Genomic DNA, 71,024 nt, shown 5'->3' with positions numbered 1-71,024 from the left:
TAACTTTTCAGATTAAAATAAATTCAAAATATAAAGATTGTATTCAGAAAAAGATCATCTTTCTAATTGCAGTAGAAAAGTCCCATAACTACAAAATTATCTTGTCAGATGTTTCCTTCATTTAAGACAATTTTAAGAAGACACTAAGCTGTTGAGTGAAGCCAGACAGCTGAAATTAGAGCTTCCACTGTAAATACGGCTACATCTCTGTCCCAAGCCACCATGTAAGCCCACAACACCTGGGCAGATGGGTGTCAGAATTACTTCTTAGTATCTCATAAAGCACAGCAGGAGAAAACAGAGAGAAAGCAGTAAAAAAGCACAAAACATGGCCAGAGAAGCATGAGTAGCAAAACTCTGAAAGAAATAATTAGGTCACATACTAGAAAAGCATCTGCTTCAACCAAGTAAGTGAGTTAGTTGCCATTTGTGTGGAGTTTTGTAAGTTCTTTGCAATTAAGTCATGAAGGAAATACCTCATCTTTACTGTCCTATCAGTAGGGTTCAGTACTTTTTGAAATCACTGTTAATTTTTCATTATCCAAGAAAACCGCTAAAACCAGAAATGGAAAATTCTAGATTGTTTTTTACTTATAAAATTGAAATTTAGAAAAAGTTATTAAAACTTGAAGACTTTTTTACCTGCGAGAATAATTTTTTTCTCATACAAGTAATCATATGTATAAACACAGCAGGGTATGACCTATAACATCTCAGTTTTTGAGAGTGTAATCATGCGGAAATTTCCAAATCAGAGGGAAGATTTTTAATGTACCATTTCAGTGCAGTCCAGTGCCAGTTTGTTTTCCAGACCCCTCTAATGGGATATACTTCTCTGGCTTGTTGCCATTTCCCTCTGGCAGAGGCAGGGGGTATCTGTTTCGGTGGTGAAGGTGTCCTAAATAACTACTGCGCCCTCCCATGCCCGAATAAAGTCCAACATGCAGATGCTTTTTCTATCACACCCACCAGAGGGGAAAGTGGATCCCTGAGCCCAGCTGAGAGACCACAGCATCCATCTAGCCTGTGGGTTGGTGAAGAAGGGAATGGTTTCAAAACTATGAACCACTCTTTCTAATTCCTGAAAAGGCTATTTCTTGACCATGATAGACAGCAACTGATGTGGTGCTGGTAGTGAGGAACTAGGCTTCTGAAGGATCTGGCAGCTTGGAGCTATGCTTTTTGATGTCACAGGAATGGCAGCAAGATTATTATGATTTGCCTTTGAATACAAAGAAGGCGTTAGCAGTCTGATAGTTGGTGGGACTTCGGATGTGTCAGGGTTGGAACATATTCACCCAAGGAGTGATGAGGATGGTCTTACACAGCACCTGTGAATTGGTTCATTTAGAAATCTTCAGTTCTTTGAAGTTATGTGTACCACAGCTCTGATGATGGTGTTTATGAAAATAGTGTAAATATATGCAACTGTAGTCAATGAGGTCTCCAAATGTATTACAGACATGAGAAAATACGGTATTTACTGATTTGCATTACAATATGATGTGTTCCCTCTTAGAATGGGAGCTTTGAGGACAAGCTCTCCCTAAAATGGTACCCGGTCTGACTCAGAGTACAGCAGTGTTTAAAAAATGTCATTGAATTTTGGTTCTATAAGAGTTGCTTTTTTGATTCTAGTAATAGGCAAGGTTTAGGCTCCTGACTGTCTAGTGAAGCAAACCTATTCGTTTTTAATTTAAAAAAATTTATTTTGATTCTAGCAAATTAAATTTACTAATCTCTGTGTAATGTGACAGTCAACAGCATGCACATTCACCACCTTCCCTCCTTTCACTTTTCTTTTGTCCTTCCCATTTATGTCTCTGTTATTCTTTATTTCATCCCCATTCTTGTATTTCCCATTTTAGCTTTAGTTCCCACCCCATAGTATCACCCAAACTCTGCAAGAGAGATGGTGAAACTCCTTGTGATTTTGCTGTCACCCATTTTCTCTTTCTCCCACCCACCTCCTCTTTTGTGTGTTCCATCTTTACCCAGGCACTGCTCTCCAGGGGAAGTGAACATCTCTGATGTGCAGCCAAGCACCAGGTGAGTGCCAGCCCCCTTTGCTTACAGTGGGAGCACATAGAACTGTTAGTGTTCTGTAGGTATTTGCACTCAACCATCAGTGAGCTCCTGGCTGGCTGCTGGGGCACAGAGGAACCCATGCAGCACTCCTTGTCTCTCCTCGACGTCCCTGTGTCAGGGGAGTGGGGAGCCAGTCTGCCGAGGGAACCAACACACTGGAGGCGAGCGATGCTGATACGTGTTGCCATAGTAGCAGCAGCAGAAGATACAGCTGGCCGCCTTCTCAGGGAGAGCAGGAGCTGGAAAATATTCATTAATTTTTTTTCACAGGGTTTAGAAATCTGCAGGAAGGATCTATTTGAAGGTGTTATGAAACATTTCTACTTACATGTGTTTGCCTTTGTCCAGTCACCACTTCTAAAATGTTTGGGGGAAAGAGTCACCAGCACTACCAAACATACTCAGCACAAATGTTGTGCCCTGTCTTGGGCAGCCAAATTAGTTGTTTCACTGGAGCACAGCCTTCATGGCACAGAGTAAGGCAGAGGGAAAGGTGGCAAGGGCCTGTCCTGTGGATGGCAAAGAGTGGAGAGGAAGCATTTTCACTGCTTGGAGTTTACAGGCAGATAAGTTGCTATATTTTGTTCTCTGTCCCTTCAGGACATATGGTGGTACCCTGCTCTGTAATACATCACAGCAGTGAAACCAAGTAGCCAGGATTTGATTAGATAGCCTGCCACCCTTCAAAACAGCCAAGTCCAACAGGACCCTTGAGTTTGAAATGCCTTCCTAGACAGTGAGCAAGTGTCAGCAGCAGATGGAGGCTTTACTGGAGACATCCAATTTTTGCAGCATGTCCCTTTTACTAGCAACATTGCCTCTCCCTCTGCTAGCATTAGCCTCAACAAAACAGGCAGGGAGAGAGCTAGGAGAAAGTACAGCAAGAAAGCAGCCTGTTGTGCCTGCTTTCAGCAACAAGCCAGTGGTCAAGCCTTTGCAGGTCCAGGTAAATTCTGTCTGTGTGGAACACCATGGCCAACTTGTAAAGTAAATGGGAAATAGTCAGAAACAAAATGCCATCTAAACTGATGTACGGTGCAGAAAATGTAGTAACGGTGAAGCCTAAGCACAGGGATTATTATGCTTTTGTTATTTTCATGTTTGTAATAGTTATTACCATTCCAAACAAAATGTAACTGCAAGTACAAACCCATGGTTCTGGTACAAGATGTTCAAAGACATTGCACTGTTAAATGGTCAATTGTCATTAAAATGCATGTTTCAGTTTTATCTTAAATTCAGAAATTGATCTTCAGATTTTCTAGAAAATCATGGGATTACCAAATGACAGAAAAGAGAGCGGGGTTTGTTTCCCAAATGCAATGCTCCAACCTAGTGCAGTCTATCCAATTTGAGCTGATTTTCTTACTAAATAGAGAACAAATCAGTGAGCTTTTGAATGTTTGGGTTTTTTCTGTTATATATTTTATCACAGTAGAAGTTCCTGGAGTTCTGAAAATGCAACTGATTACAAGAAGAATAGACAAAAGAAAGGAACAGTGAGTTTCAGATACATTAGATGTAACAAAATGTCTATGTGTGTGTTTAATTATAACTGCTATCTAATATGTTCTGATGAAATACAGCTAGCCCATCTTCTTCAAAATAATCCTGTGTAATCTCACTACATTCTTACTTCCCCCACTCCTATTTTACCCATTAGCTAAATATTTTTGTCGTCTTAACGTCAGCTCAAATAATTTTGTCTGTACTAAAAGCGGAAATTGTGGCTGACAGATCAGGTTTTGAATATTAGGGGAGTCAGTGGGGCACAACCTTCCTTGCCTGAGGCCCACGGTAACAGACTTTCATGCTGTTGAGACAGCGCCTTTTCAACATGCTCAGAGTTTATTGGCATGAGAAGTATTTAAATACTAGGATATGATTAAGAAAAAAGTGCACAATCCCTGCCCACTGAAAAGGGCCAATGCAAAACTATCATGTGGCAGTTCTCCCCTCAGCGAGCTGTCATGGGATGGCCTGACACCAGGCTTGTTGGATGTCAGCCAGCAGAGCATGAGCAACAAACTTACGTGGACCAAAGTGAGGAAAAAAGGAGAGGCTGGATGTCTGTCTTACATCTAGCAAGTGCTCAGGTGCAGTAATGAGTGCTGTGACAATGACAGCATTCATTGTCACAGCTGGGACATGTGCTGTCATCCCAACAGCACAGCCAACTATCTGCAGCCTTCTCCAAGGGGTTACAAGTGTGACACAGGTGCTATAGAAAATACATATGGAAGATATGTAGAGCATTAAATATTCATTGGTTTTGAAAAGAAATTCATGTACAGTTTAGGATTTAAATATTTAGGCAGCCCTGCTTGTTTCTTTCACCCGCCCCTATTTTCTAAAAAAAGACAAGCATTTCTCTAAAGACATATATCTTATTATAAAATCATGTCCTACAATTTCAAGAAAATACTTAATACCTTCAACCAAACTGACAAGTTAATTGCAATCTTCTCTTTTTATTGTCCAAAATATATTCTTATCCATCAAGAGTAAGAATTTGCAGTATTATCCATCTGTCATTTATCTGAAGACTGAACAAGAGGCATTTCATTACCTTTCTCCTGATTTCAACCAGTTCTTCTTTGGAGAGCAAGCTCAAAGTGAAACATACCCTTATGAATTGGTAAGTTCAAAGTATGTGGCCATAAAACAAGTCAGCTCTTTTCCTGTGAGATCATTTTGTATCCTCTTTTTGGTAACAGATTGCACTGCTTGCCAATGACTACTACAACTATTGTCAAGTTATCTTAGAAATGGTGAGAGAGACCAAGCTTGACAAGGTATGCCTCTTCTTTAATAACATTTACTCTGACAACAGCAAACAACTGTAAGGGTAAAATTGTGTCTGTGTAGCTTATTTACTTGATGGTTTGAGCTAAGGTAGATGATTTATGGACAAAAGGAGCATTCAGTCAAGTTACTTTAAAATTCTGAATTAACACAATATGCTCCAAGAATCTGAGTTTGTAAGCATATCCTGAGCCCTCCTGACACATCAATAAGTCTGAGCTGAGCACATAAAACATAGCCATGGACACATATCTTTAATTACATCCTCATATCCAGAGCACAATTCTTTCTTTCCTCTTTTGTACTCTGCTGGGTGAGGTTCACCTTGCTGCCACTCCCCACAGAACGCTTCCACTTACACTGGAGCCCAGCCAGGATGGGTCCAGGCAAAGAGTCCATCCCCATGGTCATTCCTTTGCTTCTGTGCATGTGTGTTGTCTTACTGAATTACACTTCACATTCCATGAGTGTAAAATCAGTGAAAATTCATAAAGGGCTTTGTGTGACAGGTGGAAGACTATATCATGTCATTCTGGACGTCTCTGCAGGCTGAAAGAATGGAACTGATGTGCTTGCCAGATGTGTGCCAGCTGTTAAAAAGCTATGATAGGTATCTATTCAAGGTACTGTACACACATTTGCTTGTTGTAATTATGCTATTACATGTTTGTGTCTTTTTGGTAGTTCTAAGGAGAAGGGCCCTCTCTTTCTTGTTTGCTGTACAATGGGAGTTTATTCCTCACCTCTATATTTTGGCTTCTTCTGAGACAGCCCAGTATGGGTTTTGAAAGGAACCAGTGGAATTTCAGATAGCTTCCATTTTGCTCCTATGTATTAATTTGAAAGTTCCTAATATCAATGGAGTGTGCTGTTATAAATGTGGTCTGTGGTTCTGGCATGAGATTATGTGACTGAAATTTCAACTGATAATGGTTTTCCAGATTATGAGAGTCACTTTTCCCTTGAGAACACTACTGCATTTCTCAGTGACCTTCCACATAGAAATATGCAGTTTTCTGATAAAAATAATTTGCTTCTTATTTCCAGCAGGTATTGTCTAGAAATTAATTCAGGAAGCAACATTTACTCTTAGGATCTTTTTCCTTCTGCGAAAAAAGGTAGCTTAGCTCTTGCTTAATTGTAAGAAAAAAATGAGCTTCTTTACACTTACATTTAAACTATCAATATAATTTCATTTCATGCTGCTGTAAATATCTGTGGTACACCAGTCACATGCAGCAGCATGAATTTGTATTCTAGGAATTGGAGAACATCCTGCTTCCTGATTTCCTGGACGAGGTGCCTGCACAACACATAGACTCAATCCGATCATTCAGTGAAAATGTTAAATGTTGGATGCTTATTCCTTTGGGAGGTTTTCCATTACTGCTTCAAACATCCAAATCTAATGGTAGGTTTGAGTAAGAGAGATATTTTCCAAAATAATATTTGGTTAAACTGCAGAGAAGATTGTATTACAAAACTCTTAAATTATTTAAAAAAAATTTTTAGCTGATGTAATGTTGATAGTAGCAACTACTAGAGTTAGCTGGGATACAGTTAAAAATAAATGGTCTTAGATAATGTGTGAGAACAAATTTAAGCCAAAAGTATTCCCAATTCATGGTAAATTGAATTGAACTTAAATCTTCTTACAGATCTGTCTCTTGCCATGATTGCTTTGGCTGTGTAGATGACCAATAATATGCAGCATGCCCTCTGAAACTCAGATATTATTCTCTCTTCCTCTTACAAGTGGCTTTACGCTGATAAATTAATAAATGGCTGTAGCACAGGCCAATATAGAAGGAAAAAAACCATAGTTCCATAGGGAAAATATAACTGACATTAGAGGACGATTGGAAAAAATCTGTACTCTACAAAGCTATGTGTGTATGTGTGTGTTTGTAAATGTACACACACGCGTTTATTTATACCTTTAATGCTGAAGATTCCGACTAAAACCTCATGTTGCTCAGTTGCTCATTGAGTGAAGACCAATTCTGCAGCAGCAAAACAGAGCTCCTGTGTAGGCAAAAGATTTTATTAGGATTCATATGCTCAATACCACAGACAGACTTAATTTTGGTGTTTCTTACATTTGAATGCTTGACAGAGCAAACGTAGTAGTGTGTTTTGAGCATGTGCATGCATAGAAGTATATGTAATTAATCAGCTGTGACTCTATGTATATATATCCTGGTCTTTCTGGTTTGTACAAACATCACAGAAACAGAAATTTTCACTTGAAAATCGTTGTCTGTCTACAGAAGTTGCTTTATATTCAGTTTTCCTGCAACTGAGAAGCAGTTATTTATTTTATTCTGAAGCAGGGTATTCTTGGACCATGCTTTTCATAATTACATATAACACATTATAAACAGGAGAAAAGTAGAGCAAAAGAAACCAACTCCTATTAACAGTGCTGAAGAATTATAGATGCATAAAGGTGGAAATGTAAACTGTCTAAACAAAATACAGCAGGTTTAGATTTAACGTTGCTTTCATTCACCTGAAACCATACAATTAAAAGAGCATTAGTCTTAATTAGGAAGTATTAAATGTAAGAAAATATTGAAAGTCTTCTTCCTGTGCATCATGGATTAATAGATTCACAGTGAAGGAGAAGTGGTGAGCTGGGCAGCTTCTTGCAAGCTTTGAATGCAAGGGTGCCCAGCCCATCCCATAATGCTGGCTCCGTGCCCCTGCTGTGCCCTCCATTACCCTCCAAATCTCCCCGAGGGAACTACTTTCAAACTTAAAAGATCTGTCTTCATTTATGTATTTTAGACTGTAAAATATTAATGATGTGAAACACCTGCTTCTTCTTCTTTAACAGCAGCTGAAGAGTTTGTAAAAAGGCTCAGGAGACAGACAGACCTTTGCAACATGGTCAAGGTATGTTCCAGAATTCGTGGGAAAAAAAGCTGGGAATCTCATTCCTGCCAGCAGTTTGCACTGTTTTTGAAATGCTCCATGGTAGGACAAGAGCAGCAGCATGGATGTGCTTAACTGTACACTGACCATGCCCATCTCTTCCCACACTGTTAAGTATGCTGAGGGGACATTTTCCTCCCTCTGGATTCTTCTGAAAGCATCTGATATGTGGCTGATGGTACCCCACGGAGAGGAGAACACAGTAGTTGGAAGGGTCAGATGACAGTTTCCAGTATCTTTGCCCATCCATGCCAAAGTCAGTCAAGAGCACATGCTGGAGCATTCCCTCCATTGTTGTCCTTGGATGCTTCTGAATCCTTGGGTTTTGAGGTGGTCTGGGCTACAGCAGAAAAAGGAAGGTCACAAATAGGGAAGAAAGGAAAAGAGAACAGGAGGTATATTCTGTCCTTCAAACATGTACAAGATTTTCCCAACATGCCACCTGATTTCAATTGTTACTCAGATGGAAGAAGGGAAGCAGGGAGAAAACAAAGGAGGGAGGGAGGGAAGGACAGGAGGAACTGCAGCTTCTTGGACTACTAAACGTAGCTTTTCTTTATGGGAAAACTTCATCACCAGCAGCGTACAAAACACACCCCTCCTATTACTTTAAAAAGAAAAAAATGAGTTTTTTTAAAAAAAAAAAGCACAAACATTCATAAGGATGTACAGGTGTCTACCCAAGAAAAAAGCTGATATCCATGAAGTGCTGAATGCTCACAGTTTCCATTTACTGCAGCAGCCCTTGAAGATACTAATACCTGAAAAGCTCAGATTTATGTGCTTCTAAGCAGAGCTTCTCATGCGTTGAAGAGCATGATCCAGCAAGATCATGAGTGTCACCTATTCCCAGACATTTGCACTTGGTTTGCATACTCGGACTTCAAATCATCCTTCTTGTGTTCAAGCCGTGATGTCAAAGGCCTGATTGTAGCTTTTTGAGTCTTTCCTTCCAGTTCTTAATGTGTGGAAAAGCTGCAGAGAGTCAAAATTGGATTTACACCCTCAAGATTTAGGGCAAGAGAATTGCAGCACTTGGGGGAAATTCTCTAGAAGAAGCCTCTGGGTGCACTACATCCCTTTTATACTGTTTAACCCACACAAATAGAACACAGCAGACCTGACAATCAGGGTTGAACTTATGCTTATAGCTCTCACAAGTAAATTATGTTCGTACCTTCTGTAGAGCCTCTTCAAAATACAAGGGAAGAGCAAAAGAGTTTCACTGTACTTGACATTTTGGGGTAGTGAGTTCCAAGGTTTAATTATTTGTTCTATCTTTCTTTTATTATTTTAAAATTTCTATGCTTCCTGCAATTCTTCCCACAAACCTCCATCACATTCTTCCTCTGTTATTTTTCTCTGAAGGTGAAGTTTATCTCCTCTTCTCACACAGGAGTAATTTGATATTTCTAATCAATCTTCTCAGTTTTCTGTCTAAAATGCATCAGGAATTTCTACTAGAGACTGATGGTCAGAGCAGGCAAGAGTGCTCCTGATGAGAAGTGCTACAGAGGCACTGTGCAGCTGCAGCCTCTGAGCAGTGTAACCACACCATCCCTTGTAGAGTACTTCACAATAATTTAGCCATCTGGTAAGAAAGTAGGAACAATTTTGGCAGGGTCAGCATTCAAAAGAAAAAAAAAGTAACTTTCCCACCATGTGTAGATAAAGCAGGCTGACAGCTGCTACTACCTGGACATGCAGAAATAATTAGAGCACAAAAAGGTGCAAATTCCCTGCGAGAAAAGAATGTGAATATGATGCTTGTCATTTCCTGTGGCTGATTCCTGCCTCTGGTAAGCTGGATTTGAGTGTTGAGAGGGCTGGCTCTCAGTCATTTTAGAGAATCATGTTTAGTATGGTGAAATCCAATGGGTAAAGGGACCAGTCTAGTGTTGGGGCATGGAGTCAGGTACTAGCAGCCTACTGAAGATGCTGCCCTGGTAGTTCCCAGGCTGTGGGCTGTGTATTCTTGTTGCAGGCTCTTTTTATGTCACTGGAAACACCAAATAAGAAGAATGCCTTTGTCTTTAACTTAGACGAAGGAGATTGCGGAGTGAGAATTAGATTTGGTTTGGTATTTCAAAACAGTTAGCAGAGAGATGAAAAATAGCTATATTGGTAATTTTTGCAAAGAAATGGTCAGCTGCATTTGTTGCTGCTTGTGGGGTCATGTTAAGCACCTGGTGAATGAGATTTGTTAAAACATTTATGAATCCTGAAGTTTTTCAAAATTTTAGAAAACCTACTTTTCCTCTGAAAAGCCCAACTGGACAAGGATTATTCACAGAAAAGCCCAAAGTCCAAAAGAGGCTTTAGGATCTTACTGATTTCAGTATGGAAATGAGAGACTAAATGTATTTGTTAACAAAATTTAATGGATTCAGATTTTGTTTCCTTGACTGTTTTTCATCATTTCATCAAGAATCTTAAGGAATATTGTGTGATATTAGCAACTAATTTTAAAAAGTGAAGAGACGATGATAAATACTAGTCTGAAAATTGTTTGCAATAGCTATGTGAGTAATACTTTTTGGGACAAATATGAAGACATTCATTCACTAATGACTCATAAGCAGATAAATGGGATAAAATAGCAACTAATATTGTTTTAACTAATACCATATTTCTAATGTTAATTTTACTCTCTCGAAGGTTTTAGCAACTTGATAAAACTTGCCTTTGAATTAAATTGCAACATGAATTAAGGACAGATAACACTGAGGGAAAGCCATCCCTGTTACACCATTCCATGCTTTGGACAAAATACCATTATTTAGTGTAATTATAATAACTCTAGGCAAAGCCAATTGCCCAGGCAATTGCCCAGATAATTCAAGTATGTTAACCTCGTCTGCTCCATCACAGACGACATAGAGCGTCATTGAAAAGAATGTCTCCCAGAACAAAAACTCTCTTGAAGACAACTTCAGATTTATCTCCTTTGATCCTATACCCCCCCAACATCCAGTTTGGAGACTGGTCATATGAAGTCTTGTACTGAATAAGGGAAGCTTTCCTTTTTCAATTCCCTTATTTGGCTGAGTTAAGGGTTTGAGAAAATGAAAGGCATTAACTGTTTTTTTATTCTCTACAGACAGTGAGGGCACTCTTGAAAAACAACAGCACAGTCACTGTTCTGAGATCAGGCTTGCATGCCATCTTCAATGAGAAATCTCTGGATGTGACTAAAGACCTCTTTCAAGAGAAGTTTAGGAATCCAAAGAAGCGGCAGAAAAACATACAATTAAAATGTAATTAATTTCTGCTATTTATTGTCTTTTCTCTTAAGCACTTGCTTGTCATTGTTAAAGGTCCAGCATTTCCTCTTGTTTATTTATGACATCTGCCCTACTGGGAATCACTGTCTTCCTGTAACCTGAAGGGCTAGAAAAGAGCCAATAAAATTGAGACTGGAGCATGGGATATTATCCTCCTAACTTTAAAGGTTAAGAATTAAAGGCTTTTGGTTCTGACTTTCTTAAAGCTTTTTGTGACATCAGGAGTGGGGTCTGTGTTACTGAATTATGTATCTCCTAGAAGAAGGTTGACAAGGGATATTTTTTTATTGTTTCTTTTGACAGAAAAGATGTTTTCAATCATTGCATTTTCCTGTTTTTAGTTGAAGCACACAAAATCATTTATTGTGGCTGGATTTTAAAACACCGTATGCTGAACTGGACAAAACCTTTTAGTGTTCGTGTCCTTTTGCTGTATTGCGACCTGTGGGATCAATGTTGTGCTGTAAACAGCAAAATACACAGTTTGTATGCAGCCGTGACATAATGCATTTGACACCCTAATGAAAAGGAATAGAAAAATAATGGCAACATAATTTTTAGATTAATGGTCTGCCATTTAAAATATTAGCAAGAGATGGGCAAGTTGGACTAGGCTGTGCACAGAACTAACAGGGGGAGCCTCAGCTCTTTCTTCCAGGTCCATCATCAACTCACGCACTGACAAGGGATTTGTCACACACTTTCTGTGACTGCTTTCAGTAGGAGTAATAACTTGCCTGCTTCACAGAACCATCAGGGGAACCATTTCAATAATATGTGTACATACTAAAACCAAAACCACTGCATAGAACACTTTTTACATTTTTCCGTTGTATTATCAATGTTCTTAGTCTTTTCGAGGTGGATTTGTTGCATTCTCTGTTTTCATTGCTTTTCCAAACTGTCATTTATAATAAGAAAGGTTTCACAGAATTTATCCATATGCTTTCTTGAAGGAAGATGTTTCAATTAGAAGGGTATAAATTCAGGGAGGTGCAATTTACCTTTTGGCATTGGGTGGTAGTTGCCAGACTTTTGCAGGAACAATTGCACTGATATGTGGCAACATTATCCATATTTCTGTTGGTCTACAGAATATTCTGCATTTTCTGTTATTGTTTTAAAAATTTTTTTCCCTTCAACAAACAGACCAAGGTTATTTTTTTTTCCTCAACCACATAAAATCTCAGATAAGTAAGTTAGCATTGCCTATAACCAAATTTCAGCTTTTTCATTGGAACTGCTTTTTCTTGCCACCTTTGCCATCATGATTAGGTCAGCCCAGTCACACTGGAAATGGACATAAACATGAATTCTGACTGATTTCAAAGTAGGGTACTATTCCTCACTAAAGAAATGGTATATTAATCAAAATGCTAGAAGCAGATATCTTAATCTATTTTAAGGTAAAGATTAAAAAAAAAAAAAGCTTAAAATTGCAGAAAAAAACCCAAAAGGCAAACCAATCAATTCAAGTAATGATCTCCCTTCTGTATTTCACAGGTTTGAAAAACTTCATTTCTTCACTCACATCTTCCACAGATATTCGGGATCTCCTGAGCTGTTTGTCTTCAGATCTCCAGACTTTTGTTATTAAGGTATAAAATTAATCATTTCTGAATACAAAGACCGATCACATCACTTATCCTGATACATCCTGACTGTCACTAGTCTGCAGGAGCTACATTGCACACTAGCAACCTGACCAGACTGCAGATTTGCATAAATACAATTTATGCATGCTGTGGAAAAAGGGAGAATTAATTGGCATACAAAAATTCCATCTGTGCAAACAACTACAAGCATATTTCTGTGCATAGATCCACTCAAGTGGTTTCAGTATCTGCTCTCATTTCATAGGCACATTATCACAGCCCCTGATAAACCAAAATTCCTAAGTAATATGTTGATATAAATGAAGAGAGCACTTCATGGCTCCTTACATCCTCAATTCACCAAACTTGACTTTTAGCAAGTACCAAGAATTTCTACTATGAAGTCTCTAGCTCTTGTGAAAGATTCAAGTATGACCATCCTCACACATGCACCTTTCAATAGATTACCAACTCTACCGCCCCTCTACCTTCACTGATTCACAGTTTGTGTCACCGTGTTGGTACTGCTGCATTTGGTTGGTTGCCACAACAATTAACTTGGGTTTGTGTGGTACTTAGATTTTGGGGTTTTTTTCTCCTTTCTGAAGAAGCAGAGTAAACTCTATCTACTTGTCTTAATTATTTACTCTTATTTTTTTCTTTTTAAATGAAGAATAGTACTTTACAATTCTATGATGCCTTCATCTCATATAACCCCCAGCTATCTCATGGGATGGTATAGAGGAGATAGAGCGGGACTTTCCCTGGGAGTCAACAGTTATAGGGCATAAGGCAGTAGACACTAGTTACAGCAAAGAAAATTTCCAATAGATACAAAGAAAAAAAATTACCATTAGAGTAGTTATGCATAGGAAGAGGTTACCTAGAAAGGCTGTGGAATCTTTATCCAGAAGATATTCAGCACTTGGTTGGACAAGGCCTGAACTAAGCTGGCCATGCTTTGGACAAGAGATTGGAATAGATAATATCCAAAGATCTCTTTCAACCTAAGATATTTTAGGATTCTAATAGAAAAAAAGCTTGTTGCTTTTTTCACCTTTGTATGTGGTTTGCACAGGGAAATAGTCTGCCACACAATATGGAATTCTTTTAACCAACTTTATCATAAACCAATTTTTTTCTTTGTCTGCAGCCAAGCAAGAGTAAAGAGGCGTTTAAAGAGCAGGCATCAGATTTCATGTTGAAATGGAACCTCCTACTGAGCAATGTAGGCAAGATTCTGACCATCAACAGGACAGACAGTTTTGGTAAATAGGATCTTTGTGACTCTAATTTGATATGCCCGATTTTGACCTGAGATGGCAGAGGCAACAGATCCAAAAGAACCTAAAGCGGCCAACGAGAGCTGGTGATGTGGTGACAGGACAACAGGGAATGGCTTTAAACTGAAAAAGAGCATGTATAGATTGGATATTCTGAAGAAATTCTTTGCTATGATGGTGGTGAGGCACTGGAACAGGTCGCCCAGAGAACCTGTAGATGCCCCATCCTTGGAAATGTTTAAGGCCGGGTTGGATGGGGCCTTGAGCAACCTTTGGAAGGTGTATGGCAGGGGGTTGGCACTAGATGGTCTTTAAGGTCCCTTCCAACACAAACCATTCTGTGTTTCTGTGATTCTATGACTTTAACTGACATAAATTCATGCAACATTTAATAGAGTCATCCCTTCTTCCTACTCCTTTCCTTCTATCACCATTCTCCTGATGATGTGGCTAGAAAGGTCAGGGAAATTAAATTATTCATTTTTGACCAAACCAGTTCCCTGAGCAAAACGCTAGGATGAGCAGGAGCGAGGAGAGTAGGAGCACGCAGCTGTAGATGGCAGGAAAGCCAGGACTCCCTCTTTTGGCAGAAGTTGTAGCTTGTCTGTGGGGAAACAGGGAACAGCAGCCTGAGGTGAGAGCTTCTGCTTTTCCTCCTATGAGAGCTGCACACCACAGCAGAATGGTTTGATGGAGATCTGGGGCCACATATATTCCAAACCATAAACATTCCAGACCTCTCAAGTGATAGCTCCAAGGCCTCCAGATTCTTTCTGTGTAATACGGCCAGAGAAGAGCCACTGCAATAACTAGTTGCCAAAAAGGCAGTTAGTTCCTCTAGAGATATATGCTCCTTTTCCTTATGGCTTACACTGACCTAAGTGCTTGCCTAGCCAGCAGTAAACCTGTCAAAGGTATTAAACTGACTGAAAAATAAGTCGCTTCTTTAGCTGGGTTAGTTTTCTCTCCATTCTAGGGCTCTGAGCTGTCAAACATCAAATCCATCATACACCAGTGCAAGGACGGAGAAGGAAAGGAACTGTGCAGTTGTGTTCCCTCACGAGGCTTGAAGTGATACAAACACACCTTAAACCAGTCCAGTCTCTACCCTAACTGCCTTTCTCTTCACTTGTAACACCTTGCAGAAGTGCAATTTCTGCAGAAATATACCGTCTCCTGTGAGTTGCATCTAATCCCAAACTGTATGAAATGCCTTTTAGATTTTCAAAGGAGCACCTTCATATTTTTAACTCTTCTACTGGATGCAGCTTCATACAAATAGCCAAAGAAAACCTCATTATCTTCTTTGAAATGCCCCTTCAAAACCGTACTTTCATATGTTTGCTATAAATACATAACAAAGGGGTATATTGCCTTTTGTGTTCTTGAGTATTCTTATCCCATTAATGCCTGTGCTTGTGCATGTATGAACACACCTTTCTTCTTCATCAAGCTGCTACCTTTTGCCTTCTATTTACTTTGTAAACTGTCTGGAGCGGGATCAGAGTTTTGTTCTGTGTCTGCAGGGAACATAGCGTGGTAGGGTCCCTTCTCCATCACCTGCTGCGTCACAGTAATAGTAAAATAATTAGTCCTTTCTCTGCAGAGGAGTTCTGCACAAAACTCTCCAATGTTACATCCAATATTTTTGGCAATGAATAAATAGAGAATGGATTCCAAGAACTGTACTGGAAGCAAAATGTTTATTGAAATCCCCCATGATAATGAAATCCTTTTCCCACTTTCCATCACAAGAAGAGTTTAAGGAATTGCCTCCCTGTTCTGCGGTTGTGTTGATGGATAGGATACAATGGATGGAGCATATCTCTTGGTCTGCTGAGACTTCATTAAACTAATTACAATTAAATTTTCACTCAATTTATGACATTTTTCCTACTATACTTCAATAACACTAAAACTGAATTTATTCTCAAATATGACAGTTAAAAATATTTTTTAATATTTTGCTGTGATGCTTCGATAATTTGATCATTATTATCTTCTTTCTTTACTCTTAAGATGTTGGGTTATTTGATCTATCAATGTCCCTTTTTTTGCATGTTTCTATTCCTTTAGGATACTGAATTTTAGCAGACAGGCTGAAGCATTGCTGTTAACAAGCCATCTGGTGTAAAAGTTCTGTACTCGGGATCATTGCTTTCCAGAAATTTCTTAAATCTCAGCATTTCTTCAAAATATGAACTATGTAGCATCCACACACAGGAAACACAATTATGTAGGGAAATGTGTGTCATGTTAATGCAGTGTTTCTGCCCCCAAAATAAACTAAATACCAGTAACCAAAATTAATCTGACTTGATCTCTTGCCTTCTAGCTTGCCACATCCAGCACACATAATAGACTGGTATACTTAACCTCTGAATTTAGGACTGATTTTTAACCTTTTCCAGCCCAGCCTCCATCTGAGTGATGCCCAAGTGAGGTTGGAGGAACCCTGCAGTTACCCCTGCTGTAAGGCAGCAGGGAGCAAGTGTGTTACAGCAGTGAGGGCTCATGGGACCTCTACAGCTCCTTCAGCTCCGTCTCCTTTCCGGAAAATGTGCCTCTACATATCTCCCTCACAGAGTTTCATGTCAGCTCACACCTCTGTTTCCTTACTGGTCTACCTTCCAAGGCATTCAGGGATGCATTGTCAAGCCATGGGGACTGAGCAGTGAGCTGTGCGTTCCTCTTCTGCAAGCAAGTTGCTTCAACCTAGTCCCTGTTGAGAACTGTGTTTCTCTGTATTATCCCAAGGGACAACTGGAGTGGTAGCTTTGGTTTCATGCTTACTCTTAGAGCATATATTGAAAACACCTGTAAGACTGTTAGAAACACTGTTGGACTACTAGTAACAAATCTATATATTTTCAACTCCATCTATAAAAATCCCTTTCCTTGCTCCACAGGTAAACAAGTACTTCCCCCTACTTTCCTATAGTTTAAAGATCCTCAAGAGGATGAACAGCAGAAGCAGCAGCTTCTCACACATATATAACATCAAAAGAGAGTATTTTTCATTTTTAAAGCTCTGTAAACTGTGGTCATTCGTATAAATTGTGATATCTCCTTGTTGATGTACATATAAACTGGTTTGTGGGATGCAGAGGTTATAAATTGCTCAGTGAATTCCTATGCAGATTTATGGTGTGGAAGAAGATCTACTTTTTACTGTAAGGGCTTTCAACCAAAGTATGATTCAAAAGTCAGTGAGTCTCTCTTGGCTTTTATCAGTTATGGTCCAAGCTGCAAGGTGGGCCATTTAATGTCATAGATACAACACATACAGACGTCTGTAGGAGGTTTTGCTTGGGAAGAGGTGGAATGATTTACCTGTCTGAGGGGAGAATGGGGATAATATGTAGTTATTGATAAGCCTTGCAGTAGAAGTGAATGTGGGGGAAGAACTTGAACAGGAAAGTGAATGAACACAACTTTCCTCTCTAGTTAAATAAGGGAAAAAAATTTTGTTTATGTTTAAAAGTTGCGTTGGTGCCTACTTTTCTGGGCTATTTGGATGTACATAATTTAGTAGGTACTGTCTGATGAGTGCTGGTCCATTACTTTGTCTAGCCTATTACTACAATGAAGTCCTTCCAAAAAATAACACATTGTAAAGATAAGCAAATGAAGAGGTTGTGATAATTATCTTTGTTTTTCTTTAAACCTAGGATCCTGGCTTTTGTTGAATATGCTACTTGTTGATTTTGCGGCTCACATTTTCCAGTCCTATATAGAAGAGGAGAAGGAAGAGGGAAATTCCTTGGTTGCAAGGCAAAATGAGGTCCCTCTTCTGTGTATTTATGAGCCCAGCCATCTCTCAGCTTGTTTTGCAGAGGAAGAACCTCAAGCTAATGCTCAACAGACAGCTCTTGTGATGCAGAACCAGAATAACTTCGGATTAAGCAATGTTTTCCAGAGTTCTGAGTTGTTTGGTGAGCACCTCCACTGTCAGCAAGGTGAAATTAACATTAACTTAAAAGAAAATGGTGGGAAAAAAAGTTATAAATTAGGACCAGTTGGAAGATGTATGGCTGATTGGGGTTTTTTATGCATGTAAAGTACAACTAACGAAATCCAGGTTTGCATGGAGCTGTGTCCAATGTCACTGAAACCTCAAGCCACAAAGCATCATCTACATCCTGCCCCCACCCCATGATCCTATCAAGGGATTGTAATCTCAACATCACCCACCTCCCCAGCACCACAGGTTCCTGATTCTTTCCTTAGGTTTCCAGCAGACCTCTGGAGCTCCTTCTGATTCCTCAAGTGTTGTCTAAGGAAGAGCAGTGCTGTTCTGGTGGGCTGCAAGCAGGCCATCTGCTAGCTGACAAACAGACTGCATGTATTCATTGATCAAAAAAGAGAGGGCATGGTGTGGTCTTTCCTCACTGTTGGAAGCGCTGAGAGGCTCTCTTCCCTCCACTTATCTGTTACTTTTATCAAAATATATGAAATATCTTCAGAAATAGGAAATCCTCGAGACTTCTCTGCTCCACCAGCTTTTCTTGCAGTCAGTCCACTGCTCCAAACTTACTAGCATAAGGTGTGACATGCAGGTAGAAAACGAGATAGACTCTAAGTCTTCTAGAACACGAGGCTAAAATACAAGAACACATGGGGACATGGATCAAGCCTCTGTGGTTAATGCAAGTGATGAATTAGACATTCAGCTGTTTTCATATTTCTCTTCCATGCAGTAAGAGCACTTGTCTTATATCTCAGAGTACATGGTGTTTTCCATAAAACTGTGAAAGACAAATGTTAAAGGCACCAAGACTCACAGAGAAAAATTATATTTTGGGGGTGACACTACTATAGTTATTTTACTCCCAAGAGGTATTCAGTTTCCATACACTTCCACAGGAGTGGAAATTGACTGTTTTAAAAACATCTTTATTAGTTATAAAGACGTTTAGGGGACCCTAATTTTTTTTTCTAATGTAGTTCAGCAAAGAAAATTGGAGGGGAGAAAGCAGGCACACAGGGGGCAAACCAAGAATGATTTGTACATGCAATGGCCATGTTTGACAGATTTTGTTATTTTTCAAATGTGGAATATTGACCCATCCTGCCATACCACCTTTATGTCAAAACGTAAACTGCGCTGGGTGCTGATAATTTGCAGGAGACCTCTAATCACTGATGGTCAGAAACAAGGAAATAAACCTCTAGAAATTTTATTCAATATCTGCCCATTTCCTGTGCTCCTCACTGTGCTGCCTTTTGTATGGCCTATGCCCATTGCAATGGTTTCTGCAGGGGTCATCAGACAAGGACTTGGTCTGTGTAAGTGATGCGCTTATAAATGTGCCTATCAGTTTTGCATTTTTTGTACCTGATCGCAAGAACAGAGCAAGGCTGATTAGAGTGAGGGATGAGGAATCACCCCTTTCAGAATAACAGGGAAAGGGTGTAAAATGTGAAAGGAGAAGTATGAGGACTTAAGGTGTGGAGGAGAGAAGGACACAGCAAATGGTTGAGAAAGTGTAGAAGTTTAGAGATTAAAGAATCCAACAGATGGTGGGTTCTACCAGTCTATGTGCAAGATTCTGACAACTGGGATGAAAAGGAGATTCTAGTAAGCGCCTGTTAAGTTGTGGTTCAAGTGCTTACAGTTTGTGATGGGAGTTGAAAAACTTGAATCTGCAGCTCAAAAGGGCTTCAGGAGCTGTGAGAGAGTGAGTGAGCACTTCTGCCCACTCATCTTCTTCAGATGGGTGGTAGCTCCCACCTCAACCATTGCAGATTCTTTCTTTTGTATATCAACACTGATGACACAGGTTTCTGAAAAACACAGTTGCCAAAAGCATCTCTATCACTCACTGCTTTGTTTGTATTGTCATCTCTGTAGATTCTCTGACAAGATTCCCACTGCACAAGGATTTTTGTTCTGTGACTTTTGACCACCAAAAATCATCATCATGCTTCCAAGGAGCCATCTGTCCCTGCTCTTGACTAATCCCCTTTTGGCCACAGCCCATTCTGTTGGGTATCTAAACCCTCAGCAGCCATAGCAGCATCCACCAGCCACACTGCTGTTTCCTGGACCACATTTCTGCTGCCTGACATATTGCTCAGGTTTATTTCATAATTTTTGCTTTTAATTCCTTCACCTCAGGCAGGCTTGGCAGCTTTCTGCAACCCAGTGCCTTTCATCAGTTCCCATTCTCCACTCCATCCATTGCCAGCACCACCCAACCTCCATAGCTTTTTAATCTTGTCCCACAAGGCATTTCTATGCCTTCTCTACAGCCTGTTATGCTGTGGAAAAAAAAATCTGTTCATTGCACCTCCACACTCAGCTCTTTGAAATTAGTGCTAACCACTCAGTCTTGCTATGAAACCCTGGAAAAATATGAGGGAGGACTGGTAAAAGAAATCAGAAAAGAATCTCCCAACTTTACCCTGACAGCAGCAGCACCAATATGTGTGGCTTAGCAGATCCCTTCGTGATCTTTTAGTTGTCACCTTCATTCTTCCTCTTCCTTCCCCATCTGTTTCTGGTCTTCCATTCTGAGTTGATGCTGAATATAAATTAGACTTCTCAGCAGAGAGACCATTTTTTTTCCATTTATTTTGAACAGTGCAGTACATTCATGAATGTTATCTTTAAATATATCTTAAATAGTTAATACATAGAGTCAATAAATAGAGTTAATACTCTTGAAGACAGAATACATTCTGAATTGGCGGGATCTCCCAAAGAAAACATTAGTTTTATACAAAAAAATGTAGAGGGCAAGGAGCGAGACAGTAGAAGATTTGTACACACCGGCTTAGCGGGGAAGTGTGGCAGATAAAATGCTATAGAGCCAAACACACCTAGTATGAACTCAGAATCAATGAAACTGGTGGCAGTAACAGAGATGATCTGAACAAGCTGTAATCTATTAAAGTGCAGCTCAGAGAGCATTGGCCAGATCTTTATTCCCTATCATGGAGCTTGCAGTTGCTTTCTCTCAGCATGAATAGCATTTTTTCATCTAGAAAATCCATTCTAGGCTTCTGCTTTTTGTTCACTTGTTACCAAATCAAAATCCTATTAAACTGCACACCTGCAGTGGGTTTATCTTCAGAACACTGTGCTGTAGCTTTTAATCCAATTCCACACCTTCATAACATACAATATACTGCAAATCAGGGCACGAAGAGACTGAGGATATGCTATTCCTAGCTCTGTTGGCAGAGAGCAAATCAAACACTTTGATTTGTTAAAAGGAGAGAAAAAAATAGGACACAGTTAACTACTTGACTTATAGGAATGGTAAGTGTTCATCTGAGTGGTCTGTATAAACCAGGATACAGAGATCAAGTGAAATCATTAACTAAAATGATCCAAAAATGAGAGCAAAATCATGACCCTGATTGAATTCAGTGTCAAAACTTCTGCTGATTTTAAGAAAGCCAGAATTTCAGCATGAAAAAGCAGTCCCCATCAGGAGAGAGACAGGCTGAGACTATTTGTTTTGAAAATGAAGAGAAGGGCTTACAGCTGACACACAGAGTCTGAGAAGAGTGAATGACATATTCAAAGTAGATATGCTCTTCTGTCAGACCTTTGCCATCCTACGATGATCCCCAATGTATGCTTCCTCTTGTTGGGTTTATTTGATGTAAAATAAGGCTGGGTATCTATAAAATACCTCAGGTTCAGCAAGTAAGAACAGAGAAGGTTTTTTTGTTCAATGAAGGGAGAAACAAATGATTTACAATTCCTACAGTCAAAACATTTCCATATTTCTTTTCTAATTTTCAGCACATCCAGGTAATCTAGGAAGAGAAAATTATTATATCATGTACTAAGTTGGATCTTCAAGTTGGAAAGGAAACATTTCCTACTCAAAAAGATGAACTGATATTTCTTTGCCTCCAATAAACAGCAAATCTTCAGAGAAAACCATCCTGACTATAGCATTCTATATGCTACACCATTCTTACTTTTTGATAAAACTTTGAGAAATACTGTTTTCATTCTCTTTAACTAAAGATCTTTTTTTTTGAAAATACTAAATGAAAAACTGGGCTAGCAATACAGTTTTTTTAAGCTGTCATGTGATTTGATTTAGACTGCTTGAATAAATCTTCAGAAGATAAAGGTGAACTACTTGTGGTTTGGTTTTATGTATTTCTTGTATTTTCCTGTTGTCAGTAAAGCTGAAGACCTACCTGAGGTAATAATGGTAAATTTATCTGGGATCTACAGCATAACTGAATGACTCTTTGTTAATGCTGCTTTGTGTCTACGGTGTTTAATTTAAAATTTATATTTACTGAATATAAAACCTAGCACTAATTCCTGTTTTAAGAAATTCCTGCTTTGTTTCCCATTTCTGCAGGATACAAGATTCAATATCTCACATATAATTCTATTAATTGAAACAAAATAGGCTTTATATAACGTTACTATTTTATTATGTTCAAAACTAGGTTGTTTGAACTTGTTCGGTAAGTAAAGTACAAGCAAAGACATTTATGAAGAGAAACCCTGGCATAAATTCATATAAAATAGTAAATACAAATGATGAGATTTATATCTTGCATGCATCAGATTGTGTGAGGAAATTCCCTGAAACACCGGGGAAATGGGGGGTTTAACTATTTTTGAAGAGCATGCCTGCAGTGAGTTGTCTGTGCCTGGTTGCTATTTCAAGAAGGGACAACTGCTTTGATATTTTAAGAAGGGACATATCCTGAGTCAGAGAAAAGCACTTCTCAGGAGCTTGGGAAGCTTTCACTCATTTTGGGCTTGGAAATCTACATTGGTTTTCCGCTTTCATCTCCATTCTTCTGCCTCAGCTCAAGCACTGAAGCGGGAATCAATTGTCAGAAGTGTGGTATTGCAGTAGACGTCACAGGGCCATGTGCTAAAGGAAAAGGTAGTCATATATTCAATTCTGCAGAGAAGAGTAAGTGTTTGGTGACAAAATTACATTTTCTTAGGAAGTATCTTCACAATCAGAAAAATTGATTTGGGTCTTTAGGCCTATTATACCCATTTCCACTATTCTTCAGGTTTTTATGGTGAAGATGAAAAAAAAAATGGAACAGGGAGTCTAGGAAAAAATATAAGCTAAAAATACTCAGTGTTCTCCATTCCACTTTTATTTATAAGAGTTTAGATTCTACATTAGATATACCTGTTCTCATTGCACAATTAAGCAGAAGTTGTAGCAGTAGACTGATCTTGGAATCTGTTCTTCACAGCTATGAAAAAGATCTGTAAAATGTACCTGAGAACTTTCTGACAGGCAAAGGCTTCTGTGAGATTCATCCCTCCCTGTCTCCTATTGAACCTGTGTTCCTTAAATAATTTGCATGAATGCAGTGGAAGTTAACAAGCATATGTTTTAAAGAATTACAACTTTGCATTGCCACAGTGAACGGGTCTACTGCCAAGAAAGGAACTGGACGCCCACGTGCCTTTATTAAATTGGGCTACTGATATAAACTCATATACATGCAAATCTTTGCCTAATTACAACCTCGCCTGGAAAACGTTTAATAGCAGCTCCATGTATTTGCATATCAAAACACATCCTTGCGAGCACAAGACTAATGCTGCCTGTCACCTCGGACTTCGGGTCTTGCTGTGACTTGACCCCAGTGCCCAAAAGTAGCTTCCCCTGCAACAGGAGAGTTCACATGGACACTCGCCCTCGTGGATTCTCTCTTTCTTAATAAACTGAGAGGTCGCACCGCCTCCGCCCGGACAGCTCCATCTGTTTGGTTTTGTGGTGCGTGTAGAAAACTTAAAACGTGAGATACCTGCTGGACCGCGCACCTGAGCCAGGGGCTCCATCAGTCTCCCGGGTCCCCCGCAAGCGACAGGCAAAGGCAGGGTTACCCCGCAGTGAGCCCCGCGCGGGCCGGGAACAGCGAGGGGCCCCAGAGCTGCGCGCCCGGCGAGCCGCCGCCGCGGGAGGCTGTCCCGGGGCTGTCCCTGGCAGGTGCGGGCGGGAGCTCCCGCACGACGCCGGGCTGGGGGGCAGGACACCGAGGCGTGACGCGACTCGCGGGCGATGCGGGGCTCCGCGGGCACCCTGCGCCGGGGAGGGGCGGTGCGGGGCGGGCGGCGGCCGCGGGAGGGCGCGGCGGGAGCAGCGCGGGCGCTGCCGCAGAAGATGTCGGCGGGGCGGCCGTGGCCGTGGTGGCTGCTGCCGGCGCTGCTGTGGGGCGGCGCGGGGGGGTACGTGGTGATCAGCTCAGTGTCGTGGCCGCTGCCCGAGGCGGGGGCGGCGGCGGACGAGCTGCACAGCTCCTCCACCGAGGAGGCGCTGCCCGCGCTGCTGGAGGAGGCGGGCGGCCTCTGGAAGCAGAGCTACCCGGCCTCGGCGTACCGGGAGGATGCGGCGCTGGGCTCCGGGCCGGCGGCGCGGCGGCCGGGCCAGGGGGCCGCCCCCTCCAGGATGTTCTCCTACCGGCGGGAGGGCGGCGGGGCGCCGGGACGCGCCGGGACCGCCCGCTTCCTCGCCCGCCACAACACCTGGGGCTTCGTGGCGACGCGGGCCGCCCGAGGAAAGGTACGGTGCCCACGGCGCCCACGCCGCGCGTTACCCGCCGGACGAGCGCCAGCCCCCGCGGCCGCGCCGTCCCGCCGCCCGCAGCGCCCGCGCCGCGCAGGGAGCAGCGCAAACTCTGCAAGAGAAATCGTGCTCGGAGCACAGGGAGGGAGGATGCACCCTAAAAACCGCACCAGAGAGACAGCAAAACAAAGCACAATCTCTTTCAGGCCAGAAGACAGAGCTGCATCACAGGGTTTGGAGAGGGGCTGTTTCAGGAGGGTGAGGAAAAGAAGGAGGAGAGCCGGCTGGGCTACCACGAAATCTGCCCTTCCGTCCGGCCATACCAGCTTAAAGGACGATTTCTCTGTCAGGAGCACTAAACAAATAGCTGGGCTATACCGGAGAATTGGGGTCATTACTTTTTCCAGTTTTAAAATATTTCCTTTTTTAAAATGAAACGTTGGGATAAGACACAGCATCCAGTACCACTCAGACAAAAGGAAAAAAAAAAAAAAAACAGTCTTAACTTTCTGTTGAAGGCATTCACAGATTAATTAGCTTACAATTTAAAATTAAACAAATTTAGAAGCACTTAAGTCTTCAGAAAGCTTGGCTGAGTTAGTGGTAGTTTATATTATTGTGAAATACGAAGTAACAGATTGAAAAAAGATACTGTTAAATGAATATGTACATAGACAGAAGAGGCCTATAATTCTACATCAGCTTTTGGAAATCCTATTAAACCCTATGATCATAACTCTTTTGGTTTATGCCAGAAACCCTCAGTGGAATTACAGCCATAATATAGTCTGCAGTTATCTGCCTCCAGACAGAACACAGAAGTAATACAGAAAAATCTGATTCATAATAAAATTTGAAATTTGGGGGGTGGTGTTTGCTGCTTTGAATGCTGAACTATGCTGCCTGTGATCACAATTATTTTTGAGAATACAGAGTAACATTAACCTTGCATGACAGACTATTTTAAGCAATGGGAACATGTCCTGTGATATTACTGAGAGCTTTTTTTTTCCAAATGTAACTCTTAATAATAAACAAGTATTTTTATTTTCTAAGTTATGTAATATCATTAAAGCATTACTTTTAAGGAAAGCCAACAAAGACCATTTATAAGCACTATAAGCATTAAAATTTTAAAGGCATATAAACATTAAAAATCACAAAGCATGCTACCCAGATAACAATATCATCCAGGATTTTCTTATTAACTATTCGTATTTAATTTGATTTTGTTGCAAAAGATTTAATGTACTGACAGAGAATTTCACTGTTTAACATCTAGTAGACCAGGAGGAAAAAATATCTGAAGACATGAAAAAAAGGAGTAATTAATTGAATATCTGTCATTGCTATTTATAATGTGATGAAAAGCATAGTAGGAGTATACATTATTCTGAAGTATATTAATGAGTGTCACTACTGGGCAAGGACATTTTCTGCATGCATTATAACCACTGTGTGCACACAGGTCAGTGTGAGAAAATCTTTTTGAAAACTTGGCTCCTTAGTGTCCCTTCTCTGCCATGGGAGGAGGTTTTATTTGGCAGTTGAGACACAACCCCTGATCTGATGTTCCTGCCCAGGAAGCTGAGCTGATGTCCAGTTTGACTTAAAACACAATTCTAGCTAAAATGCTTCTTTTTTTGTTTTTGTGAACTGATGCAATCACATTGCAAGTTAAAACCAAAAGACGAGGCAATATTAGAGTAAAAAGCAGGCTGAATCAAGGCTAAATTAGGCTCTATATCTTTTGGGGTTTGAAGAAAGGTACCAGCAGTGGTTTAGAGTAAACATTTCCTGACATCGATGGCAGGAAAAAAGACATTCATGCACTTAAACATTTTTAATTTGGCAGTTCCTTTAAGCTTAGTGGAAGAGAAAATGTTCTCTATAGTGCCATGGACAGGACTAAAGAGAAGAAATAGAGGAGAGATCTGTTTTCATAGAAGCATGATAGATATAATTTAGAGGAGATAGGTCTAATTTAGAAGAAATGCTGTCTCATGATGACAACAGAAAGTGGGAGCAATGGCACTGGCTGTCCTCTCTGCTAGAGCCTTTGAGGGAATCCTCCACATTGTACAACACCTATGCGCAAAGATGTAACCAGTTGCTTATTTGGATTTTGCAGATCCAAGGTATGCCCTATGGGAACTGTTTACTTCTCAGCGATGGTCCCATCAATAACAGCACTGGAATCCCTTTCTTTTACGTGACACCAAAGGATAACACTGTGACAGATCTTCTGAAGAATCCCATGGCTTCTCTGACCCTGCCAGAGGCAGATGGAAATTTCTGCAGGTAACAGTTTTATCTGCCTCCTACCAACATCAGTGAGAAAACAGACCTCAGAACAAAATGCTGGGTCCCCACCTTCAATGTCCTGCATTTATTTTTGACTCTCATGATCAGCTTCATGCTCCTTCCTAGGTTTTTTTTAATTTTTGCAGTATGTTGCCCTGGTAAAGCATAGTAGAGCAAAGCAGAGGTGTCACTGAAGTATATTGTAGCATCAACAGCTGGAGTGGCTTTCAGCTTGTGCATTAAATTCCTAAATTTTAATCTCTTCTTGGAGGTGCCTACATAAAATCTAGGTGTTCAAGATCCTATAATAGTCTATAGTGATCTAGACAATAAAATCCGTAGAGTTTCAGAGGGTATCCGACTCACAGTAATGCATCTTTGCTCTGCTGAACAACTCTGGAGGCCCTGCTGAATGCCTTGACAGGGCTGCAGCTCTCTGGGTTCTGTAAGAGGATCTCAAGCTCTCAGTTCACAATTCATATGCTCAGGACTGTGACACTCAGTTTGATTTCCACCTCTTCAGAGAATATGATTGAATATTATATCTTTGCAAGTTTTTTACACCTTTTATATCACATTCAGTAAATGACCCCTCAACTAAAGAAAGCCAGGCCTGAGGTTTACCAACCTATATCCAGTCCCAGGTTCTTCTTTCCAGAGACAGCAGTGAGTTGACTTCTTCTTAATCCTATCATAGCATCTTAGAATCACAGCATAGTTTGTGTTGGAAGAAATGTTAAGGGCCATCTAAGTCCAACCCCCCTGCCACAGACAGGGACACCTTCCACTAGACCAGGCTGCTCAAAGCCGCATCCAGCCTGGCCTTGAGCACTTCCAGGGATGGGGCATCCACAAGCCCCTCTGGGCAACCTGTTCCAGGGTCTCACCACCCTCACAGCAAAGAATTTTTTCCTGACATCTAATCAAAACCTACTCTCTTTTAGTTCAAATCCATTATCCCATTGTCCTGTCACTAGATGCCCTTGTGAGAAGTCCCAGCTCTCTTGCAGGCTCCCTTTAGGTACTGGAAGTCTGCTTATAAGGTCTCCCTGGAGCCTTCTCCAGGCTGAACAACCCCAACTGCTCAGCCCATCTTTGTAGGACAGGTGCTCCAACCCTATGATCATCATCACGGCCTCCTCTGGACTTGCTCCAACAGGTCCATTTCATTCTTTGTGTATAATGAATAACTTCAGGACCCCAAAGCTTTACATGTGTAAAATGTACGTATGTAACCTCAAAGATGATTCAATTTCCCCCTCCATTCTTGTCTCCTTGAAAAAGACATATCTCTACCATATGTTTGTTTACAGTCAATCATGTGGCAAACTTAGCTGGGTCAGCCTTGTGTGAAGTGTTATTTACAAAAGCCTCTTTACGTGACGAGGTACATGACACTGAAATTGTGTCAGACAGGACTCCGTTACCAAAGCAGGTCTTAGCTGATGTTCCAAGGAGAAAGAGAGAAAGAACTGGTAAGAACAGACTCCTTCAGAAAGAAATGGCATTAACAGTTTTTATTCCAACTTAAGGTCCTCTTTGGAGAAGGAGAGGTTTTATCTTAAGAGCAGATTTCCCCAGCTGAGGATTGCCTTGAGTATCATCCCACCTCTCAAGCCTGCTCGCTGAGAAGAACCCTGGGAGAAGCAGGGAATGGCAAATATAAAACATTACTGTTATTACACTTGTCTGTCTTCAGAATATATTGTTTTCTGGAGAGTTATATACTGGAAAAATGAAACATTTCTTAGTCCTAAGCAGTACAAGTAATTTCAGGTTGACATCCTATTCCCAAGGAATGGAAATCATGGCTTCTCTTACAATGTCAAACACCTAATAGGAAACTTCTATCACCAACATTTGTTAAGATAATTCAGTTTTGAATGCTTGAGGAGGTCAGTGAAGTAGTGAAGTTAACACTGGAATGGTTCTGCTTGTTGCTTAAATATTTCATTAAATATTTTGGATTAATCATTTAGAAAATAAATATATCTGTTCTTTCATTACAGGCTTAATGGTGTTTATTCCTGCTTTCTAAGCTTCTTCATTCAGTCTAATAGTAAACTTACTATCTAGACCAAGTGCTTAAAAATGTATTTTAAGTCCTATGTCCTACTACCCAATGCCCTATTTTCAGAGGCCCAAGACTCAGAGCAGCTTCCATTGATGATAAGTGGTACTGTTGAACACTTCTGAAAACCACACACCCACTTAGGCACTTAAGTGTGGCCTTTGATCCCTGACTTTAAACAGCCACTCTTGAAAGTCTTTGCCTTTTATGGCTTACTAACATCACTGCCCGATTTACCTGTTTGGGAAGTGCCAATTCACCAACAAAAGAGAAATGCTACATGATTTATAGGAATATGAAATCCATATACATCACAAACCTTTGAGGATATTTATTCAATGTCTTTTTATTTCATCACTATTAATTTTCAAACCACTACCCTTTTGATCAGTATGACAAATATTTGCTGCTGCTTGTTTTGCAGCCAGGGCAACCTGGATTCTGTCATCTGCCTCTCTAGTCCCTTCTGCAGCCTGAGACTGTACTTTCTGGTGAGAAGAGCTCTCTGGGCACCACCAAGAAGCTAAACCTGGATTTCCAAAACAGCTCAGGCCAAACTAATTACCATTTGTCACATCCCTCCTCTCCCTCCCTACCACCAGTCATGTGCTACCCTGCCCCCAATCAGTTCTGGGCTTTGCCTCAGCCTGAGCTGAAACATAAGTCTGAAGAAAATTATCCTGACAGCGAGAATAAGTTTTTCTGCCGATCCTTCTTTTCATACTGTGGCCAGTACTGCTCCTGGCCATGCAATCCCATCTCCTCCCTCCAGCTGACCATATGGTGGGCCTATTTTAGCTCAGGAACTCAGGTTTTTTTTTTCTGGATAAGATTTCTACTGGCTTAGTAACTTGAATCAGCTCCTCAAGAGCCAGAGAAGAACAAAGGTGAGGGGAAAGGAAAAGAGAAGGTGGAGGAAAACAGGATATCCTCATTTTAGCATATAACCATACTCCAGATATTGAACTTACTACTGAATTGAGTACATAGATTCAGAGTTTGATCAGTGCTCCATGCATTATTTATTTTATTTTCACCTTCAGTTTCTTTTTCATTATTTCTGAAGTTCTCATTTGGAACAGATGTTGGTTGGCATTAGTGCAAAGGACAAGCAATACGGACAATGAAAAGTTGCGTCTTTACTTGAACTACAGTTTTTGATTTTGATGATATGAAAATGTGAGCAAGCTTTGAAGCTATCTCACAGTAAGGAAGGGTACGGGCACTGGAGTTTACCTTTCTTCTCTTCCCTTCCCCTATAACCAGGGTCAGAAATTAATCTATGTTTTAAACTAGGAATCCATGAGTGATTTTTACATTTAAAAGTAGTAGCATCTAAAACTGCAGCCCGGCACACCACCCCACTGTTAATCCACAGAAAGGGCCTCTGCAGGCAGCATGACACTCAAGAAAACAACAAGGTTTCCTGCTGCCAGTGCTTGGGGTGACCTGTCCCCAGCTTTGGGGTGCACTTGACCTGCTGAGATAGCCAAGCTGTGCCATGCAAACAGCACACAGCATCTTCAGTGCAGAGCTTTATGTGGTGGCTCAAGTTTGGTATGGCAAAAGTCTTCTTTACTAGCACTATATGAGAGGCAAGACCTTTCACTCTGTGAGACCTCAGGTCCTGTTAGTATTTAAAATGGTATCTGCGAGGTTTTCTTTACAAAGGTGAGTGTCATTCTTGTCAGACATTCTCTTCAAGTGCATCATTAATTGTTTTGGTTTCAAAATAATTATGCATAATAGCTAAATGAATAATGTTCTACGTGAGAAAGTTCATGTCCTTGCTATGCCAACAATGCATTTGTAGCTTGTTTTCATGTGGAACTTTGTTAGAATTCCATTATTAACCTACTCTGAGTTGCAAGAATGAAAATAAATGTGAAAGCTGATCGATGCCTGTAGCCAATGCTCCTGGGAGTATTTGGCACTCTCCTGAAAAATGCGTCTGACCTATTGCACGCAAAAGAAATCTCTGGCCTTTAGAAAGAAAACATAGCTGACATTTCAATGTCTTTGTGTACCTAATGAGTTTCAAGTGGCTTGTGTATACCAATTTGATATTAAATTTATTTAGTAGCAAATTTCATTTGTTTTGTTTCAGAACAGACTCAAGTTCCAAACCTTGACAATAAATATTTTCCCTTTCAAGGAAGTGAGGAATACAGACTGGCCTTTATGGTGCTCCAGCCTCAATATTTCATCAGCTGGAGAGAAAATTTGAAAACCCTAAACTAATAAGAAAAATAACATTTAATATTGAAAGAAAGAGAGCTGCGACACATCTGACTAGGCACTAATTGCAAGACATTTTAGTATTGCAGCTACAGTCTGGATTCCTTATCCTGACCTAGAGAATGCCTCCCCAGACGGAGATGGGCTGCCCCCCTCTGAGAAGGCTCTGATGGCCAGGATAGAGACAGCATTTGTTAGCAACTACACAGCATTTTATCTGAAGGCTGATAAATGGATAATGGAGGCAAGAAAAATTAAATGGTTCAGGGCTATAAATAGACTAAGCTGGTATGTCTATGCCACTGACAAGCTGAAAAGATTGAGTCCCATTCTTTCAGCTTTCAGAGGGAACAAGACCAAGCCCTACATTAAAGAATAGAGCAGCTATTGTTCTAAACACATTTCCCAACACACAGGCTGCTCAGAGGATTCCTCTTTCCAAGTAAGCTCCTGAGTCTGCCTCACTACAGCTGCAGCCTGGAAAACACGCAATTAATTTTAAACGTGTGTCGCCTCCTTGACATAAGTTTCAGCACATTCACAGGGACACCCTGCAGCTTTCTTAGAGAAGGAGCGGTTACAAGGCTGCTGTGAACTGGTTTTCATACAAGGCAAAAGCAGCAAGCTTCGGTCAGTCCACCTCTGGATTTTTCCTGCTATTACTAGTTTTCCTGCTATTAGTTTGGAGAATGGTATTTCAAATCCACACTGCTGTCTGTGAGTGATTTTCATGAATTCAGATTCCACTCCCGATTTATGATTTTCATCAGGGGTGACTCTGTCAGAGCCATTTTACCCACTATGCTCATCTTGTGCTTGAGCTAGCAGATGGGCATGATCAGGCAGATGTCTTCAGTGGATATAAGCTGGCTCCATAGGTTTCCTAAACTCCACATGGAAAATGTTGACAGGAAGTGCTGAGCCACCAAGCCATGGGAAGAGAAGAAGAATTTTGTGAGTCTGGGTTCCTGCTGTGTGGTGGATTGGCAGCATGCACAAACATCCAACTTCATTCCCTGGGCAATCCTGATGGACAGTAAGCCTGCCATGGGTGGAAGACACAACTTTTGAGATGTCATGTGGCCACTCAACATATAACTACTGCTGGGTTTGTAGAGTCACTGTTGTTAATACATGGGTTAATATAACAAAGAAATTTGGTACTGTACCTTTACACAAAGAGAAATTACGCATGCACAAGACAAAGGCTGAATTCAGACAGCCATCAGTTTTTGAGATCCACCTCCTGATTCTGTGGCACAGACACATTTCTAGTTCTGGTATTTATATTGGCCCTTTTTAGTCATATGCAAATAATTATGTCAGTAGTTGTTCCTGAAAAATCTTTATTTAAAAAAATCATGAAGATACTAAATTAGAAAGTCAAACATGAAACCTACTATCATCATGACCCAATGCACACAATACTAAATTACTATTTTTCCAGTGTTCTTAAATAACCAACTTCCTAAAATCCCTTTCTAGTGAAATAGTGTTTCTCTGACTCTGTGTACAGAAATAGTTGATGCTGTGATTCTTTTTTTTCCTCCATGAATGGTCTATGGTTAAACTATATAAAAGCTTCCTGTCTGAAACAGAGTTCAGCTGAAGAAACGCATTGCTATTGTCAGTGGAGACAGGCAAACAGACTGGCTTCAGGTAACACATTGAAATTAAAACATTTTAGGAAGGATTATCTTACAGTAAGAGTTAAATTATTTAAAACATTAAAACACATATACTATGAACACAGGCTCGCTTAGATGAACAGCCACTGCATCAATAATCTTTAGCTCTCTTACTTGACTTCAGATTCAAAACAGAAGACCTCTTCCAAAAGCAAGGATGTTCTAACTGTCTTTGCTGGCTCCCAAACACAGCTGATAAAGAAATTCTTGTCAAAATCAGAGCAGGGCAGAACTGCCTAGCCATATCCGGTTGAAGGCCAGCAACAGCTTTTCAGATTACGAAATCGCTTTCAGTGGAGATTTTGTCTGACGTTCATGCCATGCAGATTAGCAGCACCAATACATTCTTTCGGCTTCAGAGACTCTGATAGTTAGTGGTGAACAAATGAATGAGGAGAATTACTTACTTTTCAAAATTAATCACATTTATGAATCAAAATTATATGCACTTTACAGTAATTCTCTCAGAACAGAGCATTCCCTCCCTTCCTTTCTGTAGATTTTAGGGCACAAAAATCCTATGATGCATTTTGTATATTAGGAGATAACTGCCTTTTCACCTTGTGCCCAGTTTGGGGCTATGTGAAGAGGAGCCCTGTGCAGGGTGTGACAGAGTCACCTACCTTGCATCCATGGGAGGTGACAGGGATGAGCTGTGTCAACAGCCAGTCCCCACCTCCAAATTACATGGGTTTTCACGACTGCTACCATTATAGGAGAGCTTAGACTGTGTAGAGGCAGTCATTGCCCTTATGCCACTCATGAGCTGTGTGCTTTAAAGCTGAAAAAAAATGTAGGAAAACTGTTCTCTGCGGCTTTCTTCTTGGCTCTGTCTCTTCTTTTCTGCAACAGGAAAAAGCTCTCTCCCAACTTCTTTTCTCTTCAACTCTGAAGAAGTAGAGGGGTAAGAGCAGTGCTTTCTCACATGGCAGTGAGAAATGTGTTCAGGGGAGATAGGAAGGATTTGTGTATCCCCCCCAGGGAGAATGGAAGGTCTCGTTTCCTCAGGGGGTGGAGGAGAAGGATGTAAGCTCCTTTGTGGGAAAAGGAGGCTGGGGAAGAAGAAAAAGAAAGGGATTCCTCTGCATAGACCCCTGCTTCCACACCCAGAGACTGGAGCAGTACTGAACCCTCCTGCCATTCTCCTTCCTTGGGAGTACCTGGCTTTCCTTCCCCAGTGCCTTCCAAACTCTTAATTTGCTTTTACTATTGATCTGTGTCAGATCAGTGTCACCTCACTAATGGATTGCAGAGGCTGAGAATGAAGATATACTCAGGGATACTTTTGGTGAAAAACCAGGAGACAGAGCATCATCAGTCAAAGCAAAGATCTCAACTGTGAAAGGGAATACTAACCAAGTCCCAACATCATCATCTTATGTGCCAGTATAACCACAGCAGCCTGAAGTATAGATTCATAACACCTGGACTTGGACAGTTGCTGTATAAGAACCTTCTAATTAAACTCCAGGAGATGGCTAGTGTAGTAAAGAATTTAATGAGTAGGTGGCACTCTTTACTCTGAACCACTCTTGAACCACGACCCAGAAATTGCGGAAGTGTTACATAGTAAAATAAGTGGGACATTCATTAGCAGTGTGCTTTACAGCATTGCATCTCTGTTGGGAAGTATTTTTCAATTGGATGTAGGTCTCTCCTTAAGCTCAGTAAAGCTGGCACCTTTTAAGTGATGTCATCTCACACACTTGGAAGAAAACTGCCTGGATTGGGTCAAACTCTGCATACCTACTTTGCTCAGTGTAAGCAGAGGAACAGGAACAATCAATTCTTCTCTCTTCACAGATCAGATGAATAATTAAGATGATCTCTCTTAATGCACTGTTTTCTTATAAAATGCATCAACTGAATCTTCTTCCATTTTAATCTGGCCTTCCTAATTTTCTGCAACAAAGTGTATGTATTTCAAATAAGCATGAAAATATATCATGCGTTCCCTATTGCTTGGTCTTCTTTCGCAGTCACCTGCTTTCTCTTCCCCTCAGTTCATATTTTACTGTAGCATTCATGAGTCCTCTCCATGGAGACAGAGGACTTGATTCGGGTGAAAAAAAACCACCTGAGAAACAACCTTGGGTTTCCTCAAGAGACCAACAGTGTCACCGTCTCTACCCCTGACTCTGCCTCCCCCTCACACCCAGTCAGCAGCACACAAATGTTACATAAAACCGCTCCTCTGCATCCACTTGTTCTTGTGACAGAAAAGATGAAAGGAACTCAGGGACTGAGAGCTGAATATGTATTTATACAGAGGCAAGAAATGTCTAGTGAATGCATGACTAGATCTCTACAGATGCAAGTGAGGAATGTTTTAGTAAATATATCTATTAATCCCTGATATCCCTTAATTATCTTTAATAAAAATATTACATAAATCCCTGACTATACCACTTTAGTCCTAGGAAGAAAATCTTGCATTTGCATTAGTTGCACTGGCAACAACACTGAAGACTCAAGACCCATTCACAACATTTAGAAATGATAGCTGTAAGTTTAGTGGGTTTTGATGGTTTAAGAAGTATAACAGTAATCAAACACCATTAGGGAAATACTAGGCCAAAAAAAAAGAGATGCAGAAACAGATTTACTTCAGAATATGAAGGGCTCCTTTGAAAAAGAAAATACTAATGCTAATGTCAGATTAGAATACAAGGTTCCTATTCTGAAACAGAAAACCTATGATAAGAGGCAGCCCTGAAAGCAAAACCAGCAAAGTAGTAACAGTGTGCTGAACCCAAATGTATCATTGTCCTGTTTAGCTCTTCCAAAACTTCACCTAACATAATCTCAACAAATAATTTGTTTGAGTCATTTCCCAGAAAAACAAACTGACCCTCCAGAATATTATTCCAATGTGCGAAATTCAGTTTGAATAATTTTTACTGGGAAGGTAGTATAATGTGTGTCAATCAATGTAGCACCCTGGCTCATGAGAATGTAAACAGAAGCAGGCAGGGAAAAAAACCCATAAATAAAACTATTCAAATTATGGATGCACAGTGTGTGGGCTTTGTTGTCAGCCAAATATCTGGAGAGCAGCTTTTCATGTCAATTGGGGAAGAGTCACATCAGACACTAGTCCTATTAGGCAAAACTTTCTCAGCAAAGGCAGGCAGGGTTCACTGCTTAACCACAGCTACATCAGCTCTACTGCCTACTCAAAATCAAATAGTATGCTTACAGAATAAACATGCACTTGCACAAAAACACCAAATAATTGTAATCTGAGGCCAGACCAAAACTTCTCACTGTTCCTGATCACATCCAAAATCTATCACCTTAATCTGCTCTGTGAAACACAGACATCTTTTAATAACAATCCCTTTCAAAATCCACTCTGGAAGTAATTAACCACATATTACCTAGGAGCTGTGTGCAAGAAAGACACTTGCAAATATTGCTGTTTTTCCTGGCTCTTCAGTTGTTTTATTATACTGTTAGGCTGTGGAGGAAATTGTATCATATACTCAGATGCACAGTTGTTTTAAAGCAATTTTCTGAACTGAATTTCTGCTCGCAAGAAGTCCCTTTCCTTCATCTATATATATGTTAAATATATATTGAATATATAAACATATGCAGAGGGCTTTGGGTACAGTATTAAGCATAAAAGATAACAATAGATCAGGAGATTACTTCAAATGGACTTTAACACTTCACCATCCAGGGTGGTGTTGAAAGAGTGTGAATGTGCACTGCCCTGGCTGCTGGACATGCAGACCTTCAGCTGACACCCTTTGCATGTGGGATTTGGTTCCTTTCTCTTCAGCTGTATTCACTGTATTTGCCTGTATTTACTCGTGTTTTGGTGGGTGAGTATCCCACTGGGCCATGGATGCTGGGCAGTCACACAACACCCAAAGCCTACGCAAAAGAAATGCCAGGAGCTACAGGTGTCCCTGGGCCGTGGAGCTGTGTCCCTTAGGGATGGAGCGCTTTCAGGCCACTGTAACCCAGACGTGAAATGAATCTTCAGCAGGCAGTAGGAGTCAGTGCTGAGAGGATCTACGGTGTGCCAAGATGATCATGTAGACAAGTTTGTATTCTGCATACACACTGATAGAAATAAACCCAATGCCTGGGCTGCAGATTTTTGGGTACTCAGAACACCACTCATGTTTTATTTTATAGCTTAAAAATTGTATTAGAGAAAATTAGACCATTATAAGTTGATGTGAACAGAAAGTTTGAGTCTGGTCTTTGGCCTTGGCCCTTCCTCCTATCAGTAAGCATGGGAGAGGAAAAAGAATACAAGTGGAATTTGTCCAAAAGTTGTTAAACTGAACATCCCCTTCAGATAATTGCTGCTCCAGACTGAACAGGACACTGAAAAAGTGTCCCTGAGATGATGTGACTGCAAATGGCACTTTGGAGGTCAGGCTGCAGACAGTAGCAAGTGCTTACTGGATGTAGGCAAGTATCAATCAGCCTCCTGTACCTCCTTATGTATCTCTGTTCATGACCCTGTCTAGAAAAGCAGATACTTTATCTAGTGAGCTACATAATCTCCCATAGCCATCTGTGGAGAATCTGCAGGTGTTAAATTAGCTGCAGGAGGATGCCCATATGTTTCCTGCATACACTAGACACACATTGAGATATAACCAAAAATGAAGCCATTGCAGATTGCACACAGTTAAGGCTAAAGGGCTCAAGCCAAGATCTTTAAGTAAAATTGTACACAGATGAGATGTAATTTACTGTGATTAAAACACAGTGAAGAAGAAATGGAGCTTTCATTTCCTAATGTAGTTTCTTGAGCTGACATGGGAAGACAGTTCCCTGAGATGCTAAGCAGTCTCAAACTGCTGGCAACAGGACTTGGGGCTGCTCAGCATTTGCCAGGATCAAGCCTTTGCAGTCATTTCGTACACTATTTTTTTGCAATTGGTCGATTTACTTATGATTTATATGCTCGTATTGTGTATGTCAGAGTCAACAATTGCCCTGCAGTTACTAATGGGAGTTATTTATTATTACTATATACAGAGCCAAAAAGTAACAAGTACCTTCCCTGTCTTGGTCTGAAGGCAATTGGAGAATTTTTCTATTTGGTGTAAAGCAGTGGACAAATAGGTAAAAAATGAACAAGAATTGATTTTTTAGGATAAGCACAATGAAGAGACTTTATGTTTTACATACAGATACACATATTCATACTCTTCTGTAGGCATAGGCACAGACTAACCATCTCACCAGTTCTTCTCAGAATCCTGAATACAGGTCTGTACATCTGTCTGGGAATACTGCCATTTTCACATTTTTTACAATCCACCATATACTAATCCAATTTTTGTGAGCATAAAGTAAGATTAAGCAACTATCCACAGCAGAGCTATGTATCAGTCAAGTATTCCTTCCAGACCTCCCCCCTCCACCAAACAGCATAGCTGGGAGTAGAGAAGAGCCACAAGGCTTGACAAAGCTTTTTATATGTGAGCAGAGGTTCATACTTCTCCAAAAGCCCTTTAGAAAGAAAGAAACCTATTACTCATGAGCATTTTTCTCTGTGCACAGAAAAAATGTAATTGATCCAGAGGATCCAAGGTGCACCAGGCTGACTCTCACGGGACAGATGGTCACGGTGCCTCCAGAGGAAGTAGAATTTGCCAAGCAAGCAATGTTTTCCAGGTCTGTATCTAACAGGAATGTAGTAGAGTGCAACCCATGGGTTTGAGACAAATACACAAATGTGGCCATTTGGTACAGAAAATCTAAGAAATAACAAGCCTGACGTTTACTTTGGGGCCACGAAGCATGTTGGCTTCTGTGTGGCTTGGAATGATAGACCTTTTAACTCTCGAGGAAATGAAATATGGAAATGCAATTAGTTAGTGTTGGACTCTGGTAAGGCACACGGTTTATAATCTGGGGATTATGAAGATAGGTCACCTGGTTCCAAGGAGAGATTCCATAATTCCATGCTGTATTTGTTATCTTTAATGATTCTACCCCACCTTACAAAAGGTAGTGCTCTTCACCTACAGCCTCCTCCTACTCAGAGCAGAGGTCTGCTGCCTTTGGGCTTACAAACATCTTCAGGGTGGAGCTTACAAGTTTAATTACCTCTCCTAATGTCCCAGCTGCTTCAAAGCCATAGTACTTCCTGAACAGTCTCCTTTGAACAGATGCAAGCACAACCCAGATGCATAGCACACACACAGGGTGTGCCCCCATGCCCTTCAGTGGGTCTCTAGAATTACAGGCGTGAAAAGCCTGAACCTTAGCTGGGGCACACACCTCCCACACAGGCTGCCAGGGATTGTCCTCCAGGCACACCTTGCCTGGTCAATCAAATACTGCTGGGAAATTGGGATGAGCTTGAATCCAAAACAGCCCAGAGGTGATATTCTTTCTGACCTACAGGAAGGGGTCAGGGTTAGACTCTGTCAGTGTGTACCATCGATAGCAAAAATGGGACCATGAACAGATGGGGCCATATTGACACACAAGCCTTTTTTACAGACTTCACAGGAATTCAATTTCCATGTGATCCAGAGTCCAAAAGTGCCTCAGCAGAGGATGCTCTGCTGTCAGGGTGCAACAGCCAGAACAATAAAGTGAGGGCTTCTGGGGCATATCCAGTGCTAGCAGCATCTGACACCACTACTAATGCCAGAGTCATAGGCGCTCAAAGGGACAGCTCAGAAAATGGTAGGAAATACCATTTTCCCGATGACAGGGAAACCAAGACGTTGCCAAACCAAGCATCTCTGCTGCAGGGTCCTCTGCAGGAGTAGAGGGGCACTGAGCCAACCCTGCCCAGACTTGCACCACTTCCTGCCCATGTTCCTGTGAACACTGGGACTTGAACTGTTGTATCCACTCTGTCCATCACTGCTGAGCTTCCCACAGATACGCTTGCTGAGCATCAGACATCTGCACCCAGTCAGGGACAATCTGTTCAACTTAGCTGTAAGGAAGGCCAAAGAAATGAGACATAAATACAGCATGAGAAGGCTGTAGGAGGCGACAGCTTGCAGAGGCTACGCTCTACCTGCTACCCAGTTTTATTAACCCTGACACACATTCGTAAGAGTCTTCTCTAACTGTTTTTCACTTACTTAGAGACCAAACAACATCTGCCTTTATAGACAGGGTTCTGCAGTCGGGCAAGGTGCTGGTTGCTGGCTGCCTGTGTTGCAGTTCTCCCCAGACTGGGGTGTGGAAGATAGTAAACTTTACAGCAAGCAAGGGAGCGCCAAAAAGATGAATGGGGGTGTTCTCATATCTCAGGTTTCACTCTGGCTGAACACACTAGGCTGAAGAAAAAAGCAGAATATGCATATGCTTTGGCACATCTTCTAATTTTTTTCCTTGTCTTTGTCCTTCCAGGCACCCAGTGGTAAGAAAGTGGCCTCGTAGCTATGAGTGGTTCTTCATGAAAATGAACATTGAACACATCTGGCTTCAAAGCTGGTATGGAGAAGTTTCTCCCATTGCAGTAGAAGAGTATTTAAAAGCAGCTCCAAGTAAAGGATGATTGAATGGGCTTTGAGATAGAAATCTCCTGAGTTTTCTTTCCAAACACTTTTAAAATTTCATGGTAGATGGTTTCTTTACAGTGATTTTTTTTTCTTCTCCCAAGAGGCTTCAAAATAGCCCCGTCTCACATGGAGTGGAGTGAAAATAAATCAACACAGACTTTCAAATTATAAAGGAGAGGTGGATACTAGCCCTACCCTGCAATGTACAGACTTGTCATTTCAAGCAGGCAATGCGTCATCTGAAATGCTGTTTTTAAAATGCTTTGTATCTGTTTGTTTTGACTTCTATTGCTGTGCACCCACAGGGGAACTACACTATGTGCTAAATATAATGTTTTGATTTGCAGAAAAAGCAAATTGCCTACTCAGAAGCCTCCATGCATTGTGGAGGTATTACTGCTGCTTTGTCTCCCTTGATTTGTAAGTACTTTAAGAGAAACTTAATAGCTGCAAATTTAGGTATTTAAGTTTAAAAACAAATTATTTGCTAAAGCCGTCCTCATTTGCTAAATTCTATTTTCTATGAGTGTTTTTCCCTAATTAGATAATTTGATATTTCACTTGGAAATTGAGTAAAACTTCTCTCTTTAGCAGAAAAAATGCAATCAGTTCAAACAACACAGCTCCAATATAACTTGTCTCTGACACAAAGCTGGTTAAACACATCAAGGGCCAAAATCAAATCAGCCCCACAAGGATTATCTCAATACAAGTATAAACATTCTCATAAGAAGAATTTAGAGTAAATGTTCTCAGCTAGCCTGTTCCTGTTGAGACAGGAAAAGTATTTTTAATAGCCTGTAGTCCCATTTTTTTTTGCCTCCCTGCTCCAGCCACTGCTTTATTTTTAACTGGCTTGTGCAACTGATTTTTTGTAAGCCCTCACTAACTCCACTGGGGGTGGAGCCTGTCCCTTAATTCTGTTTCCTCACTAAGATTTAAAGGGCTTGTTCATGCACTTATTTTTTAAAGAAGCCTAAAGATGGTAGGTATTTCGGGCCACAAAAAACTACTTTTCCCAGTGTGGAAAGTGCAACGTTGCAAACACATTATGTATAGGCTTCTCATGCAGTAATACCAAAAGAGACCAAAAGAGTTCAAAGGTATTTTAACCACCGTCAGCCCTTTCTGTAGATGTCCTCCTGATAAACTTATTCTGCAGCTCTTAAGGTATCACAGAAAGAAAGTTCCCATGGCTAACCAGCCAAGCCACCGCACTGTTTGAAAATGATATGGCTGCTCTCCCTGTTACATTAAGAAAGAGACACATTGAGATGGGGTTTCAGTGCCTGTGGGGAAGGTCTTCCAGCATCCCTGGGAGTGCACCTGAGCTCTGGACATCAGCCTGCTGGGCTGGGGAGGAGCCTGGGTGCCTGGGCGAGTGCCCTGAGCTTGTACAGGTTAATCCCTGGGCAGAGCTCAGAGGCAGCTGCATGAGCCATGATCAGCTGGAAGCCAATTAAGTGTAGCTGAGCTTATTTTGGCTCAGGCATGGAGAGAGGGAGTTCATTCCCAGAACAGCTGGGCACCATGCTGGTTTAACTACAAGGGGCCACTTAGCCCTAGGGTGAGTCCCGGGTCCCAGGCATCACTACTGTTCCTGGCATTCTGTAAGAAGCAAAGGCAATTGAGGGGGGGAAACTTTGTTATGATATTCACCAAGCTTTTTTTTATTCTTGTCTCATTGCCAGAGATTTTGTTAGCTGTGCAGATCTTTTGCAGAGGTAATTACACAAAAGGAGGAAGTGTCCTGCCTGAATCTATTTCCTTTTTTTTTTCTTGGCACATGAGTTGCATTTTCACATTTGAGTTTGCCCCTGAATCTTGCATTGTGTAGTACTGAAGCAAGATGGCTCATCCTATACAGATTTATAGAATACCGTCAAGTGAAATCCTCCTTGATTCATATAATTTTGCCATGGGGATCTTCGTCCAGTATGGATTTGATGACTGGGTCCTTTAGGATTAATGGGACTTTTAAATCTGAGTTCAACAGGAAGAATACTAGACCTTGTAAGACAATTTCACACATGTAACATTTCTGTGAAACTATAATTACCTATTTCCTTATCCCAGTTCGCTATTATTCCCAGAGAAACCTGAAACCCCTATTCCGTCCCTCACTCCTAAACACACACAGATTAAGCAAATCCAGAATACAATTTTAATGTTTAAACAGCTGAAGAGAGGAAGAATTTTAGAAGTGCTACTGTTACTATACTCTCAATTTCATTCACATCCCCTGGCAACAGTGACATGACCCTATGTCCTATCCATTAACTTACTAACTAGCCTTGAAGCAGTAAGGGATTGTGTCAACGAGGTTCAGAAGAGCTTTAATGGTTTAAGAAGTTAGTGTGTACTAAGGCAGGTTTTGAATTTACAACACCCTACTTGTTATAGGCTGTCTCCCTGCACACACAGATTAATTGGAGTAGCTTCTGTATTGTAAAATGACACATTCATCAAGAAGCTTTTCTATATGGACCTGCCGTGAGGCTCTTGGCAGAACCTCAAAACATGAAATGCTGGTGACATGTAAAGTGACAAAAGGGGCCTCATGAAGAAATGCTGTCTTAAATCACCTGTTCTCATTTCATGCTTCTCTCACCCAAGGAACAGCTACCATGAGAGTCCTTGGAAGTCTGTAGAAATTCATCAAAAATATGACCTGGAGATTTTGAAAGGAATTTTTCAGACCAAAAAAAAAAAAAGAAAAAAAAAAAGGGAGGTGATAGTAGTTTGCTTATTTGGGCTTTATATTATTATTTATAAGCTACTTCTAATTTTTCTTTAAACAGACAAATGTCTCAAGTAATATTGGTCATCACTTGCTAAGTGATGTTTGTTGAAACTTTTAACCCAAAGAGTCTTATCTGAAATACTATAATAAAACCATAGTTCCTTAAGACTGTAGAGTCTGATCTTGCTTCAGTTCAAGTCAATAGCAAAAATCCCATTTATTTGTTAAGCTTTAATTATTGGATCAAACAGGCATTTCCATAAAAGGTGTTGATAAGCTCTTATGTATTTATTAAGTGTTTTAACTAGCTGATGTGTAATTTCCATGTGTTCTGTATTTTCGTTATTTCTGTAGCTTCCCAAAAAAAGTTTGTTGTGCAACATGTTTAAAATTTTAACTGTGGCCTTGTAATATTTAAAAGATTTATTTAGTCATTTCTGTATACTTGCTGAAAAAAGGAAAACGAAGTGAAAGGTTGGGTTCTCATTTTTTGCTAATTTGGACAAAAGAAATGCATGTACAGAACTTAGGCACTGCTATTTTGAACTGCTGTTCTTATTTAACCAAAGAATGCTCTGTTTCTGGTGAAATTTTCATCACTTCAGTGGTTGAAATGCAACCTGTCTCATTTCTGGATGTGTATTGCAATTTGCAATGTATTTTGAGTTCTAAAAATATTGAAAGTTGTTAACAAAATGGCCTTGGGGAAGAAATGCAAATAAAACAAATTTCAAAGCAGAAACTGTATAAGGATAATCTTCAGTACAGCATTCGCCAGAGTAACCGACCTTGTGCTAACAACCATTACTATTTCTGTCTGATCTGAACGTCTGTTTTGGTTTTTTCCCCTGAGTTTTCCTGGACCAAGTTAATTTCTCTCAAAATATTTGTGGGAATTGAGACTCAGATCTGCCTTTTCTCTGAGGAGAAAAGTCTAGCCAAGCACCTTTTATCATTCCTTTGTCTTCTCATTACTGTTCAAAATTTGCTTTCACTGTGGCAGTTAAATGTCACTCTTAAAGTTCGCTCTTCTGCACGTAGGAGCTGAGCACTCACCTCTCGGGTGTGCATTAAGAGTGTTTTGGAAGTTTCCTCAGTGCTGTTTCTTCCCTTGCCAGCCTTGCTCTTACAAGTTCTTGTTACAACTTGTCCTCTGCTGTCCACTTTCCTCTGCCGCGTTTTCTTAAGCCAAGTCTGACAATTTACCTTTGTATCTTGCTTTCCCACACCATCTCCTTTCAACAAAATTCAAGCTCTCATACTAAAATTCCCACTTCATATCCAATAAAGATTAGAATAGAATAGAATAGAATAGAATAACAGCCTATGTTAGGATTGAATAACAGCCTGTGTTTCCTATTTACACTTTAAATCTTTGTCTTGCCACTGGTTGGACTGCATTTACTGTAAGAACTGTGACAGCAGTTCCCTAACCTGTACAAATCCCAGTCAACACCAGGTTCCTATTTCCAGTAATCTGTATTTTTGAAAGAACATTTCCTGCAGCTGTTCTTTTCCTTTTTGCTTGCTGTTTTTACTGTTATCCCATTTCTGGAGTGATGCCTATTCTGATTACACCAAGTGTCTTTCATTCATTAAAAAAAAACAACAACCCTAATTTGAACATTTTTGGAATCACTGAAGTACTGTCACTTTCTTTAATCTGCTTTTTGCCAAATACTGAATTCACACTTCTTCCAAATTGTCGCTTGTCATCCTTCAATAAAGCTCTTTTTTTACCTGCCTTTTCTCTGCCACCACCTCCACATGCCCTCTCCCATCTAATATTTTGCTAGATGCTCTTCTGTTTCCTTATCCTCTTTTCTCTATTTTTTTTTCATTAACTAATTTTCCTGTGTTCTTCCCTCAGCTTCCAAGTTATTCTCCACAGCCTCTTCCACATTACTTTGGCTGCTCAGTCTTGTCGGTCTTCTTGATTTTGCCACCTTAATCTTGTCACTATGCTCAGTGCCTTTGGAGAGAGTCCTAAAACTGCCACGTCTTATTTTCGGAGAACGCTAGAGAGTTCATTAAGGAATACTTTGGGTTTGAAGGTATTTGTTTGTTTGTTTGTTTGTTTGTTGAAACACTGGAACAGAAATGGGAACATATTGGCCTTGGTGCTGACACAGAGTACGGCAGTTCATCAAGCTCATGGCTTTTTCCAATGATATATTTTGCACAAACTATTCCAGGCTCTATGTGGCTGTGTCAGCAGCCACAACATATAATCACGATTAGGAAGGACATCAACAAAGTTTGACAATATTGTTTGACAACACAGGTAACAGTGCAGGAACACACAACTATCGTCTTCTGAAGGAAAACAACCATTCAAAAAAGGCTGCTAGCTGGTGAAAACAAGCGATTCATTTTAAAAGCTGGGAGAAGGTACAGATGTGTTCTACAAGAAAATAGGGAAGATTCTGTGTTTATTTAAAAAAAGGTGTATGTCAAATACTTCTACTTAATGGAAAACAAGTCTATAGAATGATCATGTCTATTCAGGACCTTAATCTTGTACTTATATACTTTTTCCTCCAGACACAGTACAGACCCTGTCACCATTTTTCATCCTTCTGGAATGAGCTCCCCTCAGCACAACAGCACAGGCACCGTGTGTATCTGAACGTGCGTAGCTCCATTCCCTTTCCTCTGCATGTCTGTGCACCGTTCTATTCCTTGCTGCCTTCTGGCCACCTCTTGTTCTGTGGTGTCCTTGCTTCTGGTGCTTCAGTCTCCCTCCACTCCTCAGGAAGCCATGCTTCACCTTCGAACGAGGGCGAGGTGTGCCCCGGAGGGTGCGGCAGTGACTCATTTAACTTGGCGCGTGTGTCACTGCTGGGCTGGTGGACAGCACTCGGGCCGGCCCGCCGTGGCAGGGTCCAAGGCCGAGCAGCGCCCGAGGGCTCGTTGGCAGGGGAGGGCAAGTGCCAGGCAGGGGCAATGGACACTTCCTGCAGGAGGCGCTTCACGTCGATCCCCGTGGGCACCAGTTGTGTGCAGGGAGCCGGGGCTGAGCTGTGCTCCTTAAAGAGCCCCGACAGACCGGGGGCAATGGCATCCTGGCCTGTATTAGAGTGGCCAGCAGGACTAGGGAAGTAATTCTCCCCTTGTGGCACTGGTGAGGCCATACCTCGAGTGCTGTGTCCAGTTCTGGGCCCCTCAATTCAAGGATATTGAGGTGCTGGAATGGGTCCAGAGAAGGGCAATGGAGCTGGTGAGAAGAAGTGTGGAGCACAAGTCCCGTGAGAAGCAGCAAAGGGAGCTGGGATTGTTTAGCCTGGAGAAAAGGAGGCTCGGGGGAGACCTTACCACTCTCTACAACCACCTGAAAGGAGCCTGCAGCCAGGTGGGGCTCGGCCTCTTCTCCCAGGCAACCAGCGACAGGACAGGAAGACACAGCCTCAAGCTGCGCCAGGGTGGGTTTAGGTTGGATATTAGGAGGACTTTCTTCACAAAAAGGGTGGTAAGACATTGAAATGAGCTGCCCAGGGAGGGGGTGGAGTCACCGTGCCTAGGGGTGTTTAAGGAAAGATCAGACGTGGCACTGACTGCCATGGTCTAGCTGACATGGCGGTGTTCGATCACAGGTTGGATTTGATGATCTCAGAAGTCTTTTCCAACCTAATTCATTTGCCACCCGGTAGCCACCGCAGCGCACACGCGCCAACACCACCCCAAGCCCCGCGCCGCGAGTCGCTCGGCCCGCCCACCTCCTGTCCCGGCCCCCCCTCTCCCGGCATGCCGCGGGGCGGGGCGGCCTGGCCCTGCCCCCTGCTCGCCATCAGCCGCGGCGGCGGGCTCCGCCCCGGCGGCACCGCGGGTACCTGCGCGGCGCGGGGCGGCCGCGGGGCAGACCGCGCCGGCGACGGAGGAGGGATCTGCGCACGCTTCTCCTGTCCGCGGCGGGGGCGGCCGGGCCATGGTGCGTCGCGCCCGGCTGGCGCTGGTGGCGGCGGCGCTGGTGGCGCTGGGGGCGCCGCCGCCGCCGTGCGCGGGCGCCCGGGCGCTGGAGTGGTACACGGCGTGGGTGAGCACGGCCTACGTGGAGCCGCTCAGCAACCGCACGGTGCGCGGCAACACGGAGAGCGGCCGCTACGGGGACAGCTCGCCCAAGGAGAGCGCTCAGGGCCATGTGGGCATTCCTCGTGGCGCCTCGCCCCGCCACATGGAGGGCTGCGCCGCGGACACCGACTACGACGTGCCTCTGCCTCCCGGTGGCCGCGGGCCCCCCGAGGGCGACCCACCGACCTGGATCGCCCTGGTGGCCCGCGGTGGCTGCACTTTCAAGGACAAGGTCACCAACGCGGCGCGGAAGCGGGCGGCCGCTGTGGTCATCTACAACGAGGCCCGCTTCGGCAACAGCACCGTCTCTATGTCCCACCTGGGTGAGCTCTCCGCGCTCGCCGAGGGGTCGGGGGGATGCTTTCGGGGGGATCGCTTTGTCTAACGCCGGCCCGCATCGGTGATGCGGGTGTGCGCGGTGAGGAATGGGTATGTGGGGAGGCAGAAATCCCTGTAAAAATGGTACAGAGAGCCGCGATTTTGTTTTCTCTTCCTGTAAGCCACCATAGGGAAAAGCCGGGACCGTCTTCTGTCTCCCAAGTTACGGTCCGGGCGTCAGGGAGGAAATGCGGCGCAGCCATCGGGACCGGCAGCCGTGTGACAGACTGGGGGGGGAGGCTTGGATTTCCTTTAGGGATACCTTTTTGCCTGGTACCCTCCGGCAGAATGGCTACAGCGGTCACAGGTAGGCCGCTTTCTGCAGGCCGTGTGTAAACGCACCAGGTATCCCGAAGATGCCTTCAGGTGCTTTTGAAGGTACAGCCGTAGCTATTTGAAGGTAGCTTTTGGTACGGGCTTTGTTATCGCTTCATCGTCCTCTCCTGCGCAGGTCTGTTAAGAGTGAGAGAGAGAGGTGTAAGCATCAGGTAATCCTTAAACGCTCGCAAATGCGGCAGGAAAACTGAACCCTGGAGAAGGATGTTGGCTTGTCTCAATGTGCTGCTGCTGCTATGTAGCCTGCAGAAGGGTTCTGTGATTTTTGCCGAGATAGCAATCCAGATGTTCTGTCACCACAGTCCCCTCTTGGGCTATGACACGAAAGACTCGCTGAATTTTTATGGTTATGACGACATTAAATGCTTAAAGAGGTGGGGAAAGCCTCAAAACTTGGCAGTAAAATCTGTTTGCTTTTGTAGATTTTTGAGAAACTGGAAGGTCTTCAAACGAGGATGTGAAGACAAGGCAAACTTAAGTAAAACATTCTGTAAATGTGCGCTTCACATGGTTTTGCTACAATGAGTTTATTAGTGCCTGGGCTCTCATTCCTGGTTGTGAGGAAGGGAAGGACCAGGGACTTGGTAGAAGTAAAACCATAATGTGTTTCTAAAGGAAACAAACTTATTTTCTTAGTATAGTGAGCTGAAAATCTCAGCTAGGGAGCTGTTGCTCTATCACACGTGTGATTTATCAATTGGAAAACATGTCTCTCCTCTTGGAATACCCAGTGGCACCAGTTGGGGGATTGGAATCATGATTACTGTTCATAGCCTGCTGCTTGCTTGAGATCAGCCTGGCCCATCTTGTATTTTTAATTCACTGTGAAAGTGGAGGTGAGGTGCTAGATAAAATGAACCTTTGGTTTTGATCCTGGATGGTGATTAAGGTACTTCGTTGTGTAATACTGCTTTCATCTTAAACAGCTTCTTTTTCTTGTTTTTACTCTGTATTGGGCAATCAGCACAATTTTTTTCCCACATTCTTTCCTCCATTCGCCATTGTAACCTTTCATAAGTATTATTTGTTCTTTTGTTGAATCTTTTTCTCCTTTTCTCATCTTGCTTATTTTATAATTTTTAGAAAATTTTCTCTTTTCTGCTATTATCTTTGTGCTACAGAAGACCTTCTTGGGCTTAATACTCAGTTTTGGACTTCACTAGTATAGTTACATCTGCCAGTGGTGTAAAGAGAAGTGCTCTCTGACTGCTCAGGGGGGTTTTTTTCTTGAACTGGCTGAATGTTGCTGATGAAAGTTCCACCTATGTAAAGAGTGTGATTTAGTATAGTTCATATATACAATAATACATTTGTATTTATACTGACTTCATAAATGCAGGTTTGACCTTACGATTGTTTGAATGGGAATATAATAATATATTGCAATATAATTGCGATGGAGCTCTGATGTAGTCATAAATGTTTGTTTCATGGTTGACACTTTCAGACATGTAAATGTTCAAACACTTTCAGTGCACTTTGGGAATAAAGGGGAGAGTTACTGTTAGTGTTTTAAATCTTAGGCTTTTTGAAGGGAGATGATAGAAAGGTCTGTGGAAGACTGGCAAGGAAGAATGTGGAGGGTAAAGCTGCATTTTACAGGACCTACATTTTCATTTCTGTGAAGGGATTTGTGAACTGGCACATGAGGAAGCAAGCTTTGCTTCTGTGAGGAATGCTGAGGATAAATACTCTGGGAAATCTGCAGTGCAGTAACCAAGGAGTGGAGTTACATGCATAAGTAAAATCTGCTTAATGTGTTTGCAATTAGTGGCACTGAAAATGATGTGAGATGGAACAATGGTTACGAGTGGTAGAGATGCAGCCCAAATTATGTGAAGGTGATAGACAGCTTTTGTGGTCTCCGTGTCATCTTTTCATTCTCCTCCTGGAAAACCTGACCTTTGAATTTTCTGGGATGTGTGTGACACATGTATGCTCTTTTTGTTGGTGGCCTTTTGGCGTTTTTAGGCATGATTCAGCTTGAGTAAAAGGAGAGGTTCTTGATTGGGTGAAGAAATTATTTGTTACAGCTGGCATCAAAGCATTTGATAAAGGACAAGTGTTCCAAATAATCAGTATTTTTCACCTTGTAAGCTTCATGAGTGCAGTGAGTAGGGATTTTAACTAAAGTTTTGGAACAAGAGAGTCAAGAATTTGAATGTCTAGCCTTGAAATCCTGTCCCTTCTTCGAAAAGGAAGCTCTTCAGATGTGACTCTACTGATTCAAGACTTTGCTCTCTGTCCAAATTACATTGTTCGAAATGCTGGATGACTTCCCTCCTCGAGGAAAGTAATAGTGACATAATTTCATGTGTGGCTGAGAAGATTTTTCCACTGGAAAACTAGTTTTACCCAAATGCCTCGAGGAGTTGTACTTCATTTGCTGAATCTGAATGATGTAAATTCAGACTTCAGTTTTACAGACTTCACAGGCAGTCTTAACTGTTCATTTTTGGTGATGGTGGTGAACTTAATACGATACAGAAGATTCAACTTGCTTTCCAGAACTGAAGTAGGTACTGCATGTAAATATTAGCTGGGAGTGGGTTGGAGAGGAATCTGGAGAGGCAAAGTGTGGAGTATTGTGGAGATCAGACTAAGGAGAGTCAAGAGGTTCAGTTCTGGTTGAGAAGTTAGGGGGAGGCAGAGGTATATTGCAATGGAAAGAAAACAGGGTCTTCTGCTTCTATAGTTTTCCTGTTACACTTCATGCTGTATGCCCCCCTCAAGCTAGGATTTGGTGCTCCTGATCAGAACATGTGTTACTTTATTGTGGACTATGGAATGAAATGCGGTTGTGCTTGACATGCAGGGATGGGAGGTGCTGGCTGTAATAGTTTGAGGTAAGTCTGGAGTAGAGCTTTAATTCATGGTTAGTGGATTTAAGGGAGGGTTGGGACTTAATTTGAGTGTATGACTTTGGCTACATAATGAAAATTATGGTCTTTGATTTGCCAAAATACATCAAACTAGTTCTTTCCTCCATTGTCATGTTTTTTTAATGCATCTGTATTGAGCAAAACAGATGCAAATTACTTTGTGCTCATGATTCTGTAAGTTCTTGCTATTTCCAAAGCAGCAGAGTTAGAGTTATTTTGGCACGTAGTTCAGCTCTTTGCTGCATTGCTTGCAGCACTACTCAGGATTCTCAAATGGTGCTTAATTTCTGTATTACTGCTGGTTTCTGGTACTGTAACTGCTGAAAGGACAGTGGCTTGCTTAAATAAGACATGACTGTATGATGTTGAACTGGTAATATTGTTCTGAAGAAGCAGGAGTAACTGCTTATATCTGTGTTATAGATAAGAGTGCATTTGAGTGTTTTGGAACTCAGGTGGGAAGAGTATGTGTACCAGTGGTTATACATCCTCCTTGAGGCAGGTAAAAATACAACATGCACCAGGGATTAGGTGAGATGAGGTTGGGGTAGATGGTCGAGACAAAGCTTGTTATGGGATTGTTAGCGTACTGGTAACAGCCATTTGTTTGGACCAGGAGCTAAAAAGAATATTTGGTGTTAGTTGTGGCAATATTAGTAGGGTGCCTATGTTTAAATAAGCCAGTGGACTGACCTTAAACATTTTTTCTAAGATGGTTGAACTCTGGGAGCTTTCTGAGATTTCTCAGAAGGACAAAAACTAGAGTGTGTCTGCGATCAGTTTCCAGATGACAGAAAATTATCTTCTTCATCTCTAAGCATGAGTGGGAATAAATGTTGTAGTTTGGGGTGCCTGGAATCAAGATCTGTTCCTGTCCTACTTTTTCCTCATCAGGAGAATGCTGGTTTCCTTTTGTAAGAAAATACTGGGAGTGGTAGCAGTAAAACTGACTGCACTGGCAGGAAACGTACCTTCATCTTCAGAGTTCCAAATCTGCCCTTTTTTGCAAGTATCCTAAGCATCTGCCAGCCATGATAATGTTAAAAAATGCAGACCAAATTTTAAATGGACCAAATTTCACTGAGGCATCAATCAAACCTAGAAAAAAAAAATCAAGTTTACTCTAGCAGAGTAAAAATGTGATTATTTATTGTAAAATTAGAAGGTTATAGAAAGGCAAAGCCAATAGAACATGCTTTCAGTAGACGCGTATATGTGACACTTGGAGTTTTCTTTATGAATGTGATTTGAGGTGTCTGAGTTGTATGGCAGTTGAAGAAGCTGATGGAATGACTCAACATCATTTCAGTCTTTGAATAATGAGTTTCAGAACAGAAGGCTAAAATTAGCAAAGAATGAGTTAAAACCCTTAGTCTTACAGGCTGCTCAGGGCAACTGCTTCTCTGAGAGTGCTCTTGTTCCTTTTGTAATCATGGATTGCAATTATTCTTCTCTTCTCCCCCTTCTGTCTCATGACCTTCAAGGCCCCTGTGTTTAGTTTCGTGTATTTTTAGTGGCAAGTTCATCACCAAGGCTTTAAAACTGTTAAAATGCTTTTAATGGGTATTTATTTTAAAATGTATAGTATGCTTATGTTTATTCTAAAGTGAAAGGTGTCGCACTGTCTAGCAGCCATTGTGCAAAAGTAGCCTGACTTTCATTTCAAGGAAGTAACTGTCTGATAGTTGGGCATTCTGGTGACAAAGCAGAGAAAGACAATACTTATTGTTGTGGGGGTTTTTAAATACTTCATCATTAGAAATAGTGCAGAGAATCAGATAGCAGGATTAAACTGACTCAAGATTTCAGGACTGAGGTGGAAACTTACTGATTGAAGAATGCAGGCTGCGTCTAATCTTGAAACTCCCTTTTCTTCCTTAAGCTTGGATGGAACCACATAAATCTTTCCTACACATTTGTACCATTCCCTGGCCATGCTTAGGCACCCCTCCTGTTATTTGTAATTCTTACAATTGATTACGGACACAGGACCTAATTTCCTGGTTTAGGTATGGGGATGGCAGTTCTTAGCAACATAAAATAAATTCCTACATTCATATGTTTTTTTCTTGCTAACTCCCTGTGGAGTTGTGCAGGGTCAGAGAACAGAGAGTGTTTCACACTCTTCTCTGAGATTCATGAGTCTCTCTGGTAGTGCTTTTGTGCTGGTTCAGAGAGAAGAACAATATTAATTAACCAATTCATAGTATGCTCGGATTTGAAGTGAGCAGAACTAATTAGTGGAGCCTAGTTGGTTATTGTCTGTCTTCAGCTTCACTGCTTTGTGTCTCCAAACACACCCACCAAACAAGGCAACATAAGTGGGGTGGGTGTTGCTGGTGAGCAGAGTGGGGTGCCAGAGGGGAGGCACAAGTTGGTGTAACCCTATTAGGAAAATCTGCTCTTTTGCTGGGTCTGGATCTGGCAGACACAGGTGTGATGGTTTGTAGAGTAGGTGATCAGAGGTGGGATGGTTGTGTTAAGGTGAAGCTGAGAAGGAAGGGTTACTCAGCTAATGCCCGGAACCTTTGGTTTTCATCCAAAGCAAACTATGTGTGCCTTATGGAGGAAGGACTTCTAAGTACACAAGTGAAACTTCTGCAGATTCCCCTTGGCTTTGTAGCAGAGTGGCCACATTGAAAAGCTGTCACAGCCAGAATTGTCTCAACTAAAGGAATTTGGTTTAAATAGTTCAGGCAAATAACTCTTTGTCTTAGTAGTCAGAGGTGGGTGAGGCCAGAATGCAGCTTTGAATTTTGAGAGTCCCCATTTGATGTAATGTTAAAAATAAGAAAGCCATTTCTTCTGACATAGCTTCTCAGTAAGGAATCTAATACAGCCAGAAGGCTTTAAGCCTTTGGGGGAGGTCTTGTTGCAGATAGGTAGTCTTGTGAATCTAAAAAAGGTAGCTGTAACATTACAGCTTTAGATTTTCAGCTACGATAACCCCTCTCTTTTTCTTCCTTTCTCTCTGAATCAAGACTAGTTTCACTCCTTTTCTCAGAGGTAGGACAGCAAAGTAAACTATAAAGCCGTGACTTACTGAGGGAGCAGCAGTGTTGGTACATACAAAGTAAGAACTATTAAAATAGAAATAGTATTTAACAGTGAAAATGTGACATTTTTAACAAGTACATTTGTTTGTAATTTATTTTGTAACACTTGGGTTAGATATTTCTGAGAATACTGGAGATTCTTCCAGAAAAAAAATTAGTAAAACACTAGTCACAGAGGTCTTTGGATTTTGCTAGGTGGTCTTTCTGGTTTTGGTGGCAGTATGTTGCCTAAAGGTTTCGGATTTTTTTTGTAATTAGATTTCTTTCATATGGATTGAGTACTCTAGACTTCTAATATATTAAGAAAAATCCTTTGGGTCACTGCTCCCAAAACAGTCACAAAGTATTTCTTGACAAGTCCTTGTCAGGAAGTCTCATTACATTTTGAATATTTAGTATTAAAGAATCTTTAAGTATTTCAATGTTTTAAATAATTTATTATTAAATATCTGAATCTTTTTCTCTTTTGTGTATATAATCCAGTGTAATTTGGCTGTGGATTCAGATTCAAACTAAATTGAAGTGTCTCTTTTTGTGATATTCACGTACTATCTCCATCTGCAACTAAAATTCCCACACTGACAAATAAAAGACCAACTGTTCCTGAGTTGCAAGCTAGAACTTAAACTGCTTTGAGATGTGTATGACTTTTCTGGCTTTTTTGCATGGATCCGCATCTCACCTCACTGTAGAATGATGAGTATAGGGCCTTGAGCAGTAAAGGTGCATCTGTTGAACTTTATCTTGCTTTTGAAAGTAGATAAGGATTCTTTACCAGTAAACTTTCTATCAATTCTGCTATGACTGAAAAAAAGCACTGGAGGCTTGCCTATTACTTTGCTCACTGATCTTAACTGAAGAGGCCAAATTACCATCAAGCAAGAATGCCTACATTTTTACTGTGACTACTGACTTTTTTCTTTTTTTATTCCCTCCAACAGGAACAGGAAATACAGTGGTGATAATGGTTGGCTATCCAAAAGGAATAGAGATATTGGAACCAGTACGAAGAGGGATTCCAGTAAGAATGAGTATTGTTGTTGGCACACGACATGTACAGGAATACATTAGTGGTCAATCAGTTGTGTTTGTAGCCATCGCCTTCATCACCATGATGATTATATCGCTTGCTTGGCTCATATTTTACTATATACAACGTTTCCTGTATACGGGATCACAGTTTGGAAACCAGGTAAATGGAGCTAATGGCACTTAAGAGTATTTACCTCCTTCTTGTGTCAAATCAGTTGCCTAACTGATTGTTTATTGAAACATTCTTGAGGATCTGTGCCTTCTTCCTATTCTGCTAACTGCGATGCTGTCCAGCAATAGTCAGTGAGGCTAATAAGCACTGTGCTAATTGGCATCACAAGTTTGACTAGTTATAATTATTAGATGCTCATATGAAGTAATGGAAAATACATTTAGCCACTTGTCAACAACAGAGTAAGGGCAGCTTCTTATGTGATCTCTCACCTAACTGAACTTCCTTCCTTTTGACATTAAAAGTTATTTTCATTCTTCAGTAATTTTCATTTTGAAAATATTAGCTTCCCTAACCAGATTTTTTTAATGGAAAGGGACCATGGTGAGATTTTTTTATTTTCTTATGAAACCCACAAGTTCTTCAGGGTAGAATTTTTAGTTCTAAAGATTTATGAAAACTACTTTTGACACTTGTAATTCTACAACTCCACTGTAGAGTTACTGAACTACAGGTGCTAGAAGGTGCATGTGTGGTGAGACTCAGCTCTCTTGGGCTGCTCAAGGTATTGAGAACAGTGAGAGTACTGAGAAGGTTTGGAAAGAGTAATTTTGCTCCTTATTTGCCCTTTTCACGTTTCTGTACTTAGATAGAATTTAAAGAAAGAGCCAGATTTACTTTTTTCCCCTGAGGAAAGTACTTAATCACAGAACAGTTTAGGCTGGAAGGGACCTCTGGACCCCTGCAAGAGAGCAACTAACATGGAGTTGTTGAGGATGTAAGTCCATCTGAGTTTTGAAAATACCTTAGAATGGCACTTACCTCTGCTTTTCAACTACTGCAAATAGGTTAGATTTCTTCCACAATCATCAGCAGCTCTACCATAGTTTTCTGCTAAATGAAAAATAAAGTTGCACTTGTTTGTATTTGCAGGTTCTTTTTTTTTTATCCTCAGTTCAGAAAAAAATACTGTTTCAATCAGTGCTTAGCATGTGGACTTCTCCTGCCTTCTGCTTGAAGATACAGATGCTAGCTTTGGGGGAGGAGGGAAGGGATTTTTGTTTGCTTTCAGAAGTCTGAACTCCGTTTAGAACTTACAGGACTCTTCTAGGAAAATATTTAATTTCTCTTTTCAATAACTGAGGATAACACACAGGACTTCTGTATTGGTTAAATTGGTGGTCTCCCTGGAGTTTTGGTTTCCTAGACTCTTTTTTACTAAGCTTTAAACCTTAGAATTTATTTTCAGAGAATACTTTTGGGAAAACAAATTTTTTGAGAAGTATTTATAGGAAAAGGGATGTGTTTCTATGTTGTAACAGTTGTTTGGTGAAGAAAGTTGCTTCTTCCTGCCTTTTACATAGTTCACACGGAGGAAAGTTCACATGTTTTATGAAGCATCATATCATATCATGTACTTTAGTTTTAAGGGTGTGGATGTGATGTTTCTCAGAAACATGTGCCACTAACTCTTAATAGATTTTGTCATTGTCATTCAAATACCAATAGATTTTGCCAGTGCTGATCATCCAAATGCTTCTTAAATAAATGAAACTGTCTAGCATTAGAACATTATGCCATTTTCTCAATTCTTTCTCTTCTAAAATGGCCACTGAAAATAAAAATGATACAAAGTTGGACAACGTTTTGAAGATATTACTCGAGATGTATTACTAAGAGTCTCAAAAGACTTTTGGAAACAAAAAGCCACTTTCTAACCCAAATCTCGTTTTGCTTGGCTTATAGACTCTAGTAAAATTAAAACTTGTGAGTTAAATATGTTATGCCTTAAAGCAAGCCACTGTGTAGCTGCTAAGTGAAGATGGGTATCTTAAGATTTATTCTAATACCAGTTTAGCAGTAAAACTCTAGAAGATCTCCTTGCTACTGAAGATGAAAACAGGACTGTGCAGAAAACCCTGAGAAGGTGGAATAGGCTTCTGCTGCTGGTTTTGTCCATTTCTGGGAGACCTTTCAGACAACTTATCTTTAACACCATAAAAATTAAAAAATCACCATTTTCAGTACTATGCATTTGTAAAATTATATATGTCATCGTAATTACTACAGAGAAAAGCTGCCCTTATGGGTTTGGGGTTTTTTATTTTATTTATGGTATTTCTTCAGTGAGGGTTACTGCTAGACAGGTCAGCATCTGTCAGCTGCGAGTGTTTAGTTTCTCAGTTTCTTGCAGTAGCTAGCACTTTGTCTTGGAATACAGTACTGCTTTCTTTTCTCACTTCCCCTCTAAGCATGATTATACTGTATAGAAGTCCAGTATGGTGCATCATGTCTGTAAAGCCTTTCTTGTCATCTCCTTTGCATAATGTGTCCTTTCAGTGCAAAGCTTTGTCCAACGTAGGAGACAGTGTTTAACTGGGGGAAATATTAATAGCTACAAGCAGCCTTTTGACCTGGTGGCCGGCTGTAGGCTGCCTGGCAGGATTCCACCTTCTCCCAGGCTGGTGCAAAACGTACAGTGTGCTTGCTCATGGGCCTGCCTAACTGGAAGGTCTGGTTGTATGGCTGTTGTTACAGCTCTGCTTGCCTCTCAAGCCTACACGGGTTTCAGCTTTCCTGTGTGGGAAGGCCCTTAATGCCGGCAGTCAGGATGCGGGACTGCGGCTGCCGGTGTGCTCTGCTCCCTCTGCACTGCCTGGGCCATTCGTGCGAGCGGGGTGCTTGCAGAGCACGTGTGCCGCTGGGCCCTAGGAGCCCACAACTTACTGAACATCTGCTGGCTGGAAGTATTGTATAAACTAATGCATTGCCCAGAGATCAACTTCTTTTTTCAGATGCATTCAGAAGACTTAGCAATCCATGTGGAAAGTATTTAAAAACTTGGAAATGTAATTCCTGAAACTAATGACTATACTAATACTTAAAATCTTATTCCTAGGGACATAGGAAAGAAACCAAGAGAGCCATCAGCCAGCTTCAGCTGCATACAGTGAAACGTGGAGAAAAGGTAATTCAGTGTGGCTCTGATTATTTCTCTAGGTTTTAAAAATGGTTGTAAAGTCTTCAAAGAATTGAAACTAAAATTCCCACAATTTTAGGCTTATTTTAGGCTTTGTTTAAAAGGCAGAATTTAAAATTGAAGAGCCAGATTTTAACTACTTATGAAATAAGGCTACTTTGTTGCAAGTAATATCTGGTTGTACAGAATGTATAGGGGATTGTACAGAATGTAAAGATGAGGAAACATTGTTATCTTTTCAGCACTTGAAAACATCAACAAGTGGATTGCAAAATACTTCTGCACAGTTCTTACAGCTGATGTAATGTCCTGTTTTCTTAAAACAACATTCATCTTCTTATTGATTAGAAGACCTTAAAAATATAAAAAACTTTGAAAAATAAACCACTTGTTTCATCTTTCAACACACAATACATTAAGGAGCTGTGTAGGCTTAACCTGAAGCATAAATTTTTTTAAAGTACATTTCTGACACTGTCCGTGCCATAATTATGCCTCCCCTGATGGAGGAGAGTTTTTAAAGTCTTTGCCAGGAGTCCGAGAGACGAACAGGACTTCTGTACTTTCTTGGTCTTCAGGTTGTTTATTATATCTTATCAGTAATTCACATGCTGACAGCATAGCATGAAGCAGAGCAAAATACAAAAGGCAAAATGCAAGAAAGCTCAAGGCTTTTTAAAGGTAAATCAACCAACGGTCACTAAAAGTGTACATTATTTTTACTTTTCTACCAATTATCTAATCACGCAGTCAGGAACTCCAGAATTCTTTATCCAGTCATCCCAAACTCCTTCTACTGCAGAATATGGAGCAGTAGAAGAAGAAGAAGGTCTGGAGAACAACAGTCCTCCATTTTGAAGTTTTTTGCTTTTATCTATTTACTAATATTAACAAACCCAAATCCTCTAAATTTTTCACCCTGTGACAATCTTACATAATATTCTATCACCTAGTTCACACCAGTATAGATTCTAATTCTTCCCAGAGGGTAGGCAATTTTCTCCAAGGATAAAGGTCAAAAACTGTTGTCCAGGGGGGTAGAACCCTTCAAAACAGGCAGAGAAATATTCTCTGCACTCTGGGTTCCTACACCTTTCTATGTTATGAAATAAAGCTAATCTAAAAATTAAAGCAGCTTTCAGGAAGTTGGCTTTGACAGCATACGGCCTAAACTCAGCTGTATTAGAATACCTGAAGTTGAAAAAGCCAACATTTTGAAAGAAAATATTTTAGTTGGAGTTTTCGGGAGTGCTGATCCTAGATGCAAAATTAGCTTCTGACTAGATTTCTGCTGCTACATAGGCATTTTTTTTCCCCCAACCCTTGTCTTACTTGATGAGTTTTTAGTTAAGGACTGATTTGCTCAGAGGTGGAAAACAAGATTATTTTAAAATAAATTTTTAAATCTATGGAATAAAATTAAAGTGGGAAAGGACACTGATATGTAAAAAGTTTAAAAGCTGTGGTCCAGCAGAAGCTGTTTAGCTCAGATCATGTGCCACAGAGAATATATCCTTCATTTAGTAAACCGGTTTTGAAACTTAAAAAATCCTAAAAGTGTCTTTGAACTTAGTTGCCTTTTCCTCCTATGCTTTCAGCATGCTTAAATGGTGTTTTATGATACTTTCACTCATACTTTCATACTTTTTATGGTACTTTCAATTAGACTACTTTTTGATGGAGTTTCACATCTATTTCAAGCTGTGAACAAAGGGATATTCATACTTCAGTTCATACAATGGTGACATCAGAGATCAAGAAAGACAGAATTGAACCCAGACTTGTGTAAAGTACTGTCAGAGCATAATGTCAGCATAAAGTGATGTAGAAGGGTCACGATGAAACCTATGTTAAAAACCACGTGGAAGATGTTAATGGCTTTTAAAATTGATGTTCGGTAAAATCCTCCAAATAGGATTTGTATGGTGTGATTTTTGCAGTATACCAGGGAGTTCCTTCCAATAAATAGACCTTTGACTAAAGTAAATAAAATGGGGGACTTTGTTGTTATACAGTATGCTGGTTATTCCTATGAATTCCATGTTCATTAAGAAGAGAAGAATGACATAAGGTTAAAATCTCTCTATTAAAATAGAGTTTTTCTGTGTGGTAAATCACATCTTTTTAATGTGTTTTGAATCAACCTGCCAGCAGCAAATTTATGTAACTTACTGATGCAGAGGTATTTTCATGAACTAATACAAATTTGTCTGGAAATTTGTCCTGTCTACTCTGTAAATGTACTTTTTTTCTTTAAATATATCCTTTCAGCCATTTAGAAAAAGTGTATTTCTTTTGTTGTTACACAGTACAGTTTTTCATTATCCCCACTTGATGCTGAGATATTTAACTAAAAATAGGTCATAAATTAAAAGTGTATTTGCTATCATGTAGATTTTTCCTGAGAAGCTTACAGGATTATTGTAGAATGGACGCTCATTTTAGGATGTGCTCCATATGATGTGCTTGGATTTTGCCTCTTGTACAGAATAAAAAATAACTTGTTATAGAATAAGCACTTGTCTTAACTTCGCTTCCGTAAAAAAACAGTCTTAATTGTGAGGTACTTGGGAATTTAAGGCATTAATTGTGTAAATTGGTAGCATGCGAAGGAGGGAAATACTGGCCTTGAACTTGAAAGTTTGCTTGCAGAACTAATTAGTTTAAATGTTTGTAGTATTGAAACTGAAGTGCTTCAGTAAGTAGTAAACCAAACACACTAATTTTGTGGGGATGAAAGGAAAGGAGTTTTCCCACTGTCTGTTCTTCTAATACTTAGATTTTATACAGCCCAGTTAATGTTGGATTATTTTTCTTGTATTTGGAGCTATCCATCATATTTGTGCTGCAACTCTAAGCATGGCTTCAAGAAGACAGTAAGACTTGTTAGGAAAGATATTTAACCCTTAGATAAAAATAAAAGTGGGGAAATGATGTTCTGTCTAGTGTGAACTTGGAGAAAAGTTGTAAACCCAAATTGCATACTTGCATTCTCTTCTGGCTATGAAGGAATATCTGCTGGGATGTGGTAGAAAACAAGAAAAAGGTGAAGATGATGTTTGCAGTATTCAACACCAAAAATCTCTTCCTGCTCTTGGAAATCTTTGGGACCGTTTGTTCAGAATTAGATTGTGCGCTTTGATTTTAGCTGACCTGTTCTAAAATGTTTTCATCTTATAGCTACTTCCAGCTGAAACATTCCTGTGCTCCCATGAGCAAAGCCAATGTGTGAGATGTAACAAATTACTTAGGGTGCCATGTATAGCTATTTAAATTAGAAAATCTGGGTTTGGCAGCTTTTAGTATTTGGTAACTTGATCAAATCACCTCATGACAAAATCTTGAATTAAATGAGGTAGATATTTTTATTTACTATGCCATTTAATATATTTTGCATTCTTTGAAGCTAGCTATTACACAAGGCTTGTTCTGTAATGAAATATGAATGTAATACACCTAAATATGTTGTCATATTTAGGGTTTAGATGTTGATGTGGAAAACTGTGCTGTGTGCATTGAGAACTACAAACTGAAAGACACTGTCCGAATTCTGCCATGCAAGTAAGTAGCCATAATTATTCTTTACTCTTTAGCATGTTTTTCTGAAGAAATGGGATGAATTTAATATAAATTCTTCTGAACCCCTGGTGGCAGAGCTGAAGCTGCCATTTGTATGGCCTGTTAAATGTTGATGGGCACTGTGAGATCACATAGCACTTCATGTGTGTGTCGGGGCAAGGGAGCAATTGAGATAACGGTAGGAGTGAAGTAGAGCTTGCTTAAATTAGGACTGTACACTATTGAACTGGTAACTGTGTGCTGTCTTTGTGGTTAGTAGCATCTCCTACTGCAGAAAGCTGGCATGAAGCAAAGGCTTTCCAGAACCATGTCTGTACTAGTAAATTGAGCTGCAGCTAATTGTCAAGATTATAAAGGAAAGGTTTATTTTTAATGTGTTAACTTACACACTGTTTGAAGGAGGGGTGTGTGGCTTTCATGGTAAGTTCTAAAGAGCATTTCTTTTCTTTAGGCACATCTTCCATAGAACATGCATTGATCCTTGGCTTTTGGATCACCGGACTTGTCCAATGTGTAAACTAGATGTTATCAAAGCTCTGGGATACTGGGTATGTTGCATACTACTTTAATCTCAAAGTAGAAGTACAGTCTAGGAGGCAAGACTTCATGTCACTGTTCAGAATGAGAACAGCTGTTCTTTGACGAGACTCGAGAAGCTGGGCAAAGATGCAAAGAGTAATTGAATGAGAACCAGAAAAATAAGGGAATTTTATGGGTAAGAACTTAAATAGTGTATCAAGCAGCTTGTGAATCTTCTTTGTTAACCAATTTTTTCTATCTCCAGCTGATGATATTAAGGAATTTGAAGCAGAGGTGAGACAGTTTGCCCAGGCTGCAAAAATATAACTGAATTAAATAAATCTAGAACATATATTTGATGTTGAGAACTGCGATTCAAAGGAAGAAATTACAGTATTTCTACGTAGAATGTTTGTGTACTTCCACATATGCCCCATGATTTATCCTTGTAAATGAGCTGGTACTTAAAACCTTCCTAAAGACATTCACCAGAAATTGGTTAAGTAGAGAAAATGATGTGCTCTCATTTCTTTCTGACAGCACCAGAAAAGAGAGATGAAGACACATGCGGTAGGTTACTCAGTCACTGTTGATAAAAAATGCTATAGGCAAGAATATACCTCTCTTATCTCCTACTGATCTAGAGAGATCTCTAGAAAATAGGGGTGGTTTTTTTGGTTTCAGGGACTTTCCTTTCATAGACTAGATCTGTATTTTTGACTACCTTTTCTCTTACTTCATTGCAGAGACTTTCCAGATCTATGGAAGAGTGTTATGAATTACTGTTTTGTTTTGTCAAAGGGGACAATACTCTTGCTATGTAATACATATACATACCAGATTTTGGTGCTTCTGTGTATTAAGTCAGACTTTGCCCAAGACTTGCAATCTTTTTGTCACGTGGAATAGCTATTGCTACTTTACTATGATTATATTAGCAGCTTGGTTTCTGCTCACATTCAATTCTTGGGGTTGATGTATCTTGTGTTATATGCAGATGGACTTATCCTTTTGATTACAGGCTGGAAACTGAAATACTGGGACCTTCAGAATAATTATATTCCCTGAATTTGTGCTGTTGCAGAGGATAATTAATACTAAGCCCAAGCAGAAGGAGTAATAACTCCTCTGCTTGTTGGCCAAAATTACTTTTGGAAAGAAGATTGAATGGGATTATATTAAACAGAGAAACCCAGTTCATTTTTATAATTAAATGAGGCAAATATGTCCTGTGTGCATCAATCATTCAAGTCCCACTGAAGCAAATAATGGGAAATCATTCAGGAATTTTTTTGTAGCTTAGTTTTCAGTTTGATCCAGGTTGCCCAATCTAGTCTGTGGAGTGACTGCCTGAATTTTTTTACCGATGTGAAGAAAAGAAGTGCAAAGAGCAAGGCAGCTTCTCTCAGCAGTGCAGTCTGAGTGACATACCTGCCGAGAAGAATATGCAGCCTTATTACAGAAATTAACTAAACCTTCTGCAGGGAGGCTCAAGGCTCAGTTCAGTTGTGAACAACAAATACTTCAGATGCTTTTACATTTTTAAAGGCTTGAAAGTAGAAAAAAGGCACCAAGTCCTATTACGTGGCTTTTGTAAAGAGCAGACTTCAGTGGTCTAGTTTTTCATTATGCTATTTTTTTATGAGAGAAAGAACTGCAGTGCAGCATGTCTGACTGATTTCATAGAGTATTACTGAACTTTGTAGTTTCAGTGCTTGTTTAACTGCTTTAAGTTTTGGAAACCAAAAGCATTCATCCCCCCCCCCTCCAACCCACAAACGTAAAGATAAGTATCACATGTGTCTTGTGTTCAATTTTAGCATGTCTATAGCTCATTAAAATTCAGTACATTTTAAATTATGCTGATTTGATGCTAAAGAAAGAATCAGCCCAGAATTTCTTAAATCTTAAGATGGGCTTTTGCTAGTTGTTTGAGGAAGGGAATAATACTTGCTAGGAAGCAAAAAGAATAGCTACTTAAACTGCAATATATTTGCTTATGTATAAATAACATCAGTATATTTATGTTAATGAAGGTAGCCTATTTAATTGTAGAAACAGAACTGTATGTATAGGACTTTGATTCACTCTGAAAGTTAATTCACAATTGTATAGCTCATGCTATACAACAGGTGAAATAAATCCCTTTGCCTGTGATGCAGATGTTGCATTCCTGCAAAGTGACAAGCCAGCATGTTTGTGTTTTTGGAACAGACTTAAAGTTAGGCTGGCGATAGAGGAGGAGAGCATTTGGTTCTGATGTAAATGTTTGCTCACTCTTGTAAAAAAAAAAAAAGTCTTGGCCAACTACTATGACAAAAAAACGAGACTTGGAGGCTTCTTCAAACTCAAAGGATCAATACCTTTCCTCAGTGGAGATTTTGTATGTGTGGAGCCTGCTCCTAACCTGCAATACTGTTGCTACAGTGTTGAAATAATCCCTCCAAAAAGCTGACTGGGTGGACTGCTGTTGTTGCTGCTCTTGGCTTTTGGGTGGCTTTGGACAAATGGCTTTTCTTTGGTTGTCTTTCTTTCTTTGCAGTTAGACAATAACCTTGAAAGTGAACAATATCAACACTATTCCCAGGAGTGCACATGTAATAGCTAAAAAAATGGTCTTTTTTTCCAGTAAGGTGAGGTGACAAAAGGTAACGTGGAGGAAAGTTGATGTCTGATGGTAGACAAAAGTGACAGTTAAATATGTTTAATTTTGAAGGGGGACCCCGAAGACGTACTTGAAGTTCCGATACCTGAATCCATAAGTGGCAGCGTTTCAGTCGGAAGTCTGAGTATTGCTTTGCAAGATGATGACAGAAACGAAGTGAGCGAATTGTCGGCTTCCTCCACTAATGAATCAGTATTGCAGTGTACCAGCTTAAAAGAGGACGCGGGGGAAACCACAGCATTGCTTGGTAAGTACTTCAGTGTTTCACTGGGCAAACCTTAGCACTAGACACCGCATTAGAAGAAGCCCTTCTCTAACTAGTGTGAGCAGCTAGTACTGCAGTGCAGACCGGACTGAATGGTGTCACTTACTACTGCTCTTCAAAAAATACAAGCAGATTTTCAAAGAACTCTGTTGAGCTGGAAAAAACTGGACTTGGGGGAAGAAAGATGTAAACAGTGTCTTAAGAGAATTACTCAGAGAATCTCGAGAACCTTAGGTATATATAAGCATGAAATTTTTTGCCAGAGTCTGGATTAATATAAAAGATAAAGCATATTAAAATGGTAAAACAACAAACAATTTTTCTTTTAATTCCTGATTTTTAGATGTGGATGCCAGTAATAACAGGCATGGAGAACATCTATCTAATGGAAATTCCCACTGAACTGCTTCATGGAAGATATCTTGAATAGACTGTTGAAGAACTATTATTTTTTATTTAATTAGTATGGACTTTTGTCTAGTGAACAGAAAAAATAACAATGTAAATTATTTTACCTTTCAAACTTTTCTAGCTGGTGTTCCAAAAGGGCTAATAACTAAGAATTTTGTACACAGGAGGATTTTATAAAATCTCCTCTGGATGTCTCATCCTAAAAAAAAAATGCAATAACCCTTTTTCTGTAAGCATTGTTGCAATGTCATTGTGTTCCAGAGGGCTGTAACAAAGATGAAGACTAGGCAGTGAAAATAATGTAGAATGTGTAATGGTTAAATATTTTGGATGCACTATTTACATTCAGTATGTCCACATGAAGAACACTTAGAAGCTACGACTATTAAAATGTTCTGAAAGTTCTGATCTGTTGTAATTGGAGATGAATATTCTTAGAAAACAGAATTAACCTTGAAGGAATCAAATATTTAATGGATATGTTGTGTATCCTTTCCTTGTGATGGAAAAATTGCTGGTTGCAACTTTCTTTACATGTAACAAATACTTATTCAATCTTGTAATGTGTTCTACTCAGAGTGGATGCTGAGAAAAGGAAACCTTCTCCATCTTGCTAGCTTTTTATACTGAATTTGGCAGTAATAGGTTGTACTCGGTGGTCTTCACGTGCTGAGCATGTAGACTTATTTAGTATATGCACACTGGTTACCTCTTTCAATCTTAAACTCAGTAGAACAGAGGTAAAGGGCTAATTATGGCTAAAATATATTTATTAGTCTATTTATAAGAATTTATGTAATTTCTTGCTCCTGTTCCCATCCTGACCCACTTTATGTACAAATTGAAACCGTTTCTTAAGAAATACAAAGTTTGGGTTTGTTTAGCTTTTTCTTTTCCTTTGCATAGAGATGCTGGAATTCTCTTGGATATTCCACATTAGGAGTTTTGACTAGGTTTGCCATTAGCTTCTATTCCTTTCTTTTAGATTAGCAGTATTGTGCCTTATAGTAAAACACTTAAGAAATCTGAAGCATCTGAGAGTAAATGTAAACCCTGGCATCTCCCATTATGACCTCTTATTCAAGTATTTATATACTGTAAGTGGTATAAGGAATTGCTAAACTGTTTTGTAAGGAAATATGTGTATTTAAAACACTACTTTAAAAGTGTTAAGTGAATTGTTTAGGATTTTAGCATTGTCATGTTATAAATAATATGCTACATTCCTCAATTTTCTTTTGTAAAGCTGTTGCTACAGGTTGCTTAAAACAGTGTCTTTCACTAGACATTTGTTTTAGAGTGCATTTTGGTTTTAATATGTATATTTGGAATGTTTTTAAGAAAATATGCAATTCTTTTTCTAACTTATATTGAGCTTCAATAGAAGCAATAACTTTTTTTAATTTTAAAATGAATGTTCCAGAAATGACAGAGGTTTCAGCTGCGGAAATATGATCTGAACTTCTACTTTGCAGAGCAGATGTTTCACCCTAAATTTCCTTCAAAAAATTCCTGTTAATGCCTACTTAAAAAAAAAATCTGCCTCTTCCCTGTAGGAGTATAACTTTTAGGTTTACTGGAAAACTGTCAGGTTGTAGTTCTGATGTCACCAGCAGGTGCAAGCTTTTGTGATGCCTTTATCTTACAAGAAGCACATGAGAATGGAATAGGACTGACCAACCATCTTAAAAACTGAACAAATAAAAAAACAACCCACGACGAAACCAAACAGTGTGTAGGGACACTTATGTCTCCAAAAGAAGCTTATCAACATTTCCAGAACTGCCTTTTTAACTATCTCTTCAATATTAAAAACTAAGTCTTCTCCCTCTTCTTTAACACAAAACTGAACATTGATGTAGTAAATGTTGAGAGGGTTTAAACTCTAGCTCAAGGAGGAACCAAAAGAGAAGTTATCAAGAGAAGTGTTGTCAGTCTGTGGATTGTGTCTTGCTGATACCTACAGCACAGTATTCATTCTGGAGAGGAGAATTGTGGTAAGTACTTGAGCTTTTATGTAATACCTATAAAACCAAAAGCTTTTCTTAAGAATTAAATCTGAGATCTGGCAGAAAGCTGGAAGAAAAGCTAAGGAACCTGCAAACTGAAAAGTGTGCTTATAAAATCTGGTGTGTACTGACTTAGGAAAATAGCTGAGTGTGAAGGCTCCTGAGGTCTGTTTCTCATGCTGGCACTGCACCTGTTTCGTTTCAGTCATTCACAAAAATAGTTACAGTTGTTTCAGTCAAATAGGTTTGCACATAGTTGATCTGTGATACAGTTAGGTCTTGCAAGGCCAGCTGTGCTGCTGAGGAGTGATGACAATAAAAGGCCGAATTGCAGTGCCTCCAGCAAGCAGTTTGCTCTCCTTGGAAGCACAATGACAAAAATCAGCTGAAGCGAATCACTAGTCTGACCTCAGTCAAAAAGCTGACATGCATTAGTAAAAAGAGAGGTAGGATGAAAAGTACAGGGCAGGAAAAAGACAATCTAGGGATTGTCTTTTTAGCTTAAAACAGTAACGAGAGGCTTAGAAACCAGAAGCATATGACCTGCTGTTCCAGCTCATCCATTACATTGAGTAAATGGGTGTAGGCTGCTGTAGGTAAATACAGGTGCATGGACTTTGCTGATCTGGATCCCCACTAATTTGGATCAAAACTGGTATTGCTAGTTTCTAGCACTTTACCTACCACAAGCTTGTATGAAGATCAGAACTAATTGAATGTTTATTTCACCCCTTCCAAGAATGCTTTTTACAGGGTAGGCGCCTCCTGACTCCTTTCCCTTCCATTTGGGGAAGCTATAATCTGCCTCTTCTGCTTCGGCCATGTCCTGCCTGGTGTGGGAGCTGCAGCTGTGTTGCGGGTTCCTGCTGCCTCCTCCTGCCCTCAACTCTTTTCCTAGCTGTCCATTTTTCATAAAACAAAGGGACACCTCTGTCCCTTTGTTAGATTTTGCTGTAATCAGGCAGAGTGTTTCTTACTAGAGGCATTCATGTGGTGTCATTATACAAAAAGCTAAATTGCAGAGCCCACATGAAGTCTAAAGCCCCTCAATGGTGATACTGAATGCCTCACTTAGGAAAAATCCCTAAAAGGACTAGGGGATGCTGGTTTTTGTGGAATAAGTTTTATTAGTGTTGTGTTAATTGGTATGACTTTGCTACTGCTGCTGTCTCTATTAGGGAGAAATTTGAAGCTAAGTGATTTTTAATTTTTTTTTTTTACAAAGGAACTATGAACATGTCAAAATGAACTGCTGTCTTAAAGGAAAAACTGGAGGCCCTGTCTTTGTTCAGAAATTTTTGTTTATTAATAATAGTCTACAAATGACAAACTGGAAAAAACTTGATAGTAAATAATTGTCTAAACTGTCTTTCAGACTTGATAGCAAGCAAAAATGAACCACAGACATTTCAGATCTAAAAGCATGTTAATAGTTTAATTACTTGCAGTACCAATTTAACTAGAAAGTCTGGATTTTCTTTTACTAATGACTGCTAGACTGGATTCTTCTTTTGCTCTAAGCAATGCTAGGAGGAGATTCTTGGCATGTACTAGAGAAGTTTGATAGGATAGCAGCAACTTCTTTCCCCTGCCCCTTACCCGCCACATTGCATGTGAATGTAGTCCAAGTACCCTGTTGCCACTAATTAGAGGTAGATTTTGGAGGTCTGCTGGAGGAGTTGTAGGATAATTTACCTACAGTGAAAATCTTCTAATCCATGCTGACTTAATAAACTGCATACCAGTATATTCCTGCCAAAGCTGGCCTGTTGGGAATTTTGGTCCTGTTCATGTTGTAACTGGCACAGAGAAACACCATTGCAACACCTTTGTCAAGTGTGCAAAGCTGTTTTTTAATTACCTATTGATTTGGGAATGGTCATTCAGATTTTCTGCTCATCCTGCGAGGTTCCTCTTAAAACAGCCAGTTGTAGTTGTGCAGAGTCCAGCAAGACTGTCCTGTCCCCTTGTGTAAGTTGAAGACATGCAATTTTGTAATAGGGCCATGGTGAATTACAGTTCCTCAAGTGGAATGTGTATTTATTTTTTTTTTTTAACTGGAATGCCTGCAAAAAATGTTAACATGTCTTTGAGACTGGTCTTCATTGGCTGTGTTGTTTTCTCTCGCAGGTGATATGTGAAGATTTGAGAATTGGAATTCATTAAACATGCACAAATTGAGCTGAAGGCTTTTGGTTTTGTTCAGTATGGGTCCTGATCTCTCCTCAGATATCCTGCTGTATTGCAAAACTTGATTTGAGAAAGTTTTAAAAGTAGAATGCCTTTATAATTGCATGTATTTGTATGAAGAGTGCATTGCCTGAGACTGTCCATTATACTTCCATTGGACCTGAAGCTACTTTTCACCATCTGAAACATGGTAATGTTACTGCATTTTTAAATGAGCGCATCCTTAATTCAGAAGAGCAGAATAAGTTTCCATCATTTTGTTAGTCTGAAGCTTAAGTCCAAAACTCTGAAGCCACTTACTTCTACTATAAACATATACCTACAGAAAACTATTTGAATTTGCTAGTCTGTCAAAAACCATTCACAACTGACTGTCTTTTATTGTAACTTTGAACTGAGTTGGTTGCATTGTTTGGATTAAGCACTTGTGTCTTTTCCATTGTGTATGTACAGTTGTAAGAATGTCAAGTTATGCATTGTTGTTGTAACTTAATGGCTAAAAGCTCAAATTCCATAATAAATTATACAGACCTTTTAAAAAGCAACATCTGAGAAGCCAGAGGGTTTTGTTTTCTTTGGTACACTTAGGAATTGCATCTGAGAGACTCAGCACTCATAACACAAAACAAGTTAAATTCATGCTGGGTAGCTAAGGGGGAGATTCTTTCAGCATGTGGTGCTTTCCCCATGTGACCAATACCTGGGTGGGCTGGGTTAACCTTGGCTGGCTGCTTAGTGAGGAGGAAGAAAATCAGATGGAAGAACTTGTGGGTTAAGATAAGAAACAGTTGCCAATTACCATCACAGGCAAAACAGATGTGATTCATAAAGATTGCTTTTAAATGGCAATAAATTAGTTTTAGAGTAGGATAGTGAAATAGAAGACTAAAACTGCCCTTCTGTAAGCTGACTCTTCTCCCTTCCATGGTGGCAGGATGGGGAAGGGTGGTGTGAGCCTGTAAGAGGTGGTCTCTTCTGTACTCTCCTCACCCTTCTGCCCTGCTCCAGCCTGAGTTCCTTCCATGGAGCTGCATTTCTTAACTGCTTCAGTGTAGATTCCATGAGGTATAGACCACTCCAAGGTTATCACTGAGCTGCCACCAGCCTGGCTGCAGGGCTCTGCTGTGCCAGCTTGTCCTGGAACAGGGTAGCCTTGGCCTCTTCTCACAAAGGTCACCCTGCACTTGCCCAATACCACAACATTGCTGTGTAAACCCAATACAAATTCGGGAAAGCATGGCTTATCTTTCCTCCTAGCAAGCAAACAATACAGAAGCACACAGCAAACAAATCTGAATCAATCAATGCACAGGGCTCTGAAATTAATGTATCACAGCCATACCTATGATAGAAATCATAAAACTTCTTGGTAATTTTTATAGTTCTGTGACAAATCTAAGGATTACGGATTTATG

General features: G+C 40.4%; 3 protein-coding genes and 1 non-coding gene across 6 annotated transcripts in view; all 4 read left to right on the top strand.

The window, feature by feature from the left end:
* RFX8 (regulatory factor X8) overlaps positions 1 to 22,096 on the top strand; it is a 32,452-nt gene extending 10,356 nt beyond the window's left edge. Inside the window, exons 5-16 of one of the 3 annotated variants that reach the window (XM_048325893.1) lie at positions 1,999 to 2,049; positions 3,524 to 3,587; positions 4,592 to 4,726; positions 4,806 to 4,883; positions 5,403 to 5,516; positions 6,154 to 6,304; positions 7,733 to 7,791; positions 10,931 to 11,087; positions 12,618 to 12,712; positions 13,863 to 13,977; positions 17,664 to 17,951; positions 21,752 to 22,096. In XM_048325893.1, the coding sequence (XP_048181850.1) occupies positions 1,999 to 2,049; positions 3,524 to 3,587; positions 4,592 to 4,726; positions 4,806 to 4,883; positions 5,403 to 5,516; positions 6,154 to 6,304; positions 7,733 to 7,791; positions 10,931 to 11,087; positions 12,618 to 12,712; positions 13,863 to 13,977; positions 17,664 to 17,951; positions 21,752 to 21,798 (1,354 nt within the window). In that variant the 3' untranslated portion in view covers positions 21,799 to 22,096. Of the gene's footprint in view, positions 1 to 1,998; positions 2,050 to 3,523; positions 3,588 to 4,591; positions 4,727 to 4,805; positions 4,884 to 5,402; positions 5,517 to 6,153; positions 6,305 to 7,732; positions 7,792 to 10,930; positions 11,088 to 12,617; positions 12,713 to 13,862; positions 13,978 to 17,663 lie in introns of all 3 variants that reach the window. The other 2 variants (XM_048325886.1, XM_048325877.1) reach the window with 2 other exon arrangements.
* Positions 22,097 to 24,093: 1,997 nt separating this feature from the next.
* On the top strand, positions 24,094 to 43,809 carry CREG2 (cellular repressor of E1A stimulated genes 2). Its single transcript, XM_048325864.1, has 4 exons — positions 24,094 to 24,515; positions 26,650 to 26,819; positions 38,355 to 38,468; positions 40,173 to 43,809. The coding sequence occupies exons 1-4, from the start codon at positions 24,117 to 24,119 to the stop codon at positions 40,318 to 40,320; spliced, it is 831 nt and encodes a 276-aa protein (XP_048181821.1). The 5' UTR covers positions 24,094 to 24,116; the 3' UTR covers positions 40,321 to 43,809.
* Positions 43,810 to 46,892: 3,083 nt separating this feature from the next.
* RNF149 (ring finger protein 149) lies at positions 46,893 to 70,154 on the top strand. Its single transcript, XM_048325853.1, has 8 exons — positions 46,893 to 47,458; positions 54,729 to 54,979; positions 57,891 to 57,959; positions 61,450 to 61,532; positions 62,002 to 62,098; positions 64,786 to 64,981; positions 65,343 to 67,407; positions 69,550 to 70,154. The coding sequence occupies exons 1-7, from the start codon at positions 46,993 to 46,995 to the stop codon at positions 65,399 to 65,401; spliced, it is 1,221 nt and encodes a 406-aa protein (XP_048181810.1). The 5' UTR covers positions 46,893 to 46,992; the 3' UTR covers positions 65,402 to 67,407; positions 69,550 to 70,154.
* Positions 67,718 to 67,833, top strand: LOC125322276. The gene has a single exon (XR_007201929.1). It is a non-coding gene; the product is annotated as a small nucleolar RNA SNORD89 (small nucleolar RNA).
* Positions 70,155 to 71,024: the final 870 nt, after the last annotated feature.

Source organism: Corvus hawaiiensis, chromosome 2 (genome assembly GCF_020740725.1).
Source record: "Corvus hawaiiensis isolate bCorHaw1 chromosome 2, bCorHaw1.pri.cur, whole genome shotgun sequence".
NCBI lineage: Eukaryota > Metazoa > Chordata > Aves > Passeriformes > Corvidae > Corvus > Corvus hawaiiensis.
The sequence above is the reverse complement of the archived record's forward strand: the minus strand, read 5'-3'. Positions and strand labels throughout refer to the sequence as shown.

Coding starts and splice junctions, on each gene's coding strand:
- CREG2 (XM_048325864.1), top strand. CDS start 24,117: ATGTCGGCGGGGCGGCCGTGGCCGTGGTGGCTGCTGCCGGCGCTGCTG. Junction 24,516..26,649: donor CGCGGGCCGCCCGAGGAAAG/GTACGGTGCCCA, acceptor TGGATTTTGCAG/ATCCAAGGTATGCCCTATGG. Junction 26,820..38,354: donor GCAGATGGAAATTTCTGCAG/GTAACAGTTTTA, acceptor CTCTGTGCACAG/AAAAAATGTAATTGATCCAG.
- RNF149 (XM_048325853.1), top strand. CDS start 46,993: ATGGTGCGTCGCGCCCGGCTGGCGCTGGTGGCGGCGGCGCTGGTGGCG. Junction 54,980..57,890: donor GATCACAGTTTGGAAACCAG/GTAAATGGAGCT, acceptor TCTTATTCCTAG/GGACATAGGAAAGAAACCAA. Junction 64,982..65,342: donor GGAAACCACAGCATTGCTTG/GTAAGTACTTCA, acceptor CCTGATTTTTAG/ATGTGGATGCCAGTAATAAC.